Source organism: Magnolia sinica, chromosome 19 (assembly GCF_029962835.1).
Source record: "Magnolia sinica isolate HGM2019 chromosome 19, MsV1, whole genome shotgun sequence".
Lineage (NCBI taxonomy): Eukaryota > Viridiplantae > Streptophyta > Magnoliopsida > Magnoliales > Magnoliaceae > Magnolia > Magnolia sinica.
The window spans coordinates 65,366,657-65,438,745 of NC_080591.1; the positions used below are offsets into that span (position 1 = coordinate 65,366,657).

Genomic DNA, 72,089 nt, shown 5'->3' on the forward strand with positions numbered 1-72,089 from the left:
TTAGAGGGGTAGATTATGAAGGGGAGGCATGTTTGGAGGGTTTTAAATTGACCCAACATGCATCAGTAGGCCACACAGCGCCCTAGGAGCGTCGGCCCGAGCGGGCAGTCCAATGAGGTCCTCGCCGGTCTCTGGACAGTCCGGTGAGGGCTCACCCTTTGGGCAAAGTCCTCCTGCCCCCTGGACTATAAAAATATGTGGGGCCCACCTTGGGTCCCCCTGGAAGTGTTTCATTTGGCCCCCGACTTCGTTTTAAGTCGTTTTGGGTTATTTCAAGAAATTTCTGATGTAAGTACATATTTTCTCAATTGTTGAAGGCTGTGATTGGGCAAATTATGGTCTAAACCCGTCGCTTGACGGTCTAGGGATGATCCGAGGTCGTCTCAAGCAATCACGGATATGTACGAACCCAATCTCGGCGATCGTTTTCGGTAGCTTTCGCCAATTGGCGAAACTGGACAACCTAAGCTCGTTTTTACATTTTTCTCGCTCCCACCTAGGTCTAAATGCGTCAGCGTAGGTCGTGTGACCATAACCTAGGTCCGGTTTAATCCAAATCATGCTCTGATACTAACTTGTAACGCCCTGAAAATCGGGGGTCGAGTAAAAGTCCAACTCTCGAGTTCCAACGCATCACTTATGTAACATATTTAATGATGATTAAATGTTGTCTGTATTAGTGCATAAACGTGAATAAGATTAAGCCAAAACTGCAAAACATAATCTAGGGACAGTTGTAATACACAAGCGGAAGACTGAAACAAATATATATAAGTTTACAAATCAGTATAAGTCCCCAAAGTATGTGTGCATTGCTAGGTCAAAAATTACATGTATTGTTTCAAAATATAAAATATCAAAAATGTAATAGTCCACTAATCCCTAAAGCCCCGTCAATCAGAACGGTCTATAGAAACCCGCCTGAATACTGCATATATGAGAATGCCTCCTCGTCATCCTCAAAGTTCGGCTTCGCCTTGTAGGCTGCGCCATCATTTGAAACTACAACAAGGTTTGGTTGGTGTTTAAAACACCGTCCCGTAACGTGGGAGTGAGTGATCAACTCAGTGGAATAACAAAGCAAAGGTTAACATGTTATCAATTCAGTCAAGCAGTAATGATAAAGCAATACAATTGAATATCCCTAGATACTCTGATTAATGCAGGAATGGTATGAATAAATGATGTATGCCCTCGCCTGTACTCCCTCAGCGATCTTCATCTAACGGTCGCGCATGTCAGTCACTTCCTTGTGCTCTCTACATATCGCCAAATGGCACATGCAATGTGGTGCGTGAGTATGATTACCAAGTTCTTATTAGTCCTTTTCATACAACAGGATTGGAAAGCTAAGGTACCTCCCTTATATCAATTCCTAAATGATGATCCAATCTAGGGTCGTCAATCCTAGCAATTTTCATACGATGTTGTAGTTTTAGGTCGCTGCAAAGGGCTCGTCACCTTATCAGTGCAGGCCTAGTGCACTCCTGTTGCTACGTAAGGGCTCGTCATCTCTACACAGTCTTAAAGTACGCTCGAGGTCACTACAAAGGGCTCGTCACCTTATCAGTGTAGGCCGACAGCTCGAATACAGTGTCTCATACCACCGTATTCGGCTCACGAGTCCGGATTGCTCACAGTCACTACAGGAAGCTTGTCACCCCGGCGTAGGCCGACAGTTCACACCCCAAGTGCAGGTTATGATGTAGTAATAAACTCAAGAAGACCGAGGTCGAATCCACAGGATCTAATCTCGTGTGTATATCTGAAAATAACCAGATCTAAAACTAGGCTAAGATGAAATCTAAACCAATTGTGATTTGAGGAATAATGGTGAAATATTAATCTAAACTTAAAGAATTCAGAGAAAGGGAACTAGGGATTCAGAGGATCCACTTGTAGAGATCAGGGAGATCTTATGCCTGCTTCATGGATATTATACTGAACTTACTTGATATAGTTTTCAAGAGATGAAAGGTATAAGAATTAGGTATGATTCCATCACAAATCCATGCCTAAGAGACAAGGTAAACAATAGAACTTAGACCAATCCATAACCAACTAAAAGATGTATGAGTGTTAGGAAGGATTCCATCATCCAACCATGTCTATGAGACGATGGCGAACAACAGGTTTTCCGAATATCAAAATAAAAGGAAAGGAATTTCCTAAACCTAAACCATAACTGTAAGGTCCGTATCCTACTCCGTACCATTCCGTAGGTTCCCGCGATCCTCTCGATAGAATTCCAGCAACCTTCGACCCTTATTCGACGTTTGCGAGCGATCCTAAGCCGAGTCCTGCAAACCAGAGTCGGCTCAATTCGAGACTTGTACCCTAACGACTGCGCCTACGCCGCGGTTCCAATGCCACGTCTCGCGCTTCAAAGCGATACCCAGGCTAGGAGATGTGGGTCCACGTTCAGTTTGAGAAAACACCGTGTATTTGCAAACCCAAGAAAGATTTCAAATCATGTCCCATCAATTCCATCAATCACACCTCATGTCAAGTATACATCACCCCATCCCCAAGCAACCCCTAAAGTCAACACTCTCTTACACAAAGTACACCCATCACTCACCTTTTCACCCATCCCTCCCTCTCTCTTACATCACCCCTCTCTCTCTCTTTTCTCTCTCATTCCAAGCAACCCAAGGAGAGAAGCCAACGTCCAAGGCATTTTCAAACATCATGAGAGCTAGGTGTGGCCCACCTTCCTACCTCCCATCTCCACCATCAAAGCCTCATCTCAACCGTTGGATCACGTTCTTTGGAGCTATAGAACGCGTTGATGGAAGAAAGACAAAGAGATCTTGAGGTGGGTGTATTTTATTTTATTTTATGATTGTGAGGTTTTGATGATTTGAGGGCCCATATATGGTGAGACCCATCTTGATGTATGCAATGTATAGGGAGGGCCCATAGTGGCGGGGTCCCTCCTCTCTCACGTTCGTCTCTCTCTCTCTCTCTTGATGTGTGGCCCACCTTGAGGATCTTAGTAGATCCACGCCATCCATGTGGAGAGATCATTTCAGGCTTGGGCCCACGGTCTGGACAGACCTAGCAATGCAGACCGTCTAGCTTGCCGGTAGCCCTGTGTGAAGGGAAAGCACAAATATCAGCCGACCCAAAACTTTGTGGGCCACCCTCATGGACCCCATTGCGACATATGGGCTTTATCCCCACTGTGATGTATTGCCGCTTCAATGGTTTTGGGCCCACGGTCTGGACAGACCTAGCAATGCAGACCGTCTAGCTTGCCGGTAGCCCTGTGTGAAGGGAAAGCACAAATATCAGCCTGTCTGGAGCAGGTGGGCCACACGTGTGGACCCACCTAACATTTGCATGTCATCCATACCATCCACCATCCGTGGATAGTGGAGCCTGCATTGATGTATATGTTGTATCCACCGTCCAGCTGTTGGATGGTGGTACACACCATGATGTATTTATTCTGTATCTAGACCGTCTATCTGTTTCACTAGGTGGGACCCATTGCCCCATGACATCAGCATGTTACGTGGGTTGCATCCACACGCTCGTCTGTATGGACCCACCTGACATGTCTTTCATCCAAGCCATCCGCCGTCCGTGGACGGTGGAGTCCATCTGCACGTGAAATCCACACCATCTGAGTGGATTGGCTGACGTACCAATACAACTAATAGCTGTTGTACTGATTATATAGAACGATCAGAGGGTCTGATCTTGTTGCATCTATACCGTACATGTGGGGCCACCTTGATGCTTATAGTCTATCTAGACCGTCCGCACATGGGCCCCATGTGATGTACATGTTTTCTCCAAGCCATCCACGTGGGGTGGGGCCCACCTTGAGATACACAGCTGGGAACGGATTTGTTGGAGTAGTTTAAGTCATATACATATATATATATATATATAGAAACACACACACACACACATAGTAATCATAAATATATATATTATTACATGTGATGGGCCCCACGTGGGACCAATGTGCATCATCCAGCCGTCCGTGTGGACCCCCACCATGATGTGTATGTTTGCACCGTCCAGCTGGGATGGTGCTGCACATGTTGGGCATGCTGGACATGCTGTACGTGACACGTGGGACCCACTTATATGTTTGTATGCACAGCCGTCCACACGTGGGGTCCACATTCATCTGTTGCATCCACGCTACCAATCTGCTGGTTCCACCCTATCCGCACATGTGTTGTATCCAGCACATGGACCCCACTCTCGTGGCCCACCTTGAATGATGTATTCTATATCCCAGCCGTCCAGCAGCTGCTGGGCAGTGGGTACCTTCCATGACGTGTGTGAGGTGCTATGGATCGCACCATGTTGCATGTTTTTCATGCACACCGTCCATAGTGTTTGGACGGTGCTGGTAGAGTTTTGGATGATATTGTGAGGCCCTGCAATGATGTCGGCAATGATGTATGTGTTGATCTACACCGTCCGTCCAAAGGGCCCCACGTGATGTGTATCTTTTATCCAGGTTGCCCATCCAGGGCTGGGCGCTAGAACAGATGTTCATATAATATTATAATATATATATTTGTATATATATTCAGGTATATATCTGATGGGCCCCACGTGGGACCCACCCACTGTGAAGTGGATTGGCTGATCTACCGCACAACAGCTATATAGCTGTCGCGTGCAGCATGTGGGTGTGATCCACACTGCCTACCTGTGCAGCCCACCTTAATGATATGTTGAATATTTGCTCCGTCCATGGCACGTGGGACCCACCCTGATGTATATGCTCCATATCCACCCGTCCATCTGGACGAGTGGCGTGAGGTCACCATGATGTATTGTTATATCCAATCATCTGTATGCTTAAGGACGTGGACCCCACTTGAATGTATGTGGTTCTCCAACTGTCCATCTGTCCAGGGTGGTGTGGGAACCTGCCGTGATGTATGTATTTACCACACCACCCATCAGCATGTGGGGCGCACCATGATGGATATGTTTCAACCACGCTGTCCATTTGTTTTACTAAACCATGGGTTGCCCCATTTGGCCCACTTAATATATATGAGGCCCACCTTTTGTATGAGGCCCATGCGATATATTTGAGGCCCGTGTGATGAGGCCCACCTGTTTTATATTTGAGTCTCATGTGCGGGGCCCACTTATTGTGTATTTGAAGCCCATGGGTTGTGGCCCATTGTGATGTATTCGAGGCTCATGGGCGAGGCTCAATGTGATGTATTCATGGCCTATGGGCAAGGCCCGTTGTGATGTATTCAAGGTCCAGGTGATGCGGCCCATAGTGATATGTATGCGGCCCTTGTATGAGGCTCATTGCGATGTGTATTAGGCCTTCGTGTGAGGCCATGGGCCCACTATATGTTTAACCCTATGTGGGCCACTTCTTTGGAGCAATGTTGGTTAAATGTCCACATGGATGGGCAGTGATGGTTAAATGTCCACACTGTGACATTTTATTAGGCCTGGTTAGGCCCTTTCTCATCATTCTCTAGTATGTTAACCCAATGAATGGGCCCCATTGATATTGTTTGGTCCATCATCGGTCAGTCCATCTATGGACCTCGCCTCGCGTCGAGACTTGACTGATTAGCGATCGAGACCGATTGTCTTGACCGATTGTTGATTAGCGATCGAGGCCGTTTATCTTGACCGATTGCAATTAGCGATCGAGGCCGTTTATCATGATCGATTGCCGATTAGCGATCGAGGCCATTTATCGTGACCGATGTGCTGATTCCGATTATTGACCGATTTCAATTGTCGAGGCCGATTATTGAGACCTATATGGTGTATATGCGACTCGTAGTTGAGGACCCTTTGTGATGTGTGTTGGGCCCTTGTGAAAGGCCCATCGTAGGATGACTCTATGCTATCAGATTTGATATAACCAGGGCCGAGTGTCGATCTTTACACTATGGTTAATCGGCTGATCACCTATGGACCCTGCTTTGTTTATCTACTGATTATCGGTGCCAATTATCAAGGCCGTTTATCTTGACCAATTGCCAATTAGCGATCGAGGCCGTTTATTTTGACCGATTGCCGATTAGCGATCGAGGCCGTTTATCTTGACCGATGTGCTGATTCTGATTATTGACCGATTTCAATTGTCGAGGCCGATTATTGAGACCTATATGGTGTATATGCAACTCGTAGTTGAGGCCCCTTTGTGATGTGTGTTGGGCCCATGTGAGGGGCCCATTGTAATGTGTATTAAGATCTTGAGTGAGGCTCATGGTGTTGTATATTTGTCCCTTGTGTGAGGTCATGGGTCCATTATATGTTAGGACCTATATGGTGTATATGCGACTCGTAGTTGAGGCCCTTTGTGATGTATGTTAGACCCATGTGAAAGGCCCATCGTGATGTATATTAAGCTCTTAAGTGAGGCTCATGGTGTTGTATATTTGGCCCTTGTGTAAGGTCATGGGTCCATTATATGTTAGGATCTATGAGGGTCATTCTTCGGGGGCAATGTTTGTTAAATGTTCACATTGTCGAGGTCAATTGTCGATGCCGGTCATTGAGACCGATTATGAGTATGTAACAGCATAGCATCATGATACATACCCATACGCATCATCTGCATGTTTGTTATGAGATATGGTTGACCATTGCATATGACATTGGGCAGGTTGTTATGAGACTCCCGGATAGGCAGAGATTGTCTCACATGAGTACACGGTATGCGCAGGATTGATGCATGACTGGATTGTATGACCCATGCATCTTACATTGTGTGGGTCGTAGCCTCCACAGGTATTTCGTAGATGGCCAGATGGGACACCGAAAATCTGTTCTACATGGGGTGTTATAGATATCCTTGGATGAAAGTCCCTAAACCCTCTTGGTTCCAGAGGTTGCTCCAACGTCTAGACCGAGTGGATGCATGAGCGCATGAGGGCCGTATACCATTAGGCCGCGTCTCCCACTGTGTCATGGTCGGTTGGAAGGGGGTACGGCCTTACTTGTCCGAGAGGAGGGGGTATTGCTAGGCTGAGTCTGACCAGCTCGAGGAATGGGTCCGCTATTGACGAGCCGAGCTCGATATTGGCAGGTGGATAGTAAGGTCTCTTCCACTCACCTTGTTGCGCACGATGGGGCAGCAATCTGGTTTGGAGTGTAATAGACCCCGGTGATTTTCCAGAGAATAACTGTATCGATATGTGAACTTATTGAGCAGGAATTGTATGTTCATTCATTCATTCATTCACTATCCACTCGGGCTGGTGGTGCGTAACTATTTGTTACGTGTACCTTCGCATGGCGAGGACTTCGGTTGGGCGCGCGACTAACCTGAGGTCAGGAGTTTACCACATTGAGTCTGACTATCCAAATTTAGGTATGGGACTGGTTTGGATAGAAGTCCCTTGTGGTGGACCCCGTAGCATGCGATAATACGTACTATCATCCCGACTTCACACTCCAGCAGGGTCATTTCATTCGCACCGCATATCACATTGCATCCGCAGTACTTAGCATTTTGGGTTACTATGTTTCTGCACTTATATGGCCTAGACGGACTTAGTAGGATTTACATATTGCATTTGCACCCTCGGCATTTGATATTTGGCTCTCTTTGACTCCTCATTTGTATAGTTGATTTATATTGCGTACTCTGATATTGTATGACTCGTGAACTTACCAGTGTCATTCCGCTTACTCTGAAACTTTATCTTGTCTGTATTTCTATTTATTCCATTATATGATTTAGAGCATTGTATTGCACACTTGGCACTGTCCTTGTATACACACTTACACTACCCTCTAAGCTTTCTATAAGCTTATGCACGATAGATGCGTGCAGGTGATGTTAGGTTGCAGCAGTGTTGAGCTTGGAACATGCAGCGGTCTTCTGGGGCTTGATTTATTTTTTTTTATTTTTATTTTTTATTGATGTATTTTCCTTTCAGCACTGTATTCAAATGTTTATATTAGTAGTTATGTGATAATGATGTTGCCTTTGTGACTTGGGTGAACTTGTGGTTATCCTTATTATGAATTAAATGTATGTTGGAAAATCCTCCTTGTAGGATCCTAGGATCGGAACCTGGCATATGGGCACTGGGAACCGAGAATGAGGCACTATGGAGGCTATCGGCACAAGATTTGGCGATCGAAAATTTTGTGAGCCCAGTTTCTGAGTTTGGGGCATGACATATACTGTAATTTAAATCACAACAAACCATTAATGACTAAAAGAATTTCTTAAATCAAAACAAAGTCAATTAGTTCAGTTCAAATCAAACCTGTAGAAGCTCCCATCACGCCACAAGCTTCACCTCTTAGCCCTAGCTAAGAGATTTAGCCTAACATAATCATAGAAAAAAGAAGAAAAATAAAGAAAAAATACATAAAAATTCCAAACACTTCTCTCTCCGCCTCTCTTTCTCTATCTAACGTCCCCTATTTAAGCATACCTCTTCTCCACGTTTGGAACTCTTTTTATAGCTTTTGGAGTGGTGGAAATCGGATTTGGGAAGCTATCGCACGCGCAGCAAAAGCCTTTTCGCAGCCAAGTTCGGGGCTTCATAACTCTCGCGTTCCTTGCATTATTTCTGTAAAATCAACGTCTCTTGGAAGTATTTTGACTAGCTTACATGATGGACGGTTCAGATCTGCCATATGATCAAAGATGGTGGGCCAAATCGCCTGAAAAACTGGATTTCGTGGACATGCGTAACCTTTCGCACGTCCAGCGCTGTCATGATCGGTGGGCCCCACAGTGGTGCTTTCATGGAAATCCACCCCGTCCATTAGATTCAGGACGAAATTTCAGTCAGAAATGGGTAGTTTTGAACATCCATTGACGCGGCCCAGAGGAGAAATCACCCCAAAAATCGTTTTGAACGTCGCAGGACCGCCTGTTTGTGGCCTCTGTATCGCGCACATGTGCTTGCATGGGTCCAAAAGTTCAGCAAGGTTTTGTAGTAGTCGAGGCCCTCTACACGATGGACGGTTTGGATTGTCCACTGGGACAATGTGTGGGGCCCACTAGCGTCCGCAAAAACGGACAGCGTCCACAAAAACGGACAGCGTCCGTCCGTTTTAAGCTCCGTAGAACCCCATTCTCGGATCCCGACACCCATTTACCAGGTTCCGATCCTGGGATACTACAAGGAGGGTTTCAAATCATTAGTCTGATTCATAATGAGCATAACAAAAGCATAACCCACAAACAATAAGCACAAGAACACCACTACAAAATCCACTATGATCAAAAACTTTTTAGTACAATGCGACAGAAAGGGAAAATACAATGTAACAAAAGAAGCAAAACTCCAGAAGCTCAGCTGCACGCTCCAACTATGGCGAGACTATGGCTGTGCGTCCTGGCGTCACCTGCACACATCAATCGTGCATAAGCTTATGGAAAGCTTAGAGGGTGGTGTAAGTGTGTGCGCAATATAAACGTGCTCAAAATGCAAGGTCAGAGTGATGCGGAAACATGGTAATGAGCACATGAATGCAATCAGCCGTACCAAGGCTATGCGGTGCAAGATATGAATGCTATCGGCCATAACACGGCCATGCGATGCAAGATGCAACTCAAGCATGCCAATCCTCATCATGTATCAATACAGTTCTCATTCTCTGGATAATCACAGGGGTTCAATACACTCCAAATGGCATTGTCGCTCTCCTAGCCGCACCCAAATGAGCGTAAGAAACCTCACTATCCGCCCGACCAATAGTCTGCCAATACCTATCTAGCACGTCGATAGCCGACCCATTCGCCAGCTGGTCAAACTTAGCCTAGTATTGCCCCCTACCCTCGGGCGAGTAAGGCCACACTCCTTTCCAACCGACCACGACACAGTGGGAGACGCGGCCTCCTGGTATTCGGCCCTCGTGCGCTCATATATCCACTCGGTCTCGACATTGGAGTCATCCTCTGGTACCATCGGGTTTAGGGATTTTCACCCAGGGACATCTATGGTGCCCGTATGCTAGAATCAAATATTTCCGGTCTCCAATCCTGCCATCCACGATGTATCTGTGGAGGCTATGGCCCTGATGTCGCTAGGGCATATAGTAACTACAATCACACAATGCAAGTGCATGAGTCACACTACCAGTCATACAATAGTCCTGCGTAACCCATGCGCTCATACTGGGCAACTCCGCCTATCAGGGAGCTCGTAACAGTCTGCTCGAAGGCATATGCTATGATCAATCACTCCTCATACCAGTCATACATATGATGCGTATGATGATAAATCATGGATCTATACTAAACATGCATATAGGGATGGGCTCTGCGTATCACAGAAATGGGCCTAGACGGCCTGCAGAGTATAAGTATGAACCTATCAGTGGCCTTAAGGAGTGTGACAATGCGGACATTTAACCAACATTGTCCTTACAATGTGGACGTCAAACCAACATTGTTCCCAAGGCTTAGCCCGCCATAAAGCACCATTACACAAACCATAGGAAATCACACATTGCAATGGACTAATATACATCTCATTGGGCCTCGACCCATAGTGCTCAGATACATCAAATGGGCCATCTCATATGGGCCTTATATAAGTCAAGTGGGCCGCATTAGTGGGCCTTATGTACATTGCAATGGGCCATAACCCATGGGCCTTTAAATACGTTAAATGGGTCGAATCACATGGGCCTTATGTATATACCAAGGTGGGCCTCAATAATGGCCACAAATACACATCCAGGTGGGCCTCAACAACGGCCATATGGTTGAACAACTTGGATGCAACACATGCATCATGGTGGGGCCCATATAGGCCCACCATCATATATATATATATATATTATATAATATTAATATATGTAAATATATACAATATTATATATAATAATAATATAATATTATATATATATACACATATATATGTATATATATATATATATAGATATGTATGTATGTATATCCACACACACACTCACACACGTGCACACACACCCACATGCATACACACATGCACACACACCCACATGCATACACACGTGCACACACTTGCACATTCACGTGCAGCAGGGAAGGGTCCCACCGTCCAGGACTGTGCGGACGAACACATACATCAAGTAGGCCCCACCGTCCGTCTGGACGGTGGGCATGCAACACATGCACCACTGTGGGTCCCATGCGGAGCCCACCATAGTGTTTATCTTCCATCCGATCCGTTCATAAGGTCACACGGGCCAGGGAGGAGGGGAACAACAATTTTCAGCTTGATCTGGAACTTCTGTGGACCCAGAAAGGGTTTCAATGGTAGAGTTCAATTCACACTGTTTCTTGTGATGTGGGCCGCCCGAGCGCTGGATTGGCCTGATTTTTGAAGGGGGTCCATGTCAAATAGTGGCCCACCAAATGGGCGGTGTGGATACAAAATATACATCATGGTGGGGCCCACGGATGGAGCCGTGGGTCCCTGCCTCTTGGCCGCGCTTTAAATTTTTTTTTTTTTTTTTTTGTTTTTGTTTTGGGGCCCACCGAGATGTGATTCACAATCCAGCCCGCCCATTATGTGTATCCCACTGTTCTACCCGTCCAGAACTAGTTTCACCTGCATCCAAACTTCAGGTGAGTCCCACCGAGTACTTTTTATGATCTGGCATGTCTTCACATAGTTTTAGATGGTATGGCCCACCTGATGATCAGATCGCCTTAAAATTTTGGCTCAACGCCTAAAGAAGACTAGAGAATAGATTGGACGGTGTGGATCACATACATACATCAAGGTGGGGCCTGCATGGGCAGTCCACTAAAAAGCAACTTTTTCTTCCCTTTTTTTTTTTGCCATGCCTTACGCCTACGTCCAGCGTCTCTGGACGCTGGACGGTTGGATAAACACTGCCTCATGGTGGGTAAACTCATGCATTATGGTGGGTCCCACATGGACGTGGCCCACTGATATATATATATATATATATATATATATATATATATATATATACACATATATTATATTATATATATAATACATATTATATTATATATATTATATAAATTGTATAAAATATAACATATATATATATATGTATATATATTTATATATATATATAGCATTTGGCCCATCTAAACAGTGGATGGTGCGGATCATCACCTATAATAGAATGGGCCACACCATCTGATGTAGATGGACGGGAGAGATGTAACACATATTGGTGGGATCCACACCCTTGCAAAGAAAGAAAGAGAGAGAGATAGAGAGAGATACACGATGAGATAGAGGAGCCCCGCCACTATGGGCCCTCTTGATTAAATCACATACATCCAAATGGGTCCCACCAACAAGTGGGCCCTAAAATTTAAAATAATGGATAATCACCCACCTTATCTTTCTTCTCCTTGCTCCCTAGGACTCCTTAGCTCCTTACCTTCACTTTTAATGGAGGTTGATGAAAGATGAATGGTTGAGATTGGAGATGAGAGGGTGGGCCACACTTGAAGTTGAGAGAGTGTGTTGGATGTGTGAAATTTCTCATGGAATTTGGAAAAATTGCTAGAGAATGAGAGGGAGAGGTAGAAATAATGGATGGAGGGATGGGTGGAGTGATGGTTGTAAGAAAGGAGTGATGAGGGGTATGGTTTAGTTTGAAATTGGTGGAGAAGAGGGATGGTTGAGGTTGAAAATGAGAAAAAGAGGAATGGTGAGGTGGAAAGATGGTGGACTTTTGGAAAAAGAGGGAATGGGTGAAGTACTTTGAGGTATGGTTGCATTTATGGTTAATTAGTGGGACTAATTGTGTAGAGATTCTCTCGAAATCCGCAACACGCGGTGTTTCTTCGGAATAAACGCTGATCGGCATCTTCTTACCTGGGTATCGGTTCGGTGCGCAAGTCACGGCGTTGGAACGCGGCGCGACGCTGTCGCTATGATACAACTTTCGGATCAAACCGACGCGTCGGTGCGCGGGACCTGGCTTAGGATCGTGCGCAAATACCGAATACGGTGCGAAGGTTGCTTAATTTGACCGGAAGGACCGCGGAAGCTAACAAGACGGATTAGGACACGGGTCTTACACCACTGGAGATCTGAATCCGTCCGTCCGTTACGCAGCGCGACAACGGCTGCTGCCGTTTTTAGAAACAGGCTGACTCGGTTCGGTGCGCGGCGGGAACGTGTGTACGCACGCTGTACATACGGGGCCCAGTATAATTTTTTGTAAAATCCAATCCATTCATTCAATTAACCTCTCTATTTAAGGCGTTGAGACCAAATTTGAGGCATATCCAGAGACTAGGTGGGCCCCAAATTGGAGATTAATGGGCTGATCTATCCATTGGGCCATTTCCCGAGATCTCCAATGGTTGAAATTTAATATGTACAGTTTATTTATATCTCCCAGGCCATGTATGAATTTTTGAGCCAATTAGATGGCGGGAACTATGTGATCTTGCATTCTTCACCAATTTCGGGCCTCTTTAATGTGAATGGCTTGATTTCCTCGGATCCCTGGCATGCAAATTCTTCAGTCTTAGGTCCCCTAGAATCCGTCCCTTTCCTTGGGTGTCATCAGGGCGTCAAATCCATGGTTTAAGCACCCTTTTTCAGTTCATGCTTGTAAATACACTCTGCATCACAAACACGATTAAATCAGCTATTAAACCGGTATCAATGATTGTAAATCCATGCAATAAGTGGGTCTGATATGCAATATTTGATCCTCAACACGGCTCGACGACGGTATCCCATACCACCATGCCTGACTCATGAGTCTTAACGGATCGAGGTACTAAGGTTTAAAAGGGTTTTCACTGGTGAGTTTGGTATCTTAGATTCAAGCAGTAGTGTTTATACATGGTGAACATACATCGGGTCAATCGGGTTACTTGACGAGCTCGACTGGTACGAGCCCACGTTGAATTAACCGATATGAAGTGCGTAAGCACTCCATGTGGCCTAACCACTGCTGACAAACAAGGTAAGATTCGTGTTTATCGAACACGTCCTATATGACGAGACAACCTCAGCCACCTATTTAGTGCCTGTTACCGATAGCCTGGACTATTCCGTAGTCCTAGACACATTCAATTATAGCAAATAATTATACAAGCTAATCAAAACAGTAATGAATAAACAATTCCAATCATACAAGCATGTGAGCATTTGATGGATTTCAACTAAAACATGAATTCACACATATGCATTGTCTAAATAAAGCAGACAAGGAATACAAATTACATGGAGGAAATCATACATATCGTTAAGATAGTTGAGAATCTCTTATCAACGCCCTTATAACGTATAATTTATTACACACTTGTTCATTCAGACATTTCTACAAACACTTAGACTATTTATTCCAACATACATGACGTATGTTGGTGATAGCACGTATTAGGGCAAATCCTTTCATCAAAGAGTTATTACACATACAACTACCATAAACACACGACAATTTATCATGGCAAACACATTATTAAATTCCATACGTATATGATCTTTTCTACAAATACATGGAATACACTAAACTCCATATAGTTCATATATATCTGAAACGCGAAACAAACATCGCATTTGGCATGTGAAATAGCACCCACATCAGTAATAAACCATTAACCGACATTGAAAGCCTTGAAAACCATAACCTATACGTTTATAGTCCGCACCTTTCGCCGGTAGACTCGTAACGAACTCAGTTTTAAAGCTAAGTCTTTGTCTATGGCAGATTGACAACCTATAGCATAAATTAGGTTATAGTTATTTCATAACTTACACTATCCGAAACCCTAAAACAGTTAGGGTTAGGTTTTCTTACCCAAGTACGTTGTCGAAAACGCCGGATTGTGATACAGAGGGGGTGGCTAAGTGCGTGGAGTAACGGGATTGAATCCCGGGAAGAAACGCGGACTCAGCAAGAATCTCCAACTCTCACTCTCACTTTCTCTCTTTTCCCTTCTCTTTTCTCTTCTCTCTCTCCTAGGGTTTTATCAAATTCGTATGGGGTGAGAGGGAGAGGGTTTAAGGTCCTTATATAGGCTCAGGTTTGATAGGAATGGCCCCAGGGCCAAGGTATACTTAGGTTATATCCAAATACGGACCGTTCCGGTCTAACGGAGCACTTCTAATGGCCCATTTTCCACGCGCGGTTGGACTTAAGCTCCCTGACCATGGATCTAGGTCAGGCTGAGTTTTCGTTCCAATCGAATCTACAGATCAGCCGTGGCAAACCAGTTTCAGTTCAACGGTCACGGTCACTCGATCAGGGCCACAAGTACATTGACATGTGTGAGACATTTCTCCTGATCTGAGGGTGTATTTGGGTCAGATTCTGACGGTCTGAATCTATATATTTGGCCCATAAGCGACACGACTCAGATTACTTAAATTTAAATTTTATTTCTAAATAATTTCACGTTTCTCATACTCTTCGCTCCGAGCTCATGTTGTGCATTTTTAGACACAATCAAGACTTAATTTTCGAGGGAGTTGTCAAGTCCAGTAATGTGGTCATATCCGTATAATTTCAGAGTAATCGGACTTTCGACGTGCAGTCCAGGTTCGATACGGAGTTTCAGTGTGTTCCCCAGAGCAAACAAGATTAGGGATAAATTCTAGATTTCAGGGTAATGTAGCGTCAATGATTATGCATGTTTTGGGTCTTGCAGATCATATTTAAAGTGATTGGTGCTAATTTCATAAGCACTCTAGTTTAACACTTCCTAATATTAACCTAATTCCTAAAGGTTTCGGTCTTGGGTGATTTGCCTGAGGTGGTACTCGGATATTTGTACGGATTTTTCTGGAGTCTTATACTCTTTATTGATGTAGCTCTGAACATTGATGTTTACGGTACATGGCTTGACTTTGCTTGAAGTCGATCATTGTACTTAACTTGAAGCACTTGTGAAGCGGTGTTCTGGAACATATATAACAAAATACCAACACAAGACACAAATAGAGTTTTGGCACAACAAAATTTGACAACCAAAGGAGCATGAGACCATAGCACTTACAGACGCCTTCATATCCTTCGCACACTTGGCGTAGCCTTGGTGAAAGAGAGTGTCTCTCTTATCCATGAACTAAGATGGAGAACCAATTGTTGTGCTAGCAAGATTCGATCATCTGGACCCATGACGGCACAAAACCAAAATGAAGCAGGACCTGATTGAGGAATGACCAGTCCACCTTGTCGTAGGCCTTCTCCATATCTAACTTAAGAATAATGTTTTCACCCCGGACTTTCCTGGAAATGTCCCTGCCATCTCTCTAGCCACGGCAATATTCTCGGCTATCGATCTTCCCTTGACGAATGCACCTTGCTCATTGGAAATCAGCTTGGGCAAGATGGAACTTAGCCTAGCCACCACAATCTTCACAAAAATCTTGTAGATGCAGTTACAAAGATTGATCAGGCGATAGTCGGAGAAAGATTTGGGCCCGGTGGATTTTGGGATCAAGGCTATAAGGGAGGACGTAAGGGCTCGAGGCATCTCACCCCTTTGGAAGAAGTTTATCACCACTTTGTGGATATCAACCCCCACTATATCCCAGCAGCTAGCAAAAAACACACCGGAAAAACCGTCGGGACTGGGAGCACCATCCTGAGGGATCCCAACCACCGCGCATCTAACTTCCTCAAGGGACAGGACCTCCATGAGAGCAATGTTATCTTCCTCCAAAACAAGCTAGCCCCACCATGAGCATCAACCTATTCACAAAACTTCTATCGAATAAATGACACTTGAATGTTGCTATTTCTCAATGGCAATACATTGTTTTTATGGTTTAGCACACTAATAAGTTGATGATTTCTACACAAATCCACATGATGGTGTCAACATATATGAAGGAATGGATTTCACAAGCAGTTAACATATTAGAAGTTATTCACTTTTTTGCACACATGATTTTAACTTCGTATGAATCACTGTACGAACCCATTCACACCACACATTGGCTTCTGGACGCATTGGCTTCCGGTTAGATAAGTTGCTGTGCACAATCATAAGTTTACATCCATGCAATGTGTAACTTCCAACCTTTCATGTGTGCACAATATCCAACCCATCCAGTTGGCTAGCCCCACCATGAGCATCAACCTATGCACAAAACTTTTATGCAGATTCATTGGATAGACGACACTTGAATATTGTTATTTTTTAATGGCTATACATTATTTTCATATGGTTTGGCCCCTAATAAGTTGATGATTTCTACTCAAGGTGATTCTCATGGTGGTGTCAATCTATTTGAAGGAATGGATTTCACAAGCAGTTAACATATTAGAAGTTATTCACTTTATTGCATACATGATTTAAACTACGTATGGATCATTGGATGATTCCGTTCATACCAGACATTAGTTTCTAGTCCGTTGGCTTCTAGTTAGATAAATTGCTGTGCATAACCATAAGTTAAAGATCTATGCAGTGTGTAACTTCCAACGTTTGGTATGTGCACAACATCTTACCCATCCAGTAGCAAGCTCCACCACCAGCATCAACTAATTCACGGGTTGGAGTCCTTACCTCAGTGGTAGTCTAAGGAGTTTCAACGCAGGGTCTTGGGTTCGATACCCATAGGTGGTGAAATCCCACTACAGTGTGCGTGGGTGGTTGTGTGTTGGGTCTCTGTGTTAAAAAAAAAAAAAAAAAACAAACCTATTCACAAAAGGTCTATATAGATTTATAGACAACATTTGTATGTTGCTATTTCTAGATGGCTATACAATATTTTCATGGTTTGGCAAGCTAATAAGTTGATGATTTCTACTCAAGGTGATTCTTATGCCGGTGTCAACCTATTTGAAGGAATGGATTTCACAAGCAGTTAACAGATTAGAAGTTATTCACTTTATTGCATACATGATTTAAACTATATACGGATTTACATTTGGTCTGTGCACAACATCTTACCCATCCAGTAGCAAGCTCCACCATGAGCATCAACCTATTCACAAAAGTTCTATATAGATATATTGAATAGACAACATTTGAATGTTGCTATTTCTCAATTTTTATTTTTTTATTTTTTTATTTTTATTATTATTTTTTTATTTTTTTCTATTAGCTTGTTAGTACACCCATTGTCAGTTTACAATTCACTGTTAGCCACCCCACTAGGGAATCGATACCAAGACCTTTGAATGTTACTATTTCTCAATGACTATATATTATTTTCATGGTTTGGCCCACTAATAAGTTGATAATTTTTACTCAAAGTGATTCTCATGGTGGTGTCAATCTATTTGAAGGAATGAATTTCACAAGCAGTTAACATATTAGAAGTTATTCACTTTATTGCACACATGACTTTAACTATTTATGGATCATTGTGTGAACATGTTAACATGGGCTTATGGACACATTGGCCTCCAGTTAGATAAGTTGCTGTGCACAATCATAAGTTACCGTCCATGCAATATGTAACTTTCAACCTTTCATGTGTGCACAACATCCAACTATGTATGGATCATTGTATGAACATGTTAACATGGGCTTATGGACACATTGGCCTCCTTTAGATAAAGTTGCTGTGCACAATCATAAGTTACCGTCCATGCAATATGTAACTTTCAACCTTTCATGTGTGCACAACATCCAACCCATCCAGTAGGCTAGCCCCACCACGAGCATCAACCTATGCACAAAACTTTTATGCAAATTCTTTGGATATATCACACTTGAATGTTGCTATTTCTTAATGGCTATACATTTTTTTCATGGTTTGACTTGCTAATAAGTTGATGATTTTGATACAATGTGATCCTCATGGTGGTGTCTACCCATTTGAAGGATCTGATTTCACATGCAGTTAACAGTTTGAAAGTTCTTTACTTTATTACATACATGGTTTTAAATATGTATGGATAATTGGATGAACCGGTTCACATGAGAAGTTGGATCCCAACCACCGCGCATCTAACTTCCTCAAGGGACGGGACCTCCATGAGAGCAATGTTATATTCCTCCAAAACAAGCTAGCCCCACCATGAGCATCAACCTATTCACACAACTTCTATCGAATAAATGACACTTGAATGTTGCTATTTCTCAATGGCAATACATTGTTTTTATGGTTTAGCACACTAATAAGTTGATGATTTCTACACAAGGTGATCCACATGATGGTGTCAACATACACAAGGAATGGATATCACAGGCAGTCAACATATTAGAAGTTATTCACTTTATTGCACACATGATTTTAACTTCATATGAATCATTGTATGAACCCATTCACACGACACATTGGCTTCTGGACGCATTGGCTTCCGGTTAGATAAGTTGCTGTGCACAATCATAAGTTTACATCCATGCAATGTGTAACTTCCAACCTTTCATGTGTGCACAATATCCAACCCATCCAGTTGGCTAGCCCCACCATGAGCATCTTGCTATTTTTAAATGGCTGTACATTGTTTTCATGGTTGGCCCACTAATAAGTTAATGATTATTACATAAGGTAATCCTCATGGTGGTCTCAACTTATTTGAAGGAATGGATTTCACATGAAGTTAACATATTGGAAGTTATTCACTTTATTGCATACATGGTTTTAACTATGTATGGATTGCTGGATGAACCGGACACACTGGCACCTAGACACGTTGACTTTTGGTCAGATAAATTGCAGTGCACAATCGTAAGTTAAGGTCCATGCAGTGTGTAACTTCCAACATTTTATGTGTGCACAACATCCAACCCATTCAGTAGCAAGCTCCACCATTAAGATTAACCTATTCATAAAATTTCTATATAGATTTATCAACCATAAGACATTTGAATGTTGCTATTTCTCAATGGCTATACATTATTTTGATGGTTTGGCCCACTAATAAGTTGATTTCTTTGATACAAGGTGATCCTCATGGTGGTGTCTACCCATTTGAAGGAACAGATTTCACATGCAGTTAACTGATTAGAAGATATTTACTTTATTCACATATGGTTTTAACTTTGTATATATGGATCATTGTATGAACCAGTTAACCTGAAATACTCCTTTTTCTCAATGGCAATACATTGTTTTCATGGTTTGGCCCATTAATTAGTAGATAATGTCTACAAAAGGTGTTCTTTATGGTGGTGTCAACCTACTTGAAAGGTTGGATTTTACATGTACTTCACGGACTGGAATTTTTTTTTTTTTCTTTTCCTCTTGAGTTACTCATAGGTAGACACCACCATGAGTGATCCATACATGTACTTCACATATTGAAGTTACCTTATGGCATACATGGTTTTAACCATGTATGGATCACTCCAAGAGTTTCAAATGAATGCTCGAACCACCACATTTTGCGCCATGGCCGCAGCACATTGGGTTAACGTTAGATAAATTGTATTTCATAATTATAAGTTAGGGTCCATGTAGTGTGTATCTTCCAACCTTCCATGTTTTCACAACATCCAACCCATCCATTAGGTTAGCCCCAAATCTTATATACATATTTATGGAATAGATCACATTTGAATGTTGTTATTTATCAATGGCACATTATTTTCATGGTTTGGCCACTGATCAATGATGATTTCTGTGACAAATCCACTCCATTCAATGTTTTGAAAGATCACATTTGGGGCACCATACCACGTGAAATAGTGTGGATTGGACGTCTACAGTTATATAAGTTTTGTATCGGTACGATATTTATTCCTATAGTTTATTGAAGTGGTAATAAACCTATGAATAGTTTGGATGGCAAATAAGCATCATGGTCAAATCCAAGAAGGTTTCAACGGTGGACATTTTTGTTGCAGTTGTTTTGTTATTGTGGCCCACCTGTGTTCGATCTGTCTTATTTTTAGAATACTCTCCTATTTGGTATTTTAAAATAGATGGATGGAATAGATTTATCAAATACATCTCTATGGGACCCACATAACCCAAGCACAGGTATATGACTATGCATAGGCTATCCGCTATCGACCCATGATATTCATGTGCTCCCTCTTGTCGAAAGCTGTGTAGGGCCCACAGAGATGCCCATGGAAGATCCACTCCATTCATCAATTTTTCAAGAATACGATGGGATAGGAGGCTAAAAATCATGCAGATCTAGAACTCATGTGGGTCATACCTCATGAAACAGCGAGGATTGAACTCCAACTATTGGAAACTTTTTTGGGGCCGCAGAAGTTTTGTATCAGGATGATACCTATGCACAAATTTTATCTGAGTGGTAATAACCCTATGGATGGTTTTAGATGGCATATAAACATCACGGCCAGCTCCAGTTCAACGGTCCATAGAAGACTTACCCAACTTGAGTAATCCTCAAACCTCTCCTTTTCTCCACCTCTTGAAACCCTAAAACCCTTTTAGAAACCCTGGAATGCCTTAGAATTCACTTAGAATACTTCCTAGTCCCGTATCCACCCCTATTTATAGACTTAAAAACAAGTGGAATCGGAATAGAAAACAAAATTTGCAGAATCTGCATTTTCGCAAGCGAATCTGCGTAAACCTTCAATGTCATAAAAATACCTTCGATGTCATCGAAGAGACATTAAAAAAGTCTAGCGACTAAATATAAATTTTACGGAAATTCTCGATTACTCGACTTGGCTTCGGTGTCATCGAACATGTCTTCGATGTCATCGAACGCCCTTCGATGTCATTGAAAATTGACACCAATATGTCCAACGACTAACAGAAGAAATTCTGAAAATATTCGATGGATCAAGCACTGTTCAATGTCATCGAAGGTGATATCGAACAATCAGTCGATGACATCGATAGACTCTGTATCAAACTAGATTTAAGATATTTAATACAACAACTTGTACCGAAAGAAGGGTCACTATTGAATAGGAGTCCATCTTTGACGGCATACACCCCACCAATCAAATCTCCTCGAATCGCTTCACCATCAGGTGGGTGGTGAACCAAGGGCCTACTATGATGTATGGGACACCGATTGTGTCCTCCAGCTGGGAACAGATAAAAGGTTTAAGTGTACACAATGATGTATGGGTCTTATCCACACCGTTCATGCATTTTTCCCTATCATTTTAGGATTTAAACTAAAACAATAATAAGATCCAAGGCTCAAGTGGACCACACCACAAGAAGCAGCGGTGATAATTATTCTCATAGTTGAAAATTTTAAATTTTCTAGGGCCCACCGTGATGTATATTTGCCATCAAACCTATTCATAAAGTTACATAGACCTCGATGAGTAGAAAACACTAATATCATCTCCATCCAAAACTTATGTGGCTCCTAAGAAGTTTTCGACGGTGAGAGCCATTGTGTAGTCCACTTGAGCCTTGGACCTATCCCATTTTTGGGCTTATATCCTAAAATGACATGAGAAAATATATGGATGGTGTGGATAAGACTCATAAATCACAATGGCCAATCAAAGCTCCTGTCCGTTCCCAGCTGGAGTCCGCAGGGTAGGACACAATCAGCGTCATGATGTATGCGTTTTATTCACATGCTTTATATCCATTTGTCCGCTCATTTTAGAACATGAGTAATAAAAAAAAATAAAAAATTGAAGCTCAAGTGGGCCAAACTATAGGAAAGCGAGGAGATAATGCAACCTGGTTGAAACCTTCCTAAGACCCACTGTAATGTTTATTTGCCATTGCCATCAGCCTATTGATGAGATCACACAAATCTGGACAAAAGAAAAACACCAGTGATGTATGTGTTTGGTTGGTGACCCAAACACCAGCAAGTTAGTCGGTGTCAAAGCTTTACATGCCCCATTCTGTTGTATATGTTTTATCCATGCTGTCCATCCATTTTTCTATGTCATTTTAGAGCATGAACTAAAAAATGAGCCAGATGCAAAATTAAAGTAAACCACACCACGTGAAATAAAAAACAACATGGAAAATGATTCTTAGCGTTGAAACCTTCTTAAGATAATTCAAACCTCCATCTTTATGTGGGTCCCACTCGACGGAAAAACAGACCTGAAAATGGGCTTGAGCCATTCCTACATAGAAAAAGTGCATAGTTTTTGCAAAGACGCATATTGGGCCTTGCACCATTAATTACACACAAACACTTTCAACTGGCCCCACCTTGATAGTTTTTAAGCACATATATGGCTATCGGAAGGTCTGATCCTCTTGCCAATTGCTGGTCCCATGCGGTCCTAAATTAGGTAAAAAAAAATGGGACCGACCTATTTCTGGGAAACCTGAGAACTGAAAAATCTGTTTGGCACTGGTGTGGGCCCACCTCTGTGGGATCCGCCACTAAGTGCAAGGGGTCCATCTGACCTCCTATACCTCATAAGTGACCCGTGGATCGAGGCGGACTAAGAGATGTGGACCCCAACCTGATCAATATGATAAAATCCACTCCATCCAGATGGTGGGCCTCAAAATTATAGAGCATGGGTACCAAAATCAAGTAGACCCCAAGATCTGGTGGGCCACACGTAATGGAACGGTGGTGATTTGGCTCCCCACCATTCAATGGAATCACTAAAGGACGAAAAGAGATGAGAAGAGGAGAGAGAGAGAGAGGAAAAAAGGAGCCCACCAGTAGCTCCTGGGCTGGTGCTCGTAGCTGGCGCTTTTCCATTGGTGCGTCAGAGTAGGCCCCATCACAGCTATCGAGGTAAGTGAAATGACTATTGCAAACGGCGTTACGGCCCGTTTCACCCGAGTACCTGCTCGAGATGAGAAAGCATCCGAATTCTCTCCCGCCTCTCTTTCTTTCGAGTCCAATAAAAACCCATCTCTCCTGCTCTCTCTCTCTCCCTTTCTCAAATCCAACAGAAACTGCCATTTCTCTGTTGCATCTCACGGCGTGCTAACCCCAACGCATGAATCGGACCTTGAATCCAAAGCCTCTCACCATAGGAGCCCTCTATTGTCCGAGAGAAACCCAAACACTTCACATCAGGTCTGTCTGATTCTCTCTCTCTCTCTCTCTCTCTCTCTCTCTCTCTCTCTCTCTCTCAATCTTATTTGCAACAGCATGGGGATTTGGAGATTTCTCATTTTCGAATGTGGATTTGGTCATTTTTCAACTTCGTATGTCGATTTTTAGGATTTGGGGATTTTTCAACTTCGGAAGTAGATTTTAGAATTTGGGGATTTTTCAACCTGAATGTGGAAATTGATTTGGGGAATTTAGCATCTTCTTTGGGATGCCTAATCTAGACTTGGTAAGGAGCAAGGAGTCTGCAAGCACTGGGGATGCATGGTTCGACTTCACATTCATATTCGACGAATAATGGAGGGCTCTGCCGAACATAGATTACAATCTGTTTAGAGTCCAAATTCGTTGTTAGACTTGAATATGTTTGAAAAGTAGCCCACCCTTTTGGTGACGAAAAGCCAACTTTTCAAAGTTTTCTTATTGGTGCAGTTCCGTGAGCAGAAGATCTACTGAGAATGTCTTGAAAGCTGAAAATCTACACAGCCGGATAATCTTAAAGTTTTTGCAATGTTTCCAGTTTATGATGTAGCAAGACGAGACACATTTACAAATCTTGCGGATATAAGGGCTAAGGAAATCGATCTCTACTCAACTAATCAAGATTGCATCAAGATGCTTGTTGGAAACAAAGTTGATAAGGTAATTCCAACGAAGGTTTACAACAACTATATCTCCATTCTCAGAGGACTTTTCAACACAGGGTGGCCTCAGAACTTCTATGCTGTAAATGTGGTTCAAGTGCACTTCCAATCACGGCCTTATTCTTTTGAATTATATATCATAAGATTTCCACAGTTTAAATACAAGATATGCATCTTGATGTTTAATTTTGCAGGAAAGTGGAAGGGATGTCATGAAGAAAGAGGGAATTGATTTTGCTCGGGAGTATGGATGTCTTTTCCTTGAATGTAGTGCAAAAACTCGAATTAATGTACAGCAGTGTTTTGAAGAGCTTGTTTTAAAGGTGCACACTCTGTCAACATTTATTTTTATTTTATTTCAGGATGATCATGTGGACATGGAAAAAGTTGCCCTTGGCATTTGTGATGAAAGAGTGGTCTGACGGATCGATTTCTGTCAGAAAAACCACATAAAACAGATAGCCCACTTGTTTCAACTCATAGTAGAAACCGAGTAGAAATGAGTGGAGTCCGTTATTTCAGGCCATTCAGCAGGAAATAGAGAGCCTAGTACTTGGCTTGTCATTACTGCAGCATATATATTAGTTTTTATTTATTCAATCAATCAATCATGTTCTTCTTTCTTGCAGCGAATTTTGGGTTAGACTGATTTTTAAGATCCAGGTGAGAATATGGTGACACATCTAATGGATGAGTGGACTGGATGAAAATTCTCCACTATGCAGCTATATGCTTAATTATGTTTGTTAGTTCCTTACTTAAATTCTCATATGTATGTGTGGAAGCTGCTTTAGTGCTGGATTCTTTTTTTTTTCTTGTTTGATATACATGATGGAAATATATTGGTAGGATCATCCAATCAGTCCTACCAAAAAAAAAAAAGTGTGATTTTGCACTGTGGGAATGAAAAGTTGGTAGTCCACATCAGTTGATTGTATGTCCTGAGGTTTCTAAAAGCTAGCATGGCATAGGCAGCTTCCCTATCCCTTTTGCATAAAAGATCCATCATCATAGTATGTAGAATGTACATGCCTGCTTGCATAATGCTACCACCAGTATGATTTTCTTGAACTGTAAACTCCGGGATGCAGGAAATTGTCTACTCCAATGGGAGAATTTTCATCTTCGCTCCCTGTCCAAGGCTCCTGTTGGCAAAAAGAAATTTGATTTGTTTTGTATACTTCCTTATCCAATCATTTTCATGATGGATTTCATTTTTTAAATTCCAGCACTTTTTGGAAGTATCTTTTCATGCAGTGTGATTTTTTTTTTTTCTTCTTGTTTGATAGATGATGAAATTAGGGGTGCACATTCAATTGGTTTTTTGCAGGAGTTGTAATTAGATTCTTCTCAGCATGTTCGCGCTGCTTCCTCCTAGGCTATTCTGAATCAACCAACAATCAGAGTTGTAGCTATAATAGCTGAAGGTTGTAAAGAAGCCTCCACCTACTCTAATGGAGAACACATAATCAAAAGTGAAAAATAAGCAAGAGGAGCCCAAAGCCAGTGAGATGAAAGCCGCTGGGGTTGGACTAAAAGTTAGTTGGAAATTTGGTCAAAATGCAGTTCTATAGGCCAATCTTTCTACACGAGAGCAGTAATGGTATGGCCTTTCTGATGATTTTATAGGCTAGAACATTGGTTTGCTATGTTCAACTGTGGATGGACTCTGACATGCTCCAAAAATCTACTCAGCTGGATAATCTTAAAGTTTTTATTCAGGAGAATCTCGACCAGAAGGTTTCACATGTAAACTCCTAGAAGCCAAATCCTGTTTTTTAGTATCTAAAACTTCCCTGCCATTATTTCAAATCACAGGTGATGGACCACAATTTGTGGGCTCGATGTTTGTAATCTAGATGTAAAATACCTCTGTAATGAGTGGTCTAGATGTTGCACAAGTTGATATTGGTTTGTGCACTGCAAATTGCCTCTTCAATCTCTCCTCATGCCAGTCAACCTAGCGTTTCTCATCGATATTTTCAGAAATTGACCCTTTTTTTGGAGGTTTTTTTTTTTTTTTTTTTTTTTAAATTTTTATAAACAATTTAAGGAATTGCAGTGAGTTGTGAAAAACCATGGTGGATCTGTTCTTATTTGATGCTTGTTTTGGTCTTTTGGACATGCATGTATTGAATTTTTGTAACAAAAACATGATCTTTGCACTAACAATAACATGCTTTATAACTCGGCTATGGAACAAACTTTTTGGGAACAAAATTGTTGGAACTTAGTTCTATGTTTTGGGAACAAAAACTATTTGGCTCAACATTATAAATCCTACTCGGCCAGAAAAATCGAAACAAGGGAGCTTTACAAATCATTTTCCACCAGAAAGATTCGAAAAGAGAATCTAACTTCAGTGGTGAGATGACATGGCAAGATTTGATTGATAGGGTCGCATGCTTATAGATACCCAACAGTGTAAGGTCCACCGATCAAATCTTTCCACATCATCTCACCACCCAATTCAGGTATTACCTCAGAAAATATCTAATCCGTGACTACATGTATGAGACCATAGATGATGAAATTATTTGAATGCCACACAACATGGATACCATTTGATATTGAATTTGGACCGTCAATAAATTTTTCATTACTGCTCATTTATTTTGTCCCTGTGTGGCCCAACATGTCTTTTTTGAAAATTTGTTTGTGGGAACGCTGTTTGGAGCATTAATTCAGTTTTGAGTTTGTTGTTTATTTCATGCAGGAACCTGCATCAGAGATACATGACAAGATTTTATTTATGTTTAATAATATTTCAGCTTCAAATATGGATGTGAAAGCAAAAGAATTTACTGATGTCCTGAAAGAGCAGTACTATCCATGGTTTGCTGAGTATATGGTGATATCTTATTAATAACCTTTTAGTTTCATCAGCTGATTTTTACTTTACTGGGACATTATATTTGACAGAGCAAGCATTGAGCCAAATTTTCATGAGTTGTACTTGAAGTTCTTGGAGAAAGTTAATTCAAGAATGCTGAATAAGGAGATTGTCAAAGCTACTTATGAGAATTGCAAGGTGCCTTAGCAAAACTTTTTTGTTACCCCTGGTTGTCATTGTCACCATACACTTTTTCCAATCTCCCATAGACATGGACGAATGAGGTCCAGCCAGAGCTTCTACAAGGGATCTTCAAGTACTTGGAATGCAGTTTTGTCATCAGGAACGTCGAACAACAATTCAAATACACTGAGCTGCTTTCGACTCCTTTAAAAAACCAACCATCCACTCTTTTTTTCAACTTCCACAAAAAGAAGTGTGGCTGTAAGCACGCCAATGACTACTAAATATTTTTGAGGAAGACAGTTGCACAATAACTGAATAAAAATTTCTGCAACCAGCCATAAGGAGGTGGTGGTAGTGGTAGTGGTGGTGGTGGTGGTGGTGGTGTTGGGCCAATTCAACCCTTTCTTCTAAAAGTTGATCATATCAGATAAATGTGACAACACATTGCTCAATGTAATATTTTGGTAACATAGCCGATCATGCTTCCGGTTGTTTCGGTTCTCATGTTTAAGAAGCTGCCTTGGCTTTAGACTTCTTTCCTTTCATCTCTGGCGCTGGGCTATTCTGGAAGGGAAGGAAGGCAGTACTCATGAAGGGTTGTAAAGGTGCCGGAATCTCAATGCCATCTTCCTTTTGGTAATTTTCAAGAATACAGCAAATGGTCCTTTCTGTTGCTGTGAGGGTAGAGTTCAACAAATGACTGCCTGTTTTTTCTTTCTTTTGCGGAATATTGCAGAGTCCACCTGCTTTCATGAATTACTAGGAAACTAATTTTGTAATTGTAATTGTAATTGATTGAATGAAGGATTGGAATTGAATGAAGGATTGTAATTAAACAAAGGATTGTAATTGAATGAATGAATGATTATGCAGGTGGTAATTGAATGAATGAATGATTATAATATTTTTTTTAAATGGAGGAATTAGCTACGGATTAAATCTATAGCTATAATTTTCAGACTTAGACCTACGGTCATACTACGGACTAAAACCGTAGCTATAGAGCTGTAGAGCAGTTTAAAAACTTAGGATAAGGATTTTGCAATTTTAGACTTTGGTTGCTAGTCTTCTATTTCTTTCATGGAAAGGTAGATGAGCACACTAGTTGAACTTTGTTAATATGGCATAAATCTATACAAGCCAAGGATCTCAGGAATCACTTGTTTGAATATGTACATTAATAAATAGGGCCGACAAAAGATACAGACTGTCAAATATGTTAGGCCTATTGTGGTTTGCACACACACAAAAATTCTCCAGATCAATGAAAATTCCAAACATGGTCCCATAATATAAGCTTAAGGAAGAGAGTGTAGCGTATCAAAGGTGTTTTATATTTTATAGTGACTATCAAGGTTGATGTAGGGCATACTTGAATAAGGAATGCATTCCAATGTTCTTGCAAATTCTGGTGAGCAGTTTGGCTCCTTTTATTCGGAGAACATACCCATAGCCTGCATAACAATCCTGCTTACCTTCAAATAAATATCTGGGAAACTTACATATTTCAATGCGTTCATCATATTGACAAGGCTAAAGCAACAAAAAGGACTTGATTATTTGCCAACAACGCATTTACATTCAGTTACACATGCAATCCACATTCAACCTGTTAATCATTCAATTGCATATTCAATCCACATCTAAATCACATATTCAAAATCCAAATCTTGCCCATATTGATATATACCCATTCTTTCTTCTTCTTTTTCTAAAGGTGAAGCACACCACCCAAGATTATTGAGTGGAAATGCTCTATACAACTATTCAGGCGGACGCCAACAAAAAGGGCAACAGTCACGCCTATCATTTAGAGCACTTGTACAAAAAAAAAAAAAAAACAAAACAAAACAAAACAAAACAAAAAACTATACAGGGCTAAAAAAATTAAAAAATTATAACAGACCCACAGAACAAGCCACCAATCTGACACCCCAAAGCTGATCTAAATCTTCAATCACACCTACCAACTACTATCCCCACAAATTAGCTGCACACCACAATAAGACCACACCAAACCCACAACAGGCCAAGACAAAATGACCAGGGTGGATCATATCCAAAATTTGCGCAACACCAGCCACAAGACAACCGCAAGGAGCAAAAGAAGGCCACATTAATTTGAAAAGAACATGTTGCTTCTGCTGCTACATACAAGGGCTGTTGTTGAAAACCACATCATGTCCTACATGGAGAGCCATGAGGGCTGCGACTGCTTCCAGCTATGAAGCTACATGCAGCTTAAAAACCCAAAAGTGCTGAAGAGCAATGTAATCCTCTCATACACATCTTGTACCATCATTTCAGACATGTAGAATTTACCTGCAACATTATCAACAAGAAAAAATCATAAGGTAAAAAGCATTCTATGCAAATAAAGTAGAAAAGCAGTTACAAATTGGCAAAGTATAATGGATGATACATAAGCAATTAGAATTTACTAAAACATTACATACATGAATACAGGTAATTCAAACTATGATGTCTCAATTAGATATATCATGAACAAAATATTACACTTTGTTCGTTATCCATAAATAAGATTTTTGAATGATTATTGGATGGCTAAAATGGAAAATATTGGAAGGTCTTATTGAAAAACAAGCATCGGCATTTTGTAATGTACAAATTTAACTTCATATTTTTTACGAAATTTAGGAACAAATTTTGACTTTCCAATGTTGACAAATTTGACGACAAAAGTCTTATGGAAGTTTTGACCCCACATGGTTGACAACTATGACAAATTTGACAACAAAGGTCTTATTACAAGGACATATATTACTAATTTTGACAATAAATTTGACTCCAAATTTATTGACAAAATTCCGACTCAATAACTTCAAGTGGCTTTTTGCTATTAGTAAGGCTAGCATAGTAGGTGGAAAAATGGGTGCTCACTAAAATCAGCTGAAATTTTGTAACTTGACAACCTATTTATATCATAGCTCACCTTCTAAATGGAGCGCCTTGATTATTTTTTTTGCAATAGTCCACCTAATGGATGCCTTGAACATTTGAATACCATTATGGGAGTTCCCACCAAAGAAGCCAAATCAACATCTCTTTTGATTTCCCATCTCAAAATTCCACATAAGTGGAGAAAACATGCTTGTGAAAATCAGATCCTTTCCACCTCAAAAAGTCCCATGAAGGATATGGATGGCGCATTGGTCCCTTCCTACCTTAATATCGCAAACTTTTGCACACAAAACACAAAATTTCTTCTTCTTTTTCTTTTGTTCTGTAAAGAGAAAAGAAAGTAAACAGATTCCATCAATCAAGTTGCAATCTTTTGGCTTTTGTAAGAAGAGTTAGAACATACACTCACCTTTGAGGAAAGAAAATCTATTTATTCAAATGTAGGTTGTGTTCTTCACACTGTGACGGTTGACTCTTATCACATGGTGCTGATGATAACTGCATACAGGGATTTCAAATTTCAATGAATAAGACGTCTCACTGTATTGAAAATTAAAAAGTTCATTCAATACTATGAATGATAGAGATTAACAGTTTTACCTGTTGAAATGCAATACTTCCTATAGATGTATCTTCACGTAAATGTGCCAATTGCAGGTTGCTTGAGGGAATGTGCTTGTACAAGTTTGTACTTGGTTGGTAAGCAACCAAAGGACCACTAATTGATCCACTAGGGCCGATCTTAGGTATTCCAAAACGACTCAGACTGGTACCAATTGAAGTCTAGCATAGCAAAAACACAATAATGAAAACTTTAATGAGCACAACTTACATGAATGTCGACTCCTATAAATGTTAATCTAATATTAAAAATATACAAAATTAAATCGCACTTTTACCTGTGGTCTAATGTTGAAGAGATTCTGTTGAAACATGCCAGAATGAGGTGCTTGGTATCGAAATTGAACCAGTGGTGCATTTATGGACCCACTAGAGGCAGGAGTGTAGCCAATCACCATATGATGACCGGGTCCTACATGGGATCCTATCGGTACTTCTGAGGGACTCATGACAGCAATATGTGTACCCTGATGGAGGGAAAAAAAATCAAGAATTTAAAGAACATAAACATGTGACATGACAAGATTTGGTAAATAAGTTCTCACTGATACCTGATTAAGATGACTCAGTTCAGGAGAAGGAATTGAATAATTTGAAGGTTGAAATGAAGTAGGGTGTATTATGTTTGGTGCTTGAGCAGTTTCTCGTCTCTCTTGATTTGCTTGTGGTTGAACGGATTCAGTACGAGATTTTTTCTTCCGTACTTTATCCAGTGGATTTTGATACACACGACGGTTGCCCCCAACTCGAGGCTTAACTTTAATCCCACTTACAGTTTGTGAACTTTGGCTATTAACAAAAGTAACTTCTTTTTCAATAGGCTCAGCGCGTGTTGTTTCTATATCTATGCTTTCAGTTGGCTCATGGCATGCACTTTTAGTATCAACGTTTTCATTTCGTCTAGAGTGCGCACATCTAGTCTCTTCACTTTCAGTCGGCTCATGATGTGCGTGTTCAATCTCCATGCTTTCATCAACGGATTTAGACGACCTTAGTGGAGGTTCCTTCATCCCTTTCATACGTTCCATCATTTCATCGTGGAATTTATCTGTGTATTTATCAGCAAATTTGAATAACTCATCATGTTCCTCAGCCATTGCTGCAATTCTATGAAGCTTGCTACACAAATATTTGTACCGCTTACCTGAAACAATATTACGCTCGCCTTTTGTTGGTACCCTGGTATGATCTCTACCAAAACCTTCTTTTGCATCTCTTCTCCATCTTTTCATAATATACCTAGGATGAACCTCTTTTATATTATAAAAATCTAAAACTTTCAATGCATGACTACATAGGATCCCCACAAACTCAAATTTCTTACAACTACACATCATTGTACCATCTAAAGAATCGAATCAACAGTACGTCCTTCATCTTTATCATTATATGCACGATACTTTGTAACTATGCCAAATTCACCATATTTAAAAATTAAATAACTAAGATATTTCTTATACTCTTCTTGAAATAGTTCAAATACCTCTGGAGTATACACCTTTGCTGTTTCATTTAAAATCTTCACATCAAGAAACATTACTGGGGTACTTTGCCTCATTTTGAAATCATCCATGGATTCCTTTTATCGTCGATTAGCCACTACCCGTTCATAATGGGTAAAGAAACGCAGAAGATCATATTTAAAGTTCAGATAATTTTTCAACAAATTATTCATGCTTTCACTCCATTGTGTACTTTTCATGTTTGCACAAAATGTATTTCTTCCATAAACTAAAGCCCAATTTTCTTTTTCCTTAAATAGATTTTGAAACCACTTGTTATCCATTAAATTGTACTTCAAAATCATGTTATTCCATGTGGTTAGAAACTCTTCCTCATACTCCTAATCATATATGCATTTATTAAAATCATGTTCGAAACTTGTTGAACCATTAAATATATGACTAAGGTGTTTGGCAACATTCTAGTAGATATGCCAAATATATGGGCGATGATATGTTCCTGACATCACTGAGGCTATTGCATTTGCCATTGCAACATCTTGGTCGGTAAGGGTTGTCATTGGTTGTTTTCCAGACATAGCATTCAAAAACGTTTCGAACAACCACTTGAAAGATTCAATCGTTTCATCGTATAGCAAAGCCCCACCAAATATTATAGTTTGCTTATGATGATTCACCCCAATAAATGGGGCAAATGGTCGTCCATAACTATTTATTCTGTACGTGGTATCAAAGCAAACCACATCTCCAAAAACACTATAGTCCATTATTGAAATCGCATTTGTCTAAAATATATTCGTGATCTGATCATCTTCATCCACTTGTATTGCATAAAAAAAAGATGGATTATCCGCTTGCATTTTTTGAAAGTATTGTAAAACGGCCCCTGCATCACCCCTTTCCATCACTTTCATTCTCTTTTTCCGCAAGTAATTTTTGTAGCCAATGGATTGGAAACCCAGATTCTCTCGACCTCCAGATCGTCTACTAAAATATTCTACAGCCTCCCTGGGTTTTATTCCCGAGCCATCAGCATTATCCGCTTCATCTTTTTGAGCATCGGTCATGCCTCTGTGTGACCTTAACATGTGTACCTTTGTTGGTGTGATAACTTCATGGTTATGCTCTGCAACAAACTTAGTCACACTATATTTTCCATTCATCTGAAGCTTAATCATCATGGATGCTAGGCAATTAGTTCTTGTAATCGGACGCCTAAATTTTGGAGGCTCACCTTATTTTTTGTCACGTTTTTTACCTTCTTTAGAGCAACAAAATCTTCTCTTAAGTATGATGGTATCATCATCTGCTTTCTTCACCTATCCCCATCGAGCACTGAACCCTGTATTCTTAGCATACCGATTGTAAAACTGAAATGCACTCTCGTCAGAAGAAAACTCCATACCTAGTTCTGGCTCTTCATCTAAATTCTCATCTACATTGACCAATACATGTTGACTTGCTTCTTGGACATCTATTTGTTGGCTTGCTTTTTGAACATATATTTCGGTGTCAAAATCTAACCTTCGACGTGGCTCATCAAATGCTTGACTCTTCAATGAATTACCATCCATTTTACCAATCAACCTTCAAAGTAAAAAAGCATTCACCAAGCTTGAATTTGTAGATCATGCCCCGATTCATGTTCTTCCTTAATCATACTCTTCACTTTCCCCTTCCTGCACATTATAGAAAAACATAATTTATATTTGATTTTAACCCAACCCTTGAAAACAATAGCTCTGTAAGTTTTTAAAGCTATAACATATCAACTTCAGATTTCGTGTCATCCCTAATCCAAAGCCCAATTGGTGTTTTCATCTTCCAACAAAAAACGTAACAACTTACCTATTTCAAAAATGTTGAGGCTCTCCTTACTGGCCCACCATATGATGATTTAGACGATTCCAAAAGCTCACCCCATACATGGACCACTTGGGAAGGAATCTCAATGACCAAAGATGTTAACCATCCAAAAGAACTGCTCATATGAAATTTCGACATTTCTAACCGACCTCTGTATTGAGTCTCATGGACTGAGATAAAAGTTTTGCCATGTGACCCACATACAGTGGGGAATTCTAAATGATTGAATTGTGGTAACAGGCAAGCCTCAGCATTTTTATACCTGTTCATCTATCTATAGAGGGAGAAGACAGAGGGAGGGGAGGAAAAAGAAATAAAAAAATGCAGTCTTCTCTTTCCCACCAACATGTCACATGTTTTGAACCCCTTCCTCACTCGAATTTCATGATAACATTATGCTCTCAAGCCCCAAAATCTGGGCTACTCATCAGGTAGGTGCTACCTTTTTTTTTTTTTTTTCAGACAAACAAATACTTCATTTCATCTAGGGAAGAGCACAAGGCTGTACAAAAGAGGGTTTCAGGTAGGTGCCACTTTGAATAGCCTTCCAACAATCAATTTGAAAACAAAAATGGAAAAGAAAAAGGCAAAAAAGAAAAAAGAAAAAGAAAAAGAAGAAAAAGATGCTAAATTCCCCAAATTAATTTCCACATTCAGGTTGGAAAATCCCCAAATTCTAAAATCTACCTCCGGAGTTGAAAAATCTCCAAATCCTAAAAATCGAAATACGAAGCTGAAAAATGACCAAATCCACATTCGAAAATGATAAATCTCCAAATCCCCATGCTGTTGCAAATAAGATTGAGAGAGAGAGAGAGAGAGAGAATCAGACAGACCTGATGTGGAGTGTTTGGCTTTCTCTGGGACAATGGAGGGCTCCTATGGTGAGAGGCTTTGGTTTCGCGGTCCGGTTCATGCATCGGGGTTCGCACGCCGTGAGATGCAACAGAGAAATGGCAGTTTCTGTTGGATTTGAGAAAGGGAGAGAGAGAGAGCAGGAGAGATGGGTTTTTATTGGACTCGAAAGAAAGAGAGGCGGGAGAGAATTCGGATGCTTTCTCATCTCGAGCAGGTACTCGGGTGAAACGGGCCGTAACGCCGTTTGCAATAGTCATTTCACTTACCTCGATAGCTGTGATGGGGCCTACTCTGACGCACCAATGGAAAAGCGCCAGCTACGAGCACCAGCCCAGGAGCTACTGGTGGGGGGACTAGCCAATCCGCGTCCTGTGGATGGGCCTTTGGCATGAAAGGGGCGGGTTATCTTCATCCATACTAGCTGAGTGCATGTATTACTAGCAGCAATATATATATATATATATATATATATATATATATATATATATATATATATATATATATATATATATATATATATATATATATAGGCATGCTCACCTACGCACCTATGCACGTGCACACCTTTGCACACGTGTCATGGGCGTCAAATCCGAACAGTCCATAAGATTCGGAATCCCATGAAACTTCGGGGGTGAATTTTCACCCTGATCTAAGATTCTGGTGGGCCATAGTATAGAGAAGTTCAAATCAAGGGAAGAAACTGTTTGCATTTTTCATGGCCCACCAAAGTTTTGGTTCAAAGTAAAAATTGGTACAAGAAGGTTTCAAGAGGTTATGCCTCATGTGGACCGTTCAGATTTTCAAGACTCATCATATATAATGAGTTCTCAAAAAAGTTCGTATGTAGTCCATGCGAACTGGTTCGCAGGTGAGCGTTCCACTATATGTGTGTGTGTGTGTGTGTGTGTGTGTGTGTGTGTGTGTGTGTGTGTGTGTATCTACATGCAACAAAATGGATATCGATCTCTCTTACGACGTAAAATATAGACCGTATCTCGGCACGGTGGGGGCCATGCTGACTAGTCTGATGATAGGAACCGTCCATTTTCTGCAAATCAATTTGTTTTAACTTAATAAGTTTAATCTCAAAGGATGATTTGGACAAAGGAAAAGAAAATTTTCAATTGTATTCATACAACCATAGAAATCAAAGGATAGAATTCTCACCGAAAAACAGTTTATTTATGCTGTTTAAAGATAAAAAGGACTATTCAAATAACAAGATCGATCATCTCGACATGTTGTCTCTTGTAGCTTGCAACAGACGTTCGATCCTACGTGGCCACAGATGTAAAACAAACTCCTCTCTCTATACTCGTACTGATTGATGTTAATAGCAGTATTATTTCTGTCTGAAAAAGAAGAAAAAAACAGAAAAATAATATGAAGAAGACAATTACATAAACAAACATCTACCCTCCAATATCATACCATAGAAAGAAGAGAAGGATACCTTTGTTTACTACCCAAGAGAAAGAGACTGAAACAACTTGATTAAGCCAAAATTCATAAGCATTGCAAACCAACCTTCCACCATTACCATCAAACAACATCTCCCTATTGGCTTTCTCCCCAACTTGGCTCTAAGACCTCCAAAGAGCATTAATGCCAAGGTCACTGATATCACCACCCCTACCACCTTGTGTGTCTTCATAAATGCTGCCGTCAGCAGTGGAATCATCCCACCGATGAAGAAGGCGTGAGATGACACCTGCCGCCGCCTGCATCGGGCTATTCATCTGGGCCACCTCTATATCCAAGTAGACAGCGATGAACTCTCTTATGCCAATGTTACATGCACCCGCAACTAGTCCAATGAACCCATAGAGGATCATGGCTGTTTCCTCCTTTTTCAAATCTCCAATTCCCATCATCAGCAAGGCTGTGGACACCAACCCTTCGTTGGCTCCTCGGACAGCCAATCTCAGCCTCTGCGCTCTCCCGGAGTTGTGGATGTTGGTGTTGGCTGCCTGCCTTTCGACATCGGATGATTGTACGGGGAGTGGCATGGTCACAAGGGTGAAAGGAGGAGGAGGAGCTGGTGCTGGGAGTAGAGATGGAGAAGCGGGTTTTTGTATTGGAGAAGGAGAATGGTTTTTGGATTGGAGATATGCTCCCTGGGAATGCATCTCAAATTTATATTTCAAGGAATGCATCTGATAGCGTGTCTTTAGAAACCACTAAGAAAATCCTGGCAACAAAGACAAAAGTGTCTGCTGATCGTGAAAATTAGACCGGGGTCGCAGATTGCGTCTTACCCCCGCCTTCCTAAACGTGGGCAGGGCTCCGTGCGGTCTAACATCATATGTAAGTGTTTTATCCATGCCGTTTATCGTTTTTATCAGATCATTTTAAGTTATGATCCAAAACATTAAGTCAGTATAAGGGCTTAATTGGACCACAAAGTGGGGATTGAACTTACACCATTAAAAACTTCTTGCGAGCAGGAGAAGTTTTGGATCAAGCTGATATTTGTTTTTTTCACTTCATCCACGTCTACATGACCTTATTAATATGTTGGATGATATAAAAACATCACGGTGGCCCTTAGAAATGTTTCAACGGTGGTCGTCATTATAACTACAGCTTCCTTTGGTGTGGTCCACTTGATCTTTGGATATATCTAAATTTTAGTCGTATCTGTTAAAATGATACAAATAAAATAAATAGATGGTGTGCATAAAATCCATATATCATGGTGGCCACACAAAGCTCATGCCCGTTCCCAGCTGGAGACCGCTGGGGATAGGATGCAATCCGTGGATTCAAGGAAGGTGGATTTCTTGCAAATCATTTGATTGGAAGTTCCTACGCTGGGACCTCAGTGGGGCCCACCATGTCTGTTAGAAATTCATCTTGTCCATTCATTTTTTGAGCTCATTTTAGAATAGTTAGTTAAAATGAACTGAATTCAATACTCAAGTGGGCTGAAAACGTGAAGATTGAACATACACATTTGAAATATTCATAGGGCTATATAAGTTTTGAATTCATCCTAGTCTATGTAATTTTATGAATAGTTTGGATGGCAAATAAACATTACTGCAGGCCGTAGAAAAGCTTCGACGGTGAGAATCACTATCACCGCTCCTTCTTGTGGTGTGGTACACTTTAGACCTGGATATATCTAAATTTTAGTCGTATCTGTTAAAATGATACAAATAAAATAAATAGATGGTGTGCATAAAATCCATATATCATGGTGGCCACACAAAGCTCATGCCCGTTCCCAGCTGGAGACCGCTGGGGATAGGATGCAATCCGTGGATTCAAGGAAGGTGGATTTCTTGCAAATCATTTGATTGGAAGTTCCTACGCTGGGACCTCAGTGGGGCCCACCATGTCTGTTAGAAATTCATCTACGCAGTTCAATGCTTTTTTCAAATAATTTTAATATGTGGACCAAAAAATGAGGTAGATCCAAGGCTCAAGTAGACCACAAAGTGGGGATTGAACTTCCACCATTAAAAACTTCTTGGGAGCCGGAGAAGTTTCAAATCAAGCTGATATTTGAGTTTTCACTTCATCCACATCTACATGACCTTATGAATAAGATGTATGGTAAAAAAAAAAATCACGTTGGCCCTTAGAAAGGTTTCAATGGTGGGTGTCATTATCACTGCAGGTTCCTTTGGTGTGGTCCACTAGCAACCGTAGAAAACGAAACTAGTTAATGGTCAAAAGAAATCGATGGATAAGATTGACAGATAGATTCAATTTTTAACACATAAGATATCCTTATTAGGGCCCATAATTTATCTTGTCTTCTAAACCCTGAAACACAAGGACGCGGATTGCGACCTAACCCCGCGCGCCCGGACGGTAATCCTTCCGGGCAGAGCTCTGTGGGGTCCACCGTGATGTAAGTGTTTGATCTGCCACGTCCAACGCTTTTATAAGATCATTTTAAGATAAGAACCAGAAAATGAAACAGGTACAAGGCTTAAGTGGATCATAAAGTGGAGATTGAACTTCCACCATTAAAAACTTCATAGGAGTTGGAGAAGTTACAGATCAAGCTGATATTTGTGTTTTCACTTCATCCACGTATACCAGACCATATTAATAGGTTGCATGGTAAAAAAAAAACATCATGTTGGTCCTTAAAAGGTTTCAATGGTGGGTGTCATTCTTACTGCATCTTCTTTTGGTGTGGTCCACTAAAGCTTTCTACCTGCTTCATTTTTAGAATAACATCTTAAAATAATCTGATAAAAGCGATGAACGGCGTGGATAAAACATTTACATCATGATAAGCCCCACAGAGGGTGTAGGACGCAAACCGTTTGTTTATGGGTATCCAGGGAGTTTGCTTTTTGGTTATCCACATCTCGAGGGACCGTTTGTTTACGGGTATCCAGGGAGTTTGCTTTCTGGTTATCCACATCTCGAGGGACGCGGATTGCGTCCTACCCCCGCCCGGACGGTAATCCGTCCGGGCAGGGCTTTGTGGGGCCCACCTTGATGTAGGTATTTTATCCACACCATTAATCATTTTTATACGATCATTTTAAGGTATTATAGGAAAAATGAAGCAGATACACAGCTCCAATGGACCATATCACAGCAAGCTGCAGTGATAATGACAACCACCGTTGAAACCTTTCTAAGGGCCACCGCGATTTTTTTTTTACCACCCAAACTATTAATAAGGTCATACAGACTTTTATGAAGTGAAAACACAAATTTCAGCTTGATCTAACCCTTGTCCAGCTGCCAAGAAGTTTTTAATGGTGGACGTTCAATCCCCAATTTGTGGTCAACTTAAGCCTTGAAACTACCTCAATATTTGGCTCATACCTTCAAATAATCGTATAAAAACGATTAACGGTGTGGATAAAATACCTACATCACGGTGGGCCCCACAGATCCCTGCCCGGACGGATTACCGTCGGGTGGGGGTAGGACGCAATCCGCGTCCCATTTAGAGATGATTTGTTTGATAAATTGAGTGCACAATCATAAGTTAAGGTCGAGTGTGTAACTTTCAACATTCCGTGTGTGCACAGCATCCAACCCATTCAGTAGCAAGCTCCACCATTAGGATTAACCTATTCACAAAATTTCTATATAGATTTATCGAATAGATGACATTTGAATGTTGCTATTTCTCAATGGCTATATATAAATTATTTTCACAGTTTGGCCCATTAATAAGTTGATGATTTCTACTCAAGGTGATTCTCATGGTGGTGTCAACTTATTTGAAGGAATGGATTTCACAAGCAATCAACGGATTAGAAGATATTCACTCTATTTATTGTGCACATATGGTTTTAATTATGTATGGATCATTATATGAATCGGCTCACATGACATATTGGCTTTGGGACCCATTGGTTGGCTTTTGGACACATTGGCTTTTAGAGTTTTAGACACATTGGCTTCGGCATTGGTTGGCTTTTGGACACTTTGTTCTAGGCAGTGTGTAACTTACAACCTTTCTTCTGTTCAGCATCCAACCCATCTGGTAGGCTAGCCCCGTCATGGGAATCAATGTATTTACAAATCTTCTATATACAAACTCGTTGAATAGACCCATTTGAATGTTGCTATTTCTCAATGCAATACATTGTCTTCATGGTTTGGCCCATTGATTAGTTGATAATTTCTATACAAGGTGATCTTTACGGTGGTGTCAACCTACTTGAAAGGTTAGATTTTACATGTACTTTCACAGATTGAAAGTAACCCACTTATGGCATAGACAGTTTTGGATTTTACATGTACTTCACAGATTGGACGGATTTCGAGACGGTTCTGGACCGCCTCTAAAATTTCTTGGTTTAAAGACGCTTTAGAGACGGCCACAAACCGTCTCTAAAATTTTAGACGGCTCCTGACCATCCTTAATATTGTCTTAAAAATTTGAACATCCACAAATCGTTAAGGACGGTCGTTGACCGTCTTATATACGGTCATTTGAGACGGTCATTGGCCGTCCGTATTAGAGACGGTCTTTGACCGTCTTACATGCAATCATTTGAGACGGTCATTGGCCGTCCTGTACTTGTAATCTGAGACTGTCAAAGACCGTCTCTATTAGAGACGATCCCTAGCCGTCTCATAGCCCTACTAAAGACTGTCTTTATTAGAGACTGTCAATGACTGTCTCCATTAGAGACGGTTTACGACCGTCTCTATTACAGACCGTCAATGACCGTCTCTATTGGAGACTGTCGAAGACCGTCTCTATTAGAGACGGCCCTAAACCGTCTTATATCCCTGCCACGGACAATGCTAATGTCAAAAATTAAGAAACTCTAAAAATTTAAGAATTACGAAAAAAAATAGTTGAGAAGCTTAGAAAAATAATTAACAATGTTTATGAAAAATTTAAATTTGGAAAAAAAAACTGTAATTTTATAAAAATCTAGATTTTGAAAAAAAAAAAATAGAACTTTGAATAATGTTGATAATTTTGAAAAAAAAATTTGATAAAAAAATGATATTTTGAAAAAGAAAATTTTAAAAATTAAACAAAATTGTGAAAAAATTGACAAATTGTAAAAAATATATATTTTTAAAAAAAGAAAACTAGATTTTTATTTTGAAAAGAAAAATTAAAAAGTTATATAACAAAAGTGATATTTTAAAAATGATATTTTGAAAAAGAAAATTTAAAAATTAAACAAAATTGTGAAAAAATTGACAAATTGTAAAAAATATATTTTTAAAAAAAGAAAACTAGATTTTGTATTTTGACAAGAAAATTTAAAAAGTTATATAACGAAAGTGAGATTAAAAAATGATATTTTGAAAAAAAAATTTAAAATTTAAACAAAATTGTGAAAAATTAACAAATTGTAAAAAAATGTATATTTTAAAAAAGAAGACTAAATTTTGTAAAAAAATGTTAAATTTATTTATAATAAAAATGATATTTAGTTAAAAGAGTAAAAAAAGTATACATTTTGAAAAAAAAATGTTAAATTTATTTGTGAAAAATAAAATTACTAAATTATTAGGCACATTCACTAATTGAACATTTAATTGTTTTTGGACAATTTAATCAGTTCAGATTGAAGAGTATATAACTTCAGATGTTTAAATCAAATTTCATTGAAATTGTTGATCAATCTTGTATGCTCAATATCTTTCTCATATGTAGCCTGATTGAGGCGAGTAACTAGTCAAATTGAGAGTATTGATCAGTAAAATAGAGTGAATGGACCAGACATGTAAAATGGGCCAAATATTCTGGTCAAAATTGTGATCCAACTTACTGACCTCGTGAGAACCTAAGAATTGATGTTAGTAAGTTTTGTGGGCCCCATCATGATGTGTGTCGAACATCAACACTGTGGATTTGATGTGTCCCCTTTAGGTTATGAAATATCTCAAAAATCATCTGTATGCGAAACTCAAGTGGGCCAACCATCTAAAACTATGTGAAGACATCCTAAAAATATAAAAGCACTTGGTGGGGCCCACATGAGTTTTGGATGCGGTTGAAACTTGGTCTGACCCCTCATCCAAGTGGGACACACATAATGAGTGGGTTGGATATGTGAATCACATTTAGGTAGGCCCAATATATGATTATGAATGTTTTAAGGAAACCCTTCTCTACTACATTTAGGTGAGTTACTTGTTACCCTTACCAGAGTAAACTCTGTGGGGTCCACTATTATTTATTTATTTTATCCACTCCATTCATCCATGTTAACAGATAATTTGAGGTCTAAAGAACAAAAAGGAAGCATATATATATATATCCAAAGCTCAAGTGGACCACACCACAAGAAATAGTGTGATTGAACCTCTACCATTTAAAATTTCTTGAAGGCCATAAAAGTTTTGGATTAAGCTGATGTTTGTGTTTTCTATTCATTCATATATTTTTGATATTATGAACAACATTTAACTCTTTTTGGACAATCTAATCAGTTCAAATTGAAGAGTAAATAACTTCAGATGTTTAAATCAAATTTCACTGAAATTGTTGATCAATCTTGGTATACCCAAAATCTTTTCTCATATGTAGTCTGATTGAGGCGAGTAACTAGTCAAATTCGAGGTATTGACTAGTAAAATAGAGTGAATGGACCAGATATATAAAATGGGCCAAATATTTTGGTCAAAATTGTGACCCAACTTACTGACCTCGTGAGAACCTAAGAATTGATGTTAGTAAGTTTTGTGGGCCCCATCATGATGTGTGTCGAACATCAACACAGTGGATTTGATGTGTCCCCTTTAGGTTACGAGATATGTCAAAAATCATCTGTACACAAAACTTAAGTGGGCCATACCATCTAAAACTATGTGAAGACATCCAAAAAAAATTTAAAAGTATGAGTTTTGGATGTGGCTGAAAATTGGTCTGACCCCTCATCCAAGTGGGACACACATAATGAGTGGGTTGGATATGTGAATCACATTTAGGCAGACCCAATATATGATTATGAATGTTTTAAGGAAACCCCTCTCCATTATATTATGTGGTGTGGCCCACCCAAGTCATGGATTGACTTTATTTTTAAGCTCTTGGCCCACCTAAGTCATGGATTGACTTTCTCCATACTGTTCAACGCTTTTCTCGGATCATTTTAAGATATTAACCAAAAAATAGGGCAGGTCCAAAGCTTAAGTAGACTACAAAGTAGGGACTAAACGTCCACCATTAAAAATAACATTCATAGAAGTTTAGATCAAGTTGATGTTTATGTTTTCTCTTCATTTATGTCCTTTTGTTTTGGGATTTGATGGTTTTTTGTCCATCTGGATTTGGGTGTTTCAGTATCACATTCCTTTTTTTTTCCCCAGCTTTGATGTTAAAATCTCTTTTATAATTTGAATTTCTCCCTTTATTTATGAAATTTTAAGGAATCCTATTCCTATAAAATAAATAAATAAATAAATAAAAATAGAAATATTTACTCATTCTTCATGGTTATGAAGTATTTGCCCTTATTGTAGCAGTAGTTGAACTTGTTAAACATTTTCTTTTGAAGAAGAATTATAGTCTCAATGTAAATAAAAAAAAAAAAAAAAAGAGTACAGTTGGCCTTACGATGATTTTAATGATCGATAACCAATCACTATTGTTTTCATGTGGTGTGGTCCACCTAATATTTGAATATGATTCTTTTTGGGGCTCATATCCTATAATGAGTTGGCAAAACAAATGGATCATATGGATATACAATATATAAATCAAAGTGGGCCCACATCTACGCCATCAGTCAGATGCACCATTCCATGGTGGGCCTAGGGTTTAAAAATCAAGTCAATCCGTGAGTTTTTTGGGCCACACCACATACAAAAGTTGAGAGGGGTTATCCTCCATTAAAATATTCATAATCATTTGTTAGGCCCATCGAGATGTGGTTCACAAATCTAGCCTATCCATTATGTGTGTCCCACTTGGATGAGAAGTCGGACCAAGTTTCAAATGCATAAAAATTTCAGGTGGGGCCCACCAAGTGCTTTTATATGTTTTAGGCATTTCTTCACATGATTTTAGATGGTATGGCCCACCTAATTTCTTTATACGGCTGATTTTTGGGATATCCCATAATTTAAAGGGGACCCATCAAATGCACGGTGTTGATGTTTGACACATGTCATGGTGGGGCCCACACAGCTTGACCTTTGTGTTTAATCCATGTCATCCCCATGAGGTCATTATCTGAAACCAAGTAGAACTAGAACTAGACTAAGATGTAATCTAAACCAAATAGAATTTAAGAAATAATTGTGGAATAATTATCTAAAACTTTAAGGAATTCGGAGGAAAGAAACTAGGGTTTCAGAGGATCCACTTGTAGAGATCAGGGAGATCTTATGCCTGCATGTCAGTGATTCAAGAAAATTGAGAAACTGAAGCTCAAGTGGCCCAAAGGACATCCAGAATGCAAGATCACAGGGTTCCCATCATCCGTTCAGCTCGAAAATTCATACATCGACCGAGGACTACAAATTAACCGTATATGTCAAATTTCATCAGTTCAATCCCTATGCAAGTGTCCCAACAGACAGATCAGCCCATAAACCCTTGGTTTGGGTCCCACCTGCTATCTGGATATGCTTAAAAATTGGTATCTACACATTAATTGAGTTGACAAAACAGATGGACGGAGCGGATTTCTCACAAAGTCTTCATAGGACCTCATGTGCATCGCATGTGCACGGTACACAAGTGCACTAGCCGTGCACTTAGGATGAACGGCGAATTTAATTAGTACAGTGGGCCACACAAGAACCTGCAAAAACCACTCGTTCCTGACTAAATTTTCACGAGGATTTCAATGGACGGTGTGGATTTCTCATAAAACATCACTATGGGGCCTACCGATCACGTCAGCAGGTCTGCATGAACCTTACGCGCGTCCGGGAAATCCGGAGATTCGGGGGAGTTGTGGGCCACGATCATCAATCTTTTCGATGATCTGAATCGTCTAAATGATAGAGAGGGAAGATTCATCCACTTCCACGCCGGCACTGATCGTAAAATGAACAATGGCCGCACGAAGTCTCTCGACATCGGGCCGCGTAAGCCGACCCGCGCCTCTTCTCGCCTATTCCTCGTGAAAGGGCTCTTCACAAGATCGACTCCAAATGACTCCCTTCCACCGGCCTTCCTGCTATTAAAGAAAGAAAGAGAGGTGAATGAAAAAAAACCTACCTATCAACAATTGTGATTCTCCGATCTTGGTCTCCTGGGTCCGTCGCTTGCCTTGGTGACTTTAGATGTTAAATCCATGCTTTTAGTACCCTTTTCCACCCAAGCTCGTGAATACGCCCGCATCACAAATATAATTAAATCAGCCGTTAAACAATACTATGTTTGTAAATCCTGCAATAACTGGGTCCGATATGCAATATTTGACCCTCAACACCATGCATTTGATGGGTCCCCTTTAAATTATGGGATATCCAAAAATCAGCTATATACGGAACTCCGATGGGCCATACCATCTAAAATCATGTGAAGACATGCCTAAAACAAATAAAAGCACTTGGTGGGCCCCACATGAAATTTGGATGCGTCTGAAACTTGGTATGACCCCTCATCCAAGTGGCGCACACATAATGGATGGGCTGGATTTGTGGACCACATCTCGGTGGGCCCAAAAAATAATTATAAATGTTTTAATAGAGGGTAACCCCTCTCAACATTTGTATGTGGTGTGGCTCACCAAAGTCATAAATTGATTTTATTTTTAATCCCTGGGCCCACTATGGGATGGTGCATCTGACTGATGGGTTAGATGTTTGACACGCATCATGGTGGGGCCCACAGAGCCGTACCAGACCTAGCCTAAATTTGGGCGCGGGCTCCGTTTTTGAGCGCGCGCCCAAAAAACCCCAATTCCCAAATCTTCCCTAATCTCTCGCTCTTGCTCTCTCCCTCCGTTCCTTAATCTCTTGCTCTCGCTCTCTCCCTCCGTTTCCCTAATCTCTCGCTCCCCAGATCTGGTCCGTCTTCTCCTCCTCTCAGCAGCTGTTAGAATCCATGGCAGCTTCAGTAGTTGGGTCTTCGTGCAATGATGAAGGCACTCATTCTCTCTCTCGCGGGGCTTTTAAGAGAGAAGCTCAGATCTGAAAAACCGTAAGAAATTCTTCCTCCTTTCAATTTCTCGACGCAAAAGAGCTTCAAGATCGAATCATTTTGCGGTATTTTAACACAAATCCGTTGAAAATCACGTTAATCCATGTTCTTTCTTTGACTGAGTTGATTTCAGATTAAGAGGTTGATGTTAGGGTTTTGTTTTGTAGTGAAATTGATTGCTTGTTTGTATTGGAGACTGTAAATCTTTGATTTAATCTCTTGCGTTTTGGTTTTATTAAGAGAAAACGAAAATGTTTTTGTTTTTGTTTTTTATTTTTTAATTTTAAAGAAATTGAGGATATTTTTTGGCATATTAGTGAAATTTTCGACGTTCGAAACTGTAGATCCTTAAATAATCCATCTTTCTTTCTTTTTTTTTTCTTTTTTTTGAAAAAGAGGCTTTGTGAAGGTAATTTTAAAAAACTGGAGGATATTAGTGAATTTCAGTGGGTTTTTATGTTTGGAACTGTAAATCTATGGGATTCCAGTGGATTTTGATGCTTGAAACTGTAACCCTTTTTTTAAAGTGGATGGTGAAAGAGGACATTGGAAGATTTTTTATTATTTTTTTTAAAAAAATTTTTGCTGGAATTTTATCACACACACACACACACACACACATATTTATTTCAAATTAGAGGAATTAAGTGAATTGTAATTTTTGGGATGTTTAATTTACAACAAATTCCTCTTCCTTTTTTTTTTTTTTGGTTGTCACTGATCAAATAGAAATATATGGAATTTTTTTTTCCTATTTTTTTTCCCATGTCTTCTTGTCTATCTGTCTCTGTTTTTTTTTCTTTTTTATGTGTGTGCATGTGTGTGCGTGTAACTGAGCAAGTAAGAGGCGCTAATGCAATTTCTGCATGGGTAAATTGAAGAAGCAAGCAATTCCTGGCACATGCAAACCTGGCACTGTTGGAGATCACTGCCATTCAGCAGATGGGGCCTAGCATTGTAATGTTCTGGCCTGAAAATCAGGCCAGTATTGCCCACCTACTTGTCTACATATGGTTGAGTAAAAAGGGTGCTTAGAAAAAAAAGATCGACATTTAATGTATATGTGCATGTGTTGCCTTCCTGATTAGTGGATCAACCAGATTTTTATGCTAGGGCATGTTCACAGTGGGAACCACCTGGTAAAAGATCAGGGAATGTTCACGTATTTGCTAGTAGACACGTGGACTGCAAATTGTTTCGACGGTCTTGCCTTGTGTGCATTGCCGTAGCATTCCTCTCAGCATATTACAGGGCTTCAATGAATTTAGCAGATTATCTGAAGTAGCAGTGCCGATACATTGTTGATGCAATTTTTTTTCTTCTTCATGTTTTGTTTTGAAGAAGCTTACTCTTTTTTTTTTGGTCTCCGATATGTTTCTACACTTGTTTGTTGGATGGATGGTCAATTGAAGTGGAATATCCAAATTTGGGTTGGTCACATGTGTTATTGGTTAAGTCACTAATGAATAAAATCTTTGGATCTAGGAGATATGGAGAAAACAATGGGTCTGGAGTGGGGTTAGACTTGAATTTTAGTTGAACCTTCAATGCTTTGGAAAGATAAAAACACTGACAAGCCCAAAAATTGGATTTTAGGTTCTGCTCAAGTTTCAAAGGAAGTTGCTCAAACCTAGGCAAGTGAAAACTTGATTAGATATGGGAAAACGTGCTGAGCTTCTCTAGTAATCAATTAATTTGTTTTTCGAAGCTTTTAAACAGGTGAGTTACACCCGTACTCAACCCAAACCTCGAACAGACCTATTCAATGCAATATCTAAATTATTTCAGATCTCTATTACCTGGTTAATTAAGAACGAGGGTACTGGTATCTTATCATTGCAGAAAGACTAAAAGCAGAGCATCAGAATTGAAATGCTTCCTTTTTTATTAAATTGATAAAAATTGAAGTACATCATCTTTTTTTTAATAGATAACACAATAAAAAGAAAACACAACTTGATTTTATTTATTTATTTATTTTATTTTAAATTTTTAAATCAACCCTTTTGAGTCAACTACAATGTCATGGAGTGTGTCATATATTCAGTTGTACATGACAGACACATTATTATAATATTTATCAATTGTATCTGTTAGTGTAGACTCTTTCTTAACAAAATTTCTGAGCCAGTTATGATGATGAGGCAATATGGATGAGAAATTAATCAATTGCCCTCAAAGTTGTTAACAAGTACTTTATATGGTATGTATTTTAGAACCAACATTCTTGCAATTGAAGTAATAGGGATGGGAATTGCACATGCTTCAAGGTGTCTGGATAGGGGTGCCGTTGGGAATTCATGATATTTTATAGGGCTATGTATGATTTAGTGGTGTGACTGAGGATGAGATAACATATGATTCAGTTAATATTAGTATTTTTAATTACATGCCATGATATAGATGAGTTTAAAAAAGTCAGGGTCTGTTTGGTTTCCAGTAATGAATGAGTTGATTTCACTTCAAATCTTTCATATATTTCCATTTTTTTCTCATTTTGGCTATTATTCGCTTCAAATTGTCATAAGCGAGTTAAGTCTTCTTGTTGGTTCATCCACACTTATATGTTTTCCCTAGTATTTCATATTATTTTCTAATAATAAGTTTCGTTCATGTTGTATAATGTTAGGTAAGGGAGGAATGCCAATACATTGCCTAGAAGCATGGTGGCTTTTTGTGTTGGTAGGCTCAGTAGAACTGCAGCAATGATACAGGACAGAATCTTGATTAAGGTAATATATGAGAATCTTGAGAATGTCTTATGTATTTGCTCGAAATTAATGGAGCATTCTCGGATGTGCGTCGGAGCTATCCGGATGAGCGGGGGTCCCTAGAAGGTGGGAACTACTGTTATGACCATGATGAAGCTGTCCATTTCCTATGGACAGCATTGGAGGGGCCTGGCCATTTGGACAAGCCGTGTTTATGTATTTGCTCGAAATTAATGGAGCAGACCCGGATGTGCGTCGGAGCTATTCGGAAGAGCGGGGTTCCCTGGAAAGAGGGAACCGCTATTATGACCATGATGAAGCTGTCCATTTTTTATGGACAGCATTGGAAGGGCCCGGATGGTCGTGTTTATATCTGTATTTGCAGGGACCATACCCTTAACCTAAACCAAAACCTATGACCTAAAACCTTAACCTATAACCTAAACCTCAACCTTAACCTAAACCTAAACCTAAACCTAAAACTTAAATGTATTCTCAAATTCTTAAACCTAAACCTACACTTAATCCTAATCTTAACTCCCTAACCTAAACCTATACCTAAACTTGAAAACCCAAACATAAACCTAGACCTAAACCTAAACCTATAGCCTAAACTCAAATCCCTAAACCTTAACCTATAACCTAACCTAAACCTATACTTATAACCTAAAACTAGTCCCAAACCCCAAAACCTATAACCTAAGCCTAAGCTTTCTCTAAACCTATAAGCTAAACTCAATTCCCTAAAGCTAAACCTACACCTATCCTAATCTCAACTCCCTTACCTAAACCTAAACATAAACTTGAAAACTCAAACTTAAACCCAATCCCGAACCTGAACCCGATTTCCTAAACCTAAACCATAACCCATTCTCAAATCCAAAAACCTATAACCTAAACCTAAACCAAAACCAAAACTTATAACCTAAACCCGAACCCATTCTCAAATCCCAAAACCTATAACCTAAACCCGAACCCATTCTCAAATCCCAAAACCTATAACCTAAACATAAACCTTAACCTAAACCTATAACCTATAACCTAAACCCGAACCGATTCTCAAATCCCAAAACCTGTAACCTAAACCTTAACCTTAACCTAAACTTATAACCTATAACATAAATCAAAACCTAAACCTAAACCTATAACCTATAACCTAAATTAAAACTTATTACCTTTCCCTAAACCTTAACCTAAACCTATAACCTATAACCTAAATCAAAACCAAAACCAAACCTAAACCTAAACCTAAACCTATAACTTAAACCTAAACCTAAAACCTAATGTATTCTCAAATCCCTAAACCTAAACCTACACGTAATCATAATCTCTACTCCCTAACCTAAACTTAAACCTAAACTTGAAAACCCAAACCTAAACCCGATCCTGATCCCGAACCCGATTTCCTAAACCTATAACCTAACCTAAACTTATACTTATAACCTAAACTTATTCTCAAATCCCAAAACCTATAACTATAACCTAAACCTTAAACAAAAATCTATAACCTAACCTAAACCTAAACATGTAACCTTAACCTAAACCTAAACCTAAACCTATAACCTTAACCTTAACATATAACTTTAACCAAAACATATAACCTAAACCTATTCTCAAATCCCGAACCCGATTTTCTAAACCTAAACCTTAACCTATTCTCAATTCGCTAAACCTATAACCTAAACATAAACCTAAAACCTAAATATATTCTCAAATCTCTAAACCTAAACCTAAACCTGATCCTGAACCCGAACCCGATTTCCTAAACCTAAATCTCAACCTATTCTCAATTCCCTAAACCTTAACCTATAACCTAACCTAAACCTAAATCTATAACCTAAACCTAAACCTATAACCTAAGTGTATTCTCAAATCCTTAAACCTAAACCTACACCTAATCCTAATCTCAACTCCTTAACCTAAACCTAAACCCGATACCGAACCCGATCCCAATTTCCTAAACCTAAACATTAACCTATTCTCAATTCCCTAAACCTATATCTTATAACCTAAACCTAAACCTAAACCATAACATAAACCTAAACCTTAACCTATAACCTAACCTTAACCTAAATCTATAACCTAAACCTAAACCTATAACCTAAGTGTATTCTCAAATCCTTAAACCTAAACCTACACCTAATCCTAATCTCAACTCCTTAACCTAAACCTAAACCCGATCCCGAACCCGATCCCGATTTCCTAAACCTAAACATTAACCTATTCTCAATTCCCTAAACCTATATCTTATAACCTAAACCTAAACCTAAACCTAAACCTAAACTTATAACCTATAACCTTAACCTAAACCTAAACTTAAACTTGTAACCTCTAACCTAAACCTAAACCTAAAACCTAAATGTATTCTCAAATCCCTAAACCTAAACCTACACCTAATCCTAATCTCAACTCCCTAACCTAAACCTAAACCTAAACTTGAAAACCCAAACCTAAACCCGATCCCGAACCCGAACCCGATTTCCTAAACCTAAACCTTAACCTATTCTAAATTCCCTAAACTTATAGCTTATAACCTAAACCTAAACCTAAACCTAAACCTAAACCTATAACCTATAACCTAAACATAAACCTAAAACCTAAATGTATTCTCAAATCCCTAAACCTAAACCTACACCTAATCCTAATCTCAACTCCCTAACTTAAACCTAAACCTAAACTTGAAAACCCAAACCTAAACTTGATCCTGAACCCGAACCCGATTTCCTAAACCTAAACCTCAACCTATTCTCAATTCCCTAAACCTTAACCTATAACCTAACCTAAACCTAAATCTATAACCTAAACCTAAACCTATAACCTAAGTGTATTCTCAAATCCTTAAACCTAAACCTACAACTAATCCTAATCTCAACTCCTTAACCTAAACCTAAACCCGATCCCAAACCCGATCCCAATTTCTTAAACCTAAACACTAACCTATTTTCAATTCCCTAAACCTATATCTTATAACCTAAACCTAAACCTATAACTTATAACCTTAACCTAAACCTAAACTTAAAACTGCAACCTATAACTTAAACCTAAACCTAAACCTAAAACCTAAATGTATTCTCAAATTCTTAAACCTAAACCTACACCTAATCCTAATCTCAACTCACTAACCTAAACCTAAACCTAAACTTGAAAACCCAAACCTAAACCCGATCCCGAACCCGAACCTGAACCCGATTTCCTAAACCTAAACCATAACCTATTCTCAATTCCCTAAACCTATAGCTTATAACCTAAACCGAAACCTATACCTAAACCTAAACCTAAACCTAAAACCTAAATGTATTCTCAAATCTCTAAACCTAAACCTACACCTAATCCTAATCTTAACTCCCTAACCTAAATCTAAACCTAAACTTTAAAACCCAAACCTAAACCTGATCCTGAACCCGAACCCGATTTCCTAAACCTCAACCTATTCTCAATTCCCTAAACCTTAACCTATAACCAAACCTAAACCTAAATCTATAACCTAAACCTAAACCTAAACCTATAACCTAAGTGTATTCTCAAATCCTTAAACCTAAACCTACACCTAATCCTAAACCTAAACCCGATCCCGATTTCCTAAACCTAAACATTAACCTATTCTCAATTCCTTAAACCTATATCTTATAACCTAAACCTATAACCTATAACCTTAACCTAAACCTAAACTTAAACCTGTAACCTATAACCTAAACCTAAACCCAAAACCTAAATGTATTCTCAAATCCCTAAACCTAAACCTACACCTAATCCTAATCTCAACTCCCTAACCTAAACCTAAACCTAAACTTGAAAACCCAAACCTAAACCCGATCCCGAACCCGAACCCGATTTCCTAAACCTAAACCTTAACCTATTCTCAATTCCCTAAACCTATAGCTTATAACTTAAACCGAAACCTAAACCTATACCTTAACCTAAACCTAAACCTAAACCTATAACCTATAACCTAAACATAAACCTAAAGCCTAAATGTATTCTCAAATCCCTAAACCTAAACCTACACCTAATCCTAATCTCAAATCCCTAACCTAAACCTAAACCTAAACTTGAAAACCCAAACCTAAACCTGATCCTGAACCCGAACCCGATTTCCTAAACCTAAACCTCAACCTATTCTCAATTCCCTAAACCTTAACCTATAACCTAACCTAAACCTAAATCTATAACCTAAACCTACACCTAATACTAATCTCAACTCCCTAACCTAAACCTAAACCTAAACTTGAAAACCAAAACCTAAACACAATCCCGAACCCGAACCCGATTTCCTAAACCTAAACCTTAACCTGTTCTCAATTTCCTAAACCTATAGCTTATAACCTAAACCGAAACCTAAACCTATACCTAAACCTAAACCTATAACTTATAACCTAAACATAAACCTAAAACCTAAATGTATTCTCAAATCCCTAAACCTAAACCTACACCTAATCTTAATCTTAACTCCCTAACCTAAACCTAAACCTAAACTTGATAACCCAAACCTAAACCCGATCCTAAACCCGAACCCGATTTCCTAAACCTAAACCTTAACCTATAACCTAACCTATACCTAAGTCTATAACCTAAACCTAAACCTAAATCCTAAGTGTATTTTCAAATCCCTAAACCAAAACCTACACTTAATCTTAATCTCAACTACCTAACCTAAACCTAAACCTAAACTTGAAAACCCAAACCTAAACCCGATCCCCAACCCAAACCCGATTTTCTAAACCTAAACATTAACATATTCTCAATTCCCTAAACCTAAACCTAAACCTAAACCTATAACTTTAACCTAAAACTAAACCTAAACCTGTAACCTATAACCTAAACCTAAACCTAAAATCTAAATGTATTCTCAAATCTTTAAACCTAAACCTACACCTAATCCTAATCTCAACTCCCTAACCTAAACCTAAACTTAAACTTGAAAACCCAAACCTAAACCCGATCTCGAACCCGAACCCGATTTCCTAAACTTAAACCTTAAACCTTTTCTTAATTCCCTAACCTATATCTTATAACCTAAACCTAAGCCTAAACTTAAACCTTAACCTAAACCTAAACCTAAACCTAAACCTGTAACCTATAACCTAAACCTAAACCTAAAACCTAAATGTATTCTGAAATCCCTAAACCTAAACCTACACCTAATTTTAATCTTAACTCCCTAACTTAAACCTAAACCTAAACTTGAAAACCAAAACCTAAACCCGATCCCGAACCCCAACCCGATTTCCTAAACCTAAACCTTAACCTATTCTCAATTCCCTAAACCTATAGCTTATAACCTAAACCTAAACCTAAACCTAAACCTGTAACCTAAATGTATTCTTAAATCCCTAAACCTAAACCTACACCTAATCCTAATCTCAACTCCCTAACCTAAACTTAAACCCGATCTCGAACCCAAACCCAATTTCCTAAACCTAAACCTTAACCTATTCTCAATTCCCTAAACCTATTGCTTATAACCTAAACCGAAACCTAAACCTATACCTTAACCTAAACCTAAACCTAAACCTATAACATATAACTTAAACATAAACCTAAAACTTAAATGTATTCTCAAATCCCTAAACCTAAACCTACACATAATCCTAATCTCAACTCCCTAACCTAAACCTAAACCTAAACTTGAAAAACCAACCCTAAACCCGATCTCGAACCCGAACCCGATTTCTTAAACCTAAACCTAAATGTATTCTCAAATCCCTAAACCTAAACCAACACCTAATCCTAATCTCAACTCCCTAACCTAAACCTAAACTTAAACTTGAAAACCCAAACCAAAACCCGATCCCGAACCCGAACCCGATTTCCTAATCCTAAACCTTAACCTATTCTCAATTCCTTAAACCTATAGCTTATAACCTAAACCTAAACCTAAACCTGTAACCTATAACCTAAACCTAAACCTAACACCTAAATGTATTCTCAAATCCCTAAATCTAAACCTACACCTAATCCTAATCTCAACTCCCTAGCCTAAACCTAAACTTGAAAACCCAAACCTAAACCCGATCTCGAACCCGAACCCGATTTCCTAAACCTAAACCTTAACCTATTCTCAATTCCCTAAACCTATAGCTTATAACCTATACCTAAACCTAAACCTAAACCTAAAACCTAATATATTCTCAAATCCCTAAACCTAAACCTACACCTAATCCTAATCTCAACTCCCTAACCTAAACCTAAACCTAAACTTGAAAATCCAAACCTAAACCCGATCTCGAACCCGAACCCGATTTCCTAAACCTAAACCTTAACCTATTCTCAATTCCCTAAACCTATAGCTTATAACCTAAACCTAAACCAAAACCTAAACTTAAACTTTAACATAAACCAATAAACCGAAAACCTAAATGTATTCTCAAATCTTTAAACTTAAACCTACACCTAATCCTAATCTCAACTCCTTAACCTAAACCTAAACCTAAACTTGAAAACCCAAACCTAAACCCGATACCGAACCCGTACCCAATTTCCTAAACCTAAACATTAACATATTCTCAATTCCCTATACCTATAGCTTATGACCTAAACCTAAACCTAAACCTAAACCTAAAACCTAAATGTATTCTCAAATCCCTAAACCTAAACCTACACCTAATCCTAATCTCAACTCCCTAACCTAAACTTAAACCTAAACCTAAACTTGAAAACCCAAACCTAAACCCGATCTCGAACCCGAACCCGATTTCCTAAACCTAAACCTTAACCTATAACCTAACCTAAACCTAAACCTATAACCTAAACATAAGCCTAAAACCTAAACCTAAACCTAAAATCGAAATGTATTCTCAAATCCCTAAACCTAAACCTACACCTAATCCTAATCTCAACTCCCTAACCTAAACCTAAACCTAAACTTGAAAACCCAAACCTAAACCCGATCCCAAACCCGATTTCCTAAACCTAAACCTTAACCTATAACCTAACATAAACCTAAACCTATTACCTGCACTTATAACCTAAACCTATAACCTAAACATAAGCCTAAAACCTAAACCTAAACCTAAAATCGAAATGTATTCTCAAATCCTTGAACCTAAACCTACACCTAATCCTAATCTCAACTCTCTAACCTAAACTTAAACCTAAACTTGATAACCCAAACCTAAACCTGATCCCGAACTCGGACCCGATTTCCTAAACCTAAACCTTAACCTATTCTCAATTCCCTAAAGCTATAACCTATATACTATAACCTATAACTAAAACCTAAACCTTAACTTAAACCTATAACCTAAGCCTAAACATTAACCTAAACTAAACCGTAACCTATAACCTAAACCGTAACCTATAACCTATAACCTAAACTTATAACCTAATCCTAAAACTAAACCTAAACCTAAAACCTAAAACCTAAACCTAAACCTATTTTAATGATCAGTTTTATTTTTAAAAAGTGCCCACTTTTTTGGAAGAAGTTTATGCAATTCTTCATGATTTTGAATTATAATGTTTTGTTGGTTTAATATTTTTTTTTTCAGGTGAAAGACACAAAAAGAAAATTGTTGCTGATTTTTTTCTTTTTTTATTTATGATGTTAAACTTATATGTATTTATGTGTGGATGAATGTAATGTGGATAAAATTGCTTGTGTTTGGATGGATGTAATGTGGATAAAATTGCTTGTGTTTGGATGGATGTAATGTGGATAAAATTGCTTGTGTTTGGATGGATGTAGTTTATGTTTGGATGAATGTAGTTTATGTTGGATTTACGTAGTTTGGGTTGTTTAGATGGATGTGAATGTGAATATGATGAAATATATTATATAACAGGTGTATATTAGGAAGAATACGATGAAATATATTGTAACAGGTGTATATTGACCCTGATAAAAAGGACGGTCTATGGCCGTCCTTAGAAGGCCCATAAGAGACGGTCCATGACCGTCCTTTGAAAGCTTATCAGAGATGGTCTACGACAGTCCTTTTTAAGGACGGTCCATGACCGTCCTTTTAAAGGACGGTCCATGGCCGTCCTTTAAAGGCTTATCAGAGACGGTCTACGACAGTCTTTTTTAAGGACGGTCCATGGCCGTCCTTTAAAGGCTTATCAGAGACGGTCTACGACAGTCTTTTTTAAGGACGGTCCATGACCGTCCTTTTAAAGGACGGTCAATGACCGTCCTTTAAAGGCTTATAAGAGACGGTCCAAAGCAGTCCTTTTTTAGGACGGTCCATGACCGTTTTTTTTTCGTCAATAAAAATGACGATTTTCGACCGTCCTTTAAGTAATACGACACGTCAAAATTTGACGGCCCTTGCGACGGTCCGTGACCGTCCTTTTTGGTCATTTGAGACGGTTTTGGACTGTCTTTTTTTCACAGTTTTAGCGTAGTGTATTTTACATGTACTTCACAGATTGGAAGTTACCCACTTTATGGCATAAACGGTTTTAACTATGTATGGATCACTCGATGACCACCACATTTTGGGCCATGGCCGCAGCACATTGGGTTCCCATTAGATAAATTGTGTTTTATGATTATAAGTTACGGTCTATGTAGTGTGTAACTTCCAACCTAGCTTCTAAATCATATATCCGCTTGAATTTCAGCAGAACAAATCTGAGGTACTAGAAAATCATGACCTTACTATGTGCCACGCATAGGAAAATAGAGAGATCAGGAAGAGAGCCATGTTGTAGGAGGCGTCAAAAGTTACTGGAAGCGGCATAGTTCCACGTGGCATCGAGCCGCAGCTAGTCCAGTGAACCTGTCGAGGACCAGGGAATCGATACCAAGACCTTAGTTCACAACATCCAACTCATCCATTAGGCTAGCCCTAGATCTTATATACAAATTTATGGAATATATCACGTTTGAATGTTGTTATTTATCAATGGCACATTATTTTCCTGGTTTGGCCACTGATCAATGATGATTCCTGTGACAAACCCACTCCCTTCAATATGTTTTGAAAGATCACATTTGGGACATACCACATGAAACAGTGGGGATTGGTAGGGTAATATAAGTTTTTTATTATTATTATTATTATTATTATTATTATTATTTTATCAGTATGATATTTGTTCCCACAATTTATTGAAGTGGTAATAACCCTATGAACGGTTTGGACGGCATACGGGCATCATGGTCAGATTCAAGAAGGTTCAACAGTCGACAATTTTGTTGCCGTTGTTTTGTTAGTGTGGCCAACCTGTCTTTAAAATTATATAGATGGAATAGATTTATCACATACATATCTGTGGGACCCACACAAACCCGACACAGGTATATGATTGTGCAGAGGCTATCCGCCATCCATGCACGAAGATATTCCCGTGCCCCCTCTTGTCGAAAGCTGTGTAGGGCCCACATAGATACCCATGGAAGATCCACTCCGTTCATCAAATTTTCAAGAATACAATAGGACATGAGGCTAAAAATCATGCAGATCCAGGACTCATGTGGGTCATACCCCATGAAACAGCGGTGGTTGAACTCCCACCATTGGAAACTTCGTGGGGGCCACAAAAGTTTTGTATCAGGATGATATTTGTGCTTATAATTTATCTGAGTGGTAAAAACCCTATGAGAGATTTTGGATGGCATATAAACATCATTGCCAACTCCAGTTCAACGGTCGATGTATCCACTCCCACTGTCTCATTTGGTGTGGCCAACCTGAGTTTTGGATCCGTCTAATATTTATATTCCTTTCCTATTGTGGTCTTGAAAAGCCAACAGAGTGGATTTGTCATAGGCATCTCTTTGGCCCCACATAGGTTACGACAACAGGGGCACATGATCATCTGTGGCCGTGGGCTTATTCATCTCTGACAAATTCTGCGGTGACCCTTGAGATCAGATTAGGGGAGGGCCTGGCCTCACCCAAGACAATGTAGCCCTTACCGTGGAGTTACCTTGGACTTACCTTGATGTATCTAGTATGTATCTATGCCATCCATACATTTTTCCAGATCCTTTTAGAGTATTATGTCAAAAATTAAGTAGATTTAATTATCAGGTGGACCATACCATAAGAAACAGTGGTGATTGACCATCTTAACATTAAAAACTTCTTAAGGCACACCTTAACGTTTCTTTAATATTTATTTACAATCCAATTTGTTAATAAGGTCACATAAGTCCAGATGAAGAGAAAAAACAAATATCGGCTTGATCGAGAACTTGTGGCCTGTTAATGGTAAGTCACCACTTTTTGATCGAGAACTTGTGGCCTATTAATGGTAAGTCACCACTTTTCTGATGGTATCGTCCACCTAATAATTGGATCTGATTTATTCTTTTGAATAATGGGATCACTAATAAAGGACGAAGAGAGAGAAAGAATGGAAAAAAAAAAAAAACGCAAGAAAGACAAAAAAGGAATAGCAATAGCTACACGCTGCTTCTCAACATTGTGCAGCCCTGCACGCCGGTTGCAGCGTGTAGGGGCTGCGTACTCTCCTTTGGTTGCGCTTGTGAGACTACCTTATGGACCCCACTTGATGTGTGTGTGTGTATATATATCATATCCATGTCGTCCATCAAGTGGTCCAAACCATCATCCTGCGGAGGTCCAAAACTGAAAAAGTCCAAAGCTTAAATGGGCCACACTGACACCGTCATTTAAAAAAATCTTGGGCCCACCATGATTTCCATCCATCCATCTTTCCAATCATTTTAGGCAGTGAACCCACGGGTATAGTAGATAGAAATTCTAGGTGGGCCACGTCAGGAAAACTAGTGGGATTGGCGCCCACACTTGCAAATTCATAGGCCGTTGGTTCCTACTTCTGCCAGGGACCCTCTAAATGAATCTGTTACACATTTTCACTGTCCATCTAGGACAGTGAGTGGGGCTCACTTTTTTTGGGACTCCTTAGTGGATGAATTTGGATGCCTTGGAGTGGGCCCACACGTCGTGAGACTCGTTATGATGTATGTGTTATATATGCTACTGCACATTAGTTTTGGGCAGCCCATGTGAGCTACTTTGATGCACGTGACTTAGGCCCACGCTGCAAATTCCTTAGCGTTGGGGCCAAATGGTAAGACCTGTTTACCAAAAAATTGGAACCGTTGAAAGTGCGGGTTGATGTGTCGGCCACATGTGGAACCCAAACGTGGTGCCTCACAATGTGTGGCCCATCTAATTATTGTGTGTTGCCATTACTCGGGGCCCTTTTCTATGTATGTATTGTGTCGTTTATCTTATGTATAGATACGGTTGTATGGTGATGCATGTGGTGTGATATTATGTTTCTATTCAGCCCATTTGACAATGTGATTGTGATATATTATTCCTTTGACCGTCCAAGGGGCTGGTCATTTGTGTTTTTGGATAACCAATGGTCCACAATTAGTGGAGCCCAATCCTTGATATGTATGAATGCTTAACTCCTGATTTTGGACCACACCGACCGTGTGTACAGCTTGGATGAAGGTTTGGTATGTCGTTAATGTTGATGATGACATTATAACATGTTATAATAATCAGATGACTTGAGATATGCTTTATGCTCCAAATTCAAGGGCCTTGGGCACTTGGAGCTGCCCATATATGGACTTTGGGCCGTACGCAAGCCAACTAGTGGCAAATGGGAATGTGATATAGAATGCAAGCCCAATGGGTAAATAACGGAGCTAAACTATTGGACTTATAAGCCATTTTTGTTGAAAGCCCAAGTAAGCCCATGAATATTGGAATTGGACACTAGAAGATTGAAAAAGGTGTTATGTTTGGATACATGGATGTTGGTTTGGATTTTATTCCTTAATGAGGAGAAGTAGGGTAAGACTAGACCCATGAGCTCCATCTTCATTCCTTCACATGTGAAAGGTAGTATGCTGGCATGATCGTGATTTGACTACATGAGCATATATCCATGGAGCATCATTGTTGGTGGACTGGTTATGTGGCGGCCAAGACAATACACGGATCACCACGAAGGATATGTGTTCGCGGAAGAAGATGTGGCACCCATGATGAATCAACTATTAACTACGGAGATGATTAAGTTTCCCCAACCAAAGTGCCCTGAAGTAGGGAAGACAAAAGAAAGAAACTATTGCCATTATCATCGCATGCTTGGTCACTGAACTGAAGATTGCTACACTATTAAGAATGTACTTCATAAAATGATTGATAGATGGGGAATTGTAGTAGAAAAGGATAATGAACGAGGTAGGAAGGCTGTGACAAACACCATATTTCTAAAAATGTTTAATTTGCAGGTCGGGGATGGGAATACAGAGTCAACCAAAGAACTACTAGAAATTCAAGAGGATACAGAAAACAAAAATCGATGAAAGATTCTATAAAAGAAATTATTGTACAAGGTATGACTTGAAATTTCTTGGTGGGTTACCACGGCTATGCACGTAAGCTTGGCAGAGATATGGAATGAAGGCTATGTCCTAGGGGGGTGATTATGAACAAATAAAATGTACACATTTTAAAATACCCGTGCCTACTTACATTCATCTCCAATTAAAGTTAAGTAATGCAATTAATTCTAAGGCTTTCAAGCCAATAGAATGTCCAAATAACATTTACTACAAATAATGCAACATGTTAAACAAATAGTCTATAAACATGATAGTGTATATGTGTGTGTGGGATGTAGTGCCTATCAATTTCTAACATTCGTTTAATCATGTATATATATAATTCAACAATTAATCACATCAGCATAATTAAACAAGTGCTCAAAAGACAATATCAAACACAAGCAAGTATAGTGGTTTAGTTTTCCTATTGTACTCTTGGCGGATGCACTCAACCCATGAGTGTCCTGGAGTTTACTATCGAAGATTTTAAATCAAGTTCACATCTAACCTTCACAATCCTACACAAGGACCAGCTCCCTCAGAGACTTACATGGCTTTCAATAGGCTTGCCACGAACCTCAGTCCTAGTTCAAGAACCTATGTTTATTACCGTCAGATGCTCCCACAGAGACTAACAGATAAATGCCCATGTTCGGTGGCTTACACAAGGACTTTGGTTTAGGTCTTATATAAGAATCATAGTTTTATACAAGAGACTAATCAAGCTTGACAATCAAACTCTTACACTCAATCCTACACAAGGAAGGAGTGTACATGAACTCTATAAATGACAACCTTACTTGTCGAATTGAGTCTCGTTGATGTTTTGATTTTGAGTTGCTTCTTTAAAGCTCTCATGCTTGAATCCTCTCTTCAAATGCTCCCCCCGATAATGATGTCGATGCGTTGCCAATGCTTCAGCTCCAAGATCAAATACCTTGCATGTGATACTCCTTTAAGGTTACCAAGATGATAGGAGGTTGAATGAATTCCTACAACTATTGAAAATGTTGTAATCCTAGAAAACTCACCTAGATGGGTGTTTTAGAGGGTGGAGATCAAGTTCATCTTTTTCATTGAGGTTAGAATCCTCTTTCAAGTGATGAATCACATGAAGATGACTTGAAACTCATGGGATTAGAGGTATAGGATGTGGAATATCAATATGGAATCACCTAGTCTTCTATTACATTAAAAAATCCTCATTTTGTACAAGAAGCGAACATCCTTTTATAATAAATTGATTTGCAACGGCTATAAAATGGCTTATTAACGTCTCTGTCGATTTGATCGAAAGGCCCCTCGATGGGATCGAAGGTCATTCGATAGGATCAAACATTTAATATATTCCATCGAGAAAATTCAAAAATTTATCTGTTGGGTTGTTAGATTACTTCTTCGATCGAATTGAGTGGTCCTATTGGGAACGGTTGTGAGCTCTTGTTGTAAGTAAACAACATCACTCCTTTTCTTTGAAAGTTTAGATTCTTCGAGCTCCATTTTACTCACATTCTCAGCAATACTCACCTGGATCTCGCTCAATCTCAATTCTTCATCTTGCCTATACGCTTCAAGAATAACAATTTTCTCATTAATTGAAGCTAGTATTTGCTCAGAAACTTTATCTTATTTTTAAAGAGAATCATGCTCCCTTTGGCATTCAGAGATAAGTGAAAATCTTTTAGAGATCTCATCATTAAGAAGGGATCATTCTTCTTGGTGATACAATGTCTCTGGTGATATTTCTATGCTATGAGTTGATTCTAATCGCTAAAGAGAGTCTATAGACACTGAAAATCGACGCCCACGCTGATTTGTATGTTATATTTTTAATAGTGGGGGTGATTAGGCTGATTCGTGGATGTTGAAGTTGCCACTAGCCAATAAATCTCATAATCCCGCAGTCGGCTAGAATCCTTGGAATACATAGGATGAGCTTGTAAGGGGGAACCTTCTCTAAAAATAGGGCGTTAGATGCGTTGGCCATCGAATTTGAGCTTGTGGAGAAGCTTAGAATTGGAGCAGCTACACAAAAAGTAGAAAATACAACATACAATAAAAGAAACAAAATAATCTCACTAAAAGAAGGAATATTAAAAATTCAAAATCATAACTATTGGTGGAACTATGAATGAAGGAGTAGATGAAGCTAAAGGTCTAACAACAGCGTGGGCATTCGATGATTTAGAAATAACTACTGCAGGAGCAATATTGAAAGTTGGCTATCTAGCCACAGTACTTGAATCCATAATTATTTTTCCCAGTGTAAAACACATCTGCACAACTGTACAGATAAATTCACATATAAAGAGTAGTCAACGTCATCAAGACATGTTCCCATCAGTAAGTTCAACCATTTCAAGTTCAAAATAACCACAAAAGAAGCATTACGGTATGATTCCTTCTGGATCCCTCTTTAGAGGAAATTTCCATGATCATTGGAAGCATTTCAGGATTGATTGGAGGAATGGGAATCGGCGGTAGTGGTGAATAGTTGGTGCTGAAAGTCATTGTAATGTTAGCCACCAAAATTGATCGAGCTTCAAATGAAATTGAACAAGCTTCAAATGAAATTGAATGAGCCTAAATGAAATTGAGCGAGGCTAACATAAAATTGAGCGAGCTTCAAATGAAATTGAACGAGCCTAAGATGAAATTGTGCAAGCTTCAAATGAAATTGAACGAGCCTAACATGAAATTGAACGAGCTTCAAATGAAATTGAATGAGTCTAACATGAAATTAAGCGATGCTAACATGAAATTGAGCAAGCCTGAAATGAAATAAAGTGAGGCTAACATGAAATTGAGCGAGCTTCAAATGAAATTGAAGGAGCCTAACATGAAATTGAATGAGGCTTGTGTGAAATCAAGAGAGCCTCAAATGAAATTGAGCGAGCTTCAAATGAAATTGAACCAGCCTAATATGAAATTGAGCGAGCTTCAAATGAAATTGAATGAGCTTAACATGAAATTGAGCGAGCTTCAAATGAAATTAAGTAAGCTTCATATGAAATTCAACAAGTACATCGGTGAAATTGACCGGGGACGGACAGCTTCCGTGATGCCCCGAATTCGGCACTCGACTTCCATATACCAAGTCCCGAGTTCGGCGCACCACAAGGAAGATTTTTGACTGAATTTTTTTATATATATACATAGTAATACCTGAGCATGAGGATCCATGATCAAACTACCAAGCAACACTCTCCATCATAAGTCCCGATGGTTATAAGTATAATGCTTTACAAAAGATACGTAACATCAACATTTCCAAATCAAAGAATAGATGCAATGCATCGATAAAGCTAAGTCTTCCAAGCTACTCCAACCCTGAAAAATGGAAAATAGGAGGCTTAGGCAAAAAGCCTAGTGAGTACACACATGTGTGCAGTGTGTCCTACAAGTAGGCAAGATAAATATGCTACAAGGAAATCATACCACAGCCATAACCATATTACATGCATCCGTAATCACATCATCATCATCATATTGTCATGCCATAATTATACAATATCGAAAATACTGACAAGTCCATGAGTCATACAATATCAGAGTACGCAATATAAATCAGCATGTAAATGAGGAGTTATAAATAACCAAATATCAGATGTCGAGGATGCAATGCAATATGTGGTGCGAATGAAATGACTATGCTGGAGTGAAGTCGGGATGGTAGTACGTAGTATCGCAGACTATGGGGTCTATCACAAGGGACTTCTATCCAAGATAGTCCCATACCTAATTTGGATAGTCAGACTCAATGTGGTAAACTCCTGATCTCAGGTTAGTCGCTCGCCCCAACCGAAATCCTGGCCATTGCAAAGGTACACACAACAAATAGCTGGGCACCACCAGCCCGAAATGAATAGTGAATGAATGAATGAATGAGTATGCAACTCCTGCTCAATAAGTCCACATATCAGTACAGTTCATCCCTGGGATCATCACCGAGGTTTAGTACACTCCAAATGACACTGTCTCTCTCCTAACAGCACAGTCCAAGTGAGTGTAAGAAACCTCACTATTCACCTTGCCAATAGTCTGCCAATACCTATCCGGCACATCGATAGCGGACCCATTCACGAGCTGGTCAAACTCAGCCTAGTAATGCCCCCTACCCTTGGGCAGGTAAGGCCACACCCCCTCCCAACCGACCACGACACAGTGGGAGACGCGGCCTCCTAGTATTCGGCACTCGAGCGCTCATATATCCACTTGGTCTCGACATTGGGGCATCTCCTGGCCCGAAGGTTTAGGGATCTTCACCCAGGGACATCTATGTCACTCGTATGCTAGAACTAAACATTTTCGGTGTCCCATCTAGCCATCCACGACATGCCTGTGGAGGCTACGACCCTGATGTCGCTAGGGCACACAATGCAAGATGCATGAGTCATACAATCCAGTCATGCATTAATCCTGCGCATACCGTACACTCATGTGAGATAACCTCCGCCTATCAGGGAGTCTCATAGTAACATGCTCAATGACACATGCAATGATCAACCACATCTCATAACGAACATGCAGATGATGCGTATGGGCATGTATCATGATGTTATGCTATCATGTACTCGTAATCGGCATCGTCAATTGGAATCGGTGAGAATGGGCCTAACAAGGCCTAAAGGAAGGTCACAATGTGGACATTCAACTATCATTGCTCGTCAATGTGGGCATTTAACCAACATTACTCCCAAGGAGTGACCCACATGAACATCAATACATACATCATGGCGAAATCACACATCACATTGGTCCTCATATACATCGCTTTGGATCTCTCGCAAGAGCCACACATTCATCGCATTGGGCCTCACTCGTGGGCCGCATATACATCACATTGGGCCGTATCATATGTGCACTACACATCGCAATGGGCCTTGGCTCATGGGCCATGAATACACCACATCAGGCTTCACGACCCATGAGCTTCAAATACACAATAGGTGAGCCCTACACATGGGCCTCAAATACATTGCAATGAGCCTCATCATATGGGCCAGAAATTTATCTCAATGGGCCTTGCCCATAGGCCACAAATACATGGCTACACCAATTATGATAAGTCTCATACTACAACCACTTCACACGTCACATAGTTAATGGCTCATATTTGGTGCTGCATAGTTAAGGGCCAAGAGTCACGTTTCATCGTACCATTTACGGTTTAGCGATCACAGCGTATAGAATCCAGGACCTTAATAGCATTAGCTTGGGTAATATAACTCTACACCACATTCGGTTAGTGTACAACTTAGTTATATGTGATTCAAGTGGCGGTATCTATATCGATAAGCACAAACCTACATCATTGAATGGCCATCAATGCCACTTGATTTCTTACGGTTAGGTGGCCTTGTACGTATTTCACATTCATACAATTAGATGACTACGTATACTACATGTACTCCACCATTGCCTATGATTAGGTGGCTATACATACATCAAATACCCACATGATCAATGGGCCAAACAGGTAATATCACACCCTCACACCACTAGAGTTTATATATTTGTTATAATTAAATATGTTTTTAAGAGTTTAACACAAGTATCATGATCCTATTACTTGGGGCCGCACTCTAACCAAAGTGCCAAGTGATCAAGGGATGTCCACAATCAGCCCATTTAAAGGATTAATCATCATTACTTCAAAAATTACAATACCAGTTCATCATACATTCCACACATGGAATTTACAAACTCTTATCGAAGAGGCCCAATGGTTGGCCCAAACAAGGCTATCACTGATGGGCCCACATGGCGTTCACTCAAAATGGGCCTTAACATTCTTGGGCTCACATATCAATGGAATTCATAATGGGTCCTATGCAGTAGAGTCCATGGGGATTTCCCATGAGGTTGAGTTGTGTGTGACCCACCTACGACTTAGGTCTGCTTTGATTATTTTAGTCCAAGTCCTAAAATGATATGAGGAAGTGGATGGTCTGCATGGATTAAATAGATACACCATGGTGGCCTTAGGTTGGATTCAATAGTTAAGTCTTTATTCTCGCAGCCTTGTATTGTGTGGTCCAATTCAGGTTGGATTGACTGATCTTTGGGACAATGCCCTAGAGGGGACCCAGTACATAGGCTAGATGGGTTGAATATTTAATGCATCATTAGGATGGCCCATAATAAATTTTTTTGTGATGAGAGTTCAATTTACATTATTTCATAATGAACGGCTATCTAATCATTGGATGGGCCTGAGTCTTGGTAACATACCGTCAAAGGGGTTGATAAAATAAATAAACGATGAGGATCTTGAATATAAATCATGTCATAACCATGGTGGATTAAGTGGCATAACACCTACATCAAAGTGGGCCATACCACATACAAGTTGAGAGGGTTACCCTACCTTAAATATTCATAATTATTTGTTGGGCCCGCAATTATGTGTGTCCCACTTGGTTGAGTGGTCAGACCAAGTTTCAGATACATCCAAATTTCAGGTGGACCTAACAGGTGATTTACATACTCGAGCTTCGAGTTGTACAGATAGTTAAGGAGATCAAAGTTACATGGGTGCAGAGAGATGTATTTATTGCATATACACAGTTCATCTATTTTTATTTTTTTATTATTTTTATTTCTTTTTTTTTTTGAGATCATTTTATAGCACCATCCAAAAATGAATCATATCCAAAGAATTATCTGGACCTCACCACAAACAGTAGTGGAGATAATGATTTCACCGTTAAACAATTTACAGGGCCCACCATACCGTTTATTTTCCATCCAATCTGTTCATAAGGTCACAAAGACCTGAATTAAGGGGAAAAACAAATTTCATACCGCTCCAAAATTTCTGACCCAAAAAGGGTTCCAATGGTTTACGTTCAACCCCTGCCACTTTTGTAGTGTGGCCCACTTGATAGTTAGATCTATCTTCTTTTTTTTTTTTCTTCTCAAGCCTTAAGACAAACTTGCCAAATGGATGGACGGTTTGGATATAACACATACCTCATGATCAGATTGATCCAAATCTTTTTTTTTGTAATTATTATTTATTATTAATATATATATATATATATATATATATATATATATATTTATGGTGTGGGTCACTGATGGTACAGCTGAAATTTGGGGGTGACCCATTTTTAAATGGGACCCATCAAATGCAGGGTGCTGATGTTCGACATACATCAAGGTGGGGCCTATAGTGGGGCCCAACTCCTTCCAGCGTCGGTGGAGACGCTGGCAGCAACAGCGTCACCGCCTGTTGTGTTTTATTTTATTTTATTTTTTATTTTTTATATATGGGGCCCACAACAGGACGATCCAGTCCATCTATTGTGTGTGTCCCACTTGATGGAGGGGACAGTCCAAGTTTCAGATGCATCCAAATTTCAGGTGGGGCCCAGCAAGTGCTTTTATATGTTTTAGCCATGTCTGCACATTATTTTAGACGGTGTGGGCCACCTAAGTTCTTTGTACGGTTGATTTTTGGCGTGACCCCTTTTTAAGAGGGGACCCATCAAATTCACAGTGCTGATGTTCGACATACATCAAGGTAGGGCCTGTGGTGGGGCTCACTTCTTCCAGCGTTAACTGAGACGCTGCTTGCTACAGCGATGCGCTTTGTTGTTTTTTTCTTTTTTTTTTGTTTCTCATATGTGGGGCTCACAACAGGACGATCTAGTCCGTCTATTGCGTGTGTCCCACTAAGTTAAGGGGTCATTCCAAGTTTCAAATACATCAAAATTTCAGGTGGGCCCCCCAGAAAGTACTTTTGTATGTTTTAGCATGTTTTTACATGAGTTTTGATGGTGTGGCCTACCAGAGAAATGTATTGGCTTCATTTTTTGGCTCAACGCCTAAAATGATCTGAAAAATTGAATGGACGGTGTGGATTTAATACATACATCATGAGTGGGGCCCATTGTGGACCCACACCTCTTCCCTTCTTTTCTTTCAAATGGCAGGACGCCTACCCTCTTCTTTTTTTTTTCCTTTGGTGTGTATGGACGTGTGCAGTGTGAGCGTGTGGCTAACCAAATTGTCATACTTGAACAGTTTGGATGGCTACAACATTCTGGTGGGGCCTACTATCAATGGGTCCCACATAAAGCCTATAATAAATTATTATTTATAATTATTATTATTATTTTATGCATCTATACCATTAATCACATCCTTATCATCATATCATCACAAGTATTAATTATTATTATTTATATGTACTCTCTTATGTATCCACACCATTGATCACATCATTATTCTCAAATCATTTCCACTAATAATCATACAAATAATTAAAAAAAAACAAACAAACCAAGAGTGGAGTGGGTGTACTCACCTTGATGAATTAGATGGATGGTTGAGATGGATGGAAGGGATGGAATTGATGGTTGAGATGGATGGAAGGTATGAGATTGATGGAGTTGATGGCCCACCAAGATCACTCCTCTCTCTCTCTCTTATGGAAAAATGGTGAAATGCTAAGGGATGGAGGGGTATTTATAAAGAAATGGATAAAATTTTGGTTAAGTTAAGCTAATGTGATTAATATTAGTTTAGGCTAGGATTATGGTACTTAATTCATGCTTTGCAATTAATGGTGGATTAAAGGAGCATGGGATGGCATGGTGTGGTGATGTCATGCATAGTGTATGGCATGGAGAAAGGTTGACTTTTATGCACATGAGAGAGAAGATGTATGGGTATGTGACATCACACACATGGGTAGAGATTCTCTCACCCATGTGTGGCATGTACATGTGTGCTTGACATGTGTTGTGCACATGTGTGGAATGAAATACATGGTGCCATGCGCACATGATACACTTATTATTCTTCACGGCGTATCTCACTAACGGAGTATCATACTGACACACGGGTGGTACCTTCATGATCGCGGCGATGGGGCGGTCGATATGAGATAGGTTTCAAGGTATTGGGGTTCCAGTCAGTTGGGTGTGTACTATGAATGATCAATCCATGTCTATCTAAGGGCTTTAATCATCATAAGCATGGAAAATAGTACCGAATGGACCAGGTGTTACATCGGCTGTGTCACTACATGAAATTGATCGAGCATTTCATTAATTTGTTTGTTGAAGTTTTCGGTCAATTTTTAATGATTTCTCTATCAATTTCATGAATTGCTCGGGCAATATCCCTGACAACTCGAGCAAATTATCTTACAAATAGGTGAAATGGAATGAGAACTCTAGCAAATTAGGAATCAGATTGCTCAGCATGCTCTTATCATACTTAGTAAACTGAGTTGGGCCCACCTTGAATGTATGTGGTCCCATGCTATCCATTTGTTTTTTCATCTAATTTAAGGGGTTGAGCCCATAATCGAAGTATATCCAAAGATCAAGTGGATCATACCACAGGATACCGTGGGAATAATCATTTCCACCCCTTGAAACCTTGTTAGGCCCCACAGTGATGTTTTATTTGTTATCCAACCTGTTTATAGGATGATTTAGACATGGATGAACGGAAAACAAAGATACAAATTTGATCCAAAACTTCAATGGCCCACCGTAAAAATTTTCAGTTTAGGGTTTAGGGAAATTTATTAACATATACCTGTAATGTGTGCTTTCTTCGAGGGAGGCATCATTTTCGTCTTAACGGGGTTTTAGGGAAATTTGACCGAGCATTACCTGTAGTGTGTGCTTTCTTCGATGGAGGCACAATTTTCGTCCTTTGGTATTCTTATACGAAGAAGAGAGAAGATTTCAGAAAATGGGTTATAAGTAGATGGGTATTGTTGTATGAAGATGATAAAAGATTCCAGAAAATAGGTTTTTGTAGAAGATGAGATGAGAGAAGATCACGTAAATAATATTTTCTCGTAAAATATGAAAACCGAAAATCCAAATGATCTGAAATCAAGGACAGGCTAAGGCACGTCTGAGACGCTATCCATAAAGTGTTATTTGCCCCTACTCAAGTGAATTGAGTATGCTAATAGGTTACAGCAAACCACTTCTAGGATACGACAAGCCCGATGAGGGTCTACGTTAAAAAACACAACAATCCTCCACAATTTAATAAATTAGGAAAAACGGTAAATATAGTAAAAGAGAAAATCCCAAAAAGAAAATAGAAGAGAAGTTCTCGTGATTTAGACCACCGCACTAGTTTGTTCTCAGCCTCTTGGTTCAGCTTAAACTGCTCTAGACCACACCGCTAGTCTAATCTTCAAGCAAAATTTTCATGGAAAATCCTGTTTTGCAAACAACAGCTCTTAAAAAGATAGGAGAGGAGTGGCTATCTCAATTCGTATGGGTCTGCCGGAGTGGGTTGAGAGATGGTTTTGAAACTCATTCAGACCCTAT

The 72,089-nt window shown here is 39.5% G+C and overlaps 2 long non-coding RNA genes and 1 pseudogene across 2 annotated transcripts; 1 reads left to right on the forward strand and 2 right to left on the reverse strand.

Moving 5' to 3' along the window:
* Positions 1-27,126: 27,126 nt before the first annotated feature.
* LOC131234817 (uncharacterized) lies at positions 27,127-28,311 on the forward strand. The gene is made up of 2 exons (XR_009165788.1): positions 27,127-27,501; positions 28,005-28,311. It is a non-coding gene; the product is annotated as an uncharacterized LOC131234817 (long non-coding RNA).
* Positions 28,312-28,921: 610 nt separating this feature from the next.
* Positions 28,922-31,111, reverse strand: LOC131235247 (uncharacterized). The gene is made up of 3 exons (XR_009166020.1): positions 31,012-31,111; positions 30,821-30,909; positions 28,922-29,811 (listed from the first exon to the last, which is right to left on the reverse strand). It is a non-coding gene; the product is annotated as an uncharacterized LOC131235247 (long non-coding RNA).
* A 5,461-nt stretch (positions 31,112-36,572) lies between these two features.
* On the reverse strand, positions 36,573-37,351 carry LOC131234663 (vacuolar iron transporter homolog 2-like; annotated as a pseudogene).
* Between the last annotated feature and the right edge of the window lie 34,738 nt (positions 37,352-72,089).